Source organism: Biomphalaria glabrata, chromosome 3, assembly GCF_947242115.1.
Source record: "Biomphalaria glabrata chromosome 3, xgBioGlab47.1, whole genome shotgun sequence".
In the NCBI taxonomy this organism is placed as follows: Eukaryota; Metazoa; Mollusca; class Gastropoda; family Planorbidae; genus Biomphalaria; species Biomphalaria glabrata.
Genome location: NC_074713.1, coordinates 54,613,178 through 54,674,125, shown reverse-complemented (window position 1 = coordinate 54,674,125; position 60,948 = coordinate 54,613,178). Strand labels below are relative to the sequence as shown.

The window sequence follows — 60,948 nt, the reverse complement described above, 5'->3', positions numbered from 1 at the left end:
ACACTACTTGTTCAGTTGTTAATTAGATTTTGATTGATCTGATGGTGCAAAAAAGGGCTAGAATTTGTCTGCCCAGAATCTAGGGGGGAGTGCACCTTCTTGCGGGCGCTCATGCATATGCGAGTTCTCAAGCGATCGCCACAAGATAGTATACGATAACAAACAAGATCAAATGCTCAATAAGTTCACTCCAGATGTAAATATAAACACTCTTTAATACAGAATAGGCCACAGTCGAGTCAGTCACTAACAATGATGTTATCTCTTTGAGAGCCTATCAATAACTGATTTAAAAGTCTACACTAATTTCTAATCCCAGCGTCTATGTCATCACTATAAAATGTGCGTTCATTGTCGGTCTATTATAGTGCGTAACTAAACTAAGTGCCTGGTCGTGCGGTTTGCGCGCTGGACTGTCGTTCAGATTTATCGATGGTCCCGGGTTCAAACCCTGTCCGCTCCCATCCCCTGTCGTCCTGCTGGAGGTTTGGACTAGGAAGTAATTATCTTCAACTCTGAAGGAACATCCGAAACATGTAAAACATTTTACAAACATTTTAACACCTTACAATGGGAGAGAATTTCTAGAGTCTAGATTGTGCAAAAATTCGCATTATTTATTATTTTTTTATTATTATATTTTTTGTAAACAAAAAAGGTTTTGGCTAATATGCTAACCGAACTAATTACAAGTTAAATAAATAACATTATTGTTATATTACCGGTACGGTGGTGAAATGAAACAATTCTACAACTCACGAAGCATATATTAATAATAATAGTAATAATAATGCGAATAAGTCAGTTAAAGCTAATGGATCCGTTAAAAAACCATAGACTATATTAAAAACAATGGATGTTATTGTTCTTCACTGGTTAGTACGAGATTACAGCGAACGTCTTTAAAGAAAGTGAGATATGATTGTTTTTTTTTTTTTGTTTTTTTTACATTAATTTTTGTTGGTCTACTGAGTCTACTCTACTAAGCCTAGTAGATCTAGATCTATATCAAACTTTCTGGCACATATTATCTAGATTAGATCTAGTGATAAGTGAATCAAATAACCAAGTCCAAGTTAGGCAAGTTAGCTAGATCTAGAATCTAGAGATCTATCATCTAGAATCTAGTACTAGTCTAGTAGTTAGTACTAGTAGATCTAGAATCTAGAGCTAATTACTAAGACTAATATGTTATTTGTTTATTTTAAAATTTTTATAGATCTACTACTACTACTCTAACTCTTAGTCTTATCTCTACTAATCTAATCTAGGACTAGACTAGTGTCTTAGCTAGTTGACTGTTACTTGAGTCTAACTTTACTGACTCTAGATCTATAATTATAAAAGATATCAATATCTAGATTCTAGATCTATTAAATTATTTTAGAGATCTAATCTAGGCTTATCTAGGTCTAAGTCTAACTCTAGACTCTAGAGCCTAGAATAGATCTAGATTTAGAATCTAGTCATTCTAATGTACTCAGTACAGATCAGAATATTGTACTCGTTCTGTTACTCACTTACTGTTAGTTAGTACCAATTACTCTTAGTCTTAGTCTGTATGATCTCTAAAAACAAAGTTGTCTACTCTAAGTCTATTAGTTATTTAGTAATAATAGATCTATATCTAGATAGATCTATATTCTTTATACTACCATATTATTATTAAATCATTATTGAATTCCTTCATTCGTAGAATGATTATGGTTCATCTCAAACACTTTTTCATGTGGCTGTGGAGCCCTATTTTGGAGAGACACTCCTGTTCACCTATCTGAGATGAAAGCTTGGACATTGTTTATGGTCAGAACAATGTCGCCCACACAGCAGTTTCCCCCCTCTCCACGTAGCAGATGTGACCAAAGGAAAGGAATATCCTGTACAGTTTGGGATCAGTAGTGCCGCAGCTGTAGCACAGTAGGCCACAATCTGCTTAAGTGTCACCAGCTCCTGATTTTTCCTCAGGGTTGTCTCCCAAAGCCTTTCATGTGTTTGGGTATAGCCGCATGGCAGCGGAGGTTTGGACTCAAAGTTTTCCTTCTCCTAGCCAACCAAGGCTAACAAGCCCCTCCTATCCAAAGCTTACTGGTTTAGGCGCCAGTTGCTCGCCTTTGCCCTGCCGGGCTCAGTATCTGAACCACACATGAAGGCCAGGAGTTGGACTGGTTGTCAAAGGCTATTTGAGATGTGTGCCATTGGAAGCATTTAATAGGTAATGATGGGCTTAAGACCATTGCCACTTCCTGTGTTAAGAACATTGTGGAACCTATTAAATTATATTATATATTCTTAGACTAAGTCTCTATATAATATATTTACTCATGTCTCAGAATATTTCTATAGATCAAGATCTACTATCTATAGTCATTAAAGCTTACCATAAATGAGTTCTATTCAATCTCGAATTATTGCCTTGCCCATAGGCCCATTAGCCTTACTTATTGACTAGATCTATAGAGTAGCCTCAATAGGCCTACCATAAATTATAAAGCATAAATCTGTAGTCAATGTAATGTATAGAATAATATAGATCTAAATTCTATTATTATAATAATAGATCTAGAATCTGTTATTACTATAAGTATAATATCAACACTGTCATCATGGCTTCACATAACATTATAAAATGCTATGGCACCCCTGTAATAATGCAGTGGGTACCGAGTCACATAGGTGTGATTGGCAACACAATTGCAGACTCTTTGGCCCACCAGGGAGGGCAAATTCCACCCACTGAACAGGCTGTAAGTTTTCATCAATCCCTGGCTATAATACAAAGAACAGAAATGGAAAAGTGGTTTGAGTGCTGGGACAAGTCCCAAAAAGCCTGTGGAGTCTGGGAGCGCATGAGGCGCCCTGACTGCACTTCCCTGTGGTGGAGTCTGTCCAGGCCTGAGCAAGCTATTATAGCACAGTGCACGACAGGCCACTGTCCTGTTGGCTCATATTTCTCACGGCTATGGCCAAATTTTGATTCACTGTGCCCCCCACTGATGTGGCAGGTCTGCAGCAGTACCGCCCTCTGACAGGGCCTTATATTTATAGCTTTTATATAGCGCTACTTTCATGCTTATAGCATGCTCAGAGCGCTTTGGTCCAATCTCATTTGTGGACCAGTGGGGGGAGGAGGTATCTAGGAGTTGGTTTTCCGTGCTGCCTTTAGGCGCTCAGTAAACACAACTCTGCCCAAGTCGGGTGTCGAACCTCGAGCCCCCTTCTAGGTAGCCAAGCCAAGCCAAGTTCAAGCGCACTTGGCCTCTTGACCATGCTTAAAGGTATCTGTGAGGTCAGTTTCTATTATCCCCTCGGTTGATATAACAATGGGGTATATTATTTTAGATAACTTCCATAAACGCTTAATCTCCAAGCCTAGGTTCCCATATTTTCGTTGTTTTTTCAACTCAGTTTTTTTCTTAAATTATGAGTTATTATTATTATTATTTCTACATCTCTTTAAACCTCTCTTCTTTTTTCCTCAGGAAAACCAAAGAATAGGAAAGATAAAATACTCTTATGCAGTAACCACTATTACATCTCAGAGCGTAAGTCACCCATTGGTGACAACAATATAATTCTAATGAAATCAAGGAAAGAGAAGTACACATGTTCAACTTGTGGTAAACAATATGTCAATAAAACAAGTTTATACCGACATAGCCTTAGTCATATTGAACCCAAACCATACAAATGCGTTTTGTGCAATAAAAGATTATCTTCCCCTAACTCCTTACAACCACATATGGTTCGACATGTCGGATTGGAACAGCATAAATGTCTCATTTGCCAGAGACGATTTGCTTCCAAATATAGCTTAAAAGAGCATTCCTCTATTCATGCAGATAAAAAAAAATACAAGTGCCTCCTTTGCAACAAGGGGTTATCTAAGTTTTACAATTACAAGCAACATAATCTTATTCATATTGAGAGAACTTTAAATCATTCTGGATTAACAGGAGAAGAAAGTTTTGAATGTCTGGTTTGTAAAAAAGTCTTTAATAGTCACGTGGCATTCAAGCGTCACAACCGGATACATGGAGAAAAAGCGTTCAAATGCTTAATATGTAGTAGAGAATTTCATGAAAATTGGAAACTTATAAGGCACGGAATAATTCATGAAAAAAAAACTTACCAGTGCTGTATTTGTGACAAAGTTTTTTGCAGTCCTTGGGATTTAAGATCCCATAAATTAAACCATATGGATCTTTTGTCATCATTTTTCACAAGAGAAGATTGCTTTAAATGTTTTGTTTGCTATAAAGATTTTGCCTCGTTAGCTAATCTAAAACAACATAATCTAATCCATTCGTACGAAAAACCAGTGAAATGCAATGTATGCATGAGAGGCTTTGCTCAGAAGTCTTCACTGAAATATCACCTATCGTCTCGGAAATGTTGTAACAGCTTCAGAAATTGTACTCTGTGTAATCAAACATTTTCAGACTTTCAAAGATTTGAAATTCACATGCGTGGCCATGTTGGGAAAAAAACATTTCAATGTCTCGTGTGCAATAGACAGTATTATCTATTGGAAACATTAGAGCGTCATGTGGGAAATCACCTTGTGGATAGTACATACGTTGTACTGATGTCAGAAAGAAAATAACATCTTTCTATCCTTCAACAGTTTCACAATTTTGAGAACTTTTTATCAAATAAATTGCCCTTTTATTTTATTATTTTTTTGCATTCAGATTACTCTGCTGTGTAAATAGCATTACAATAAACATTATGTTTTAAGATCTCTTATAAGATTGTATTATCTTAGTTGAAAAGAGAAGCTTAACAAAGGAAACCGCTCTGGCTGCTTGGTAAACACTTCAAACAGTTGTCATGATGGTCCTGAGTTCAAACCCTGCCCACGCTGTCCTGCAGGAGCCTTGGGCTAGAAGGTAATAATTTTCAATATGAAGAAATGTCTGAAACTTATGAAACAAAAAAAAATAAAAATTGCCAAATTCCCACAAAAAAATAAGTAAGAAAAAAAAACATTTAAAAATGGCGATGTGAAAAAGATAAATAGAGCAATGGCAGACATGGCTTATTATCACAATCAGCACCAGTCACTTGACTTTGATCATAGATGTGTTTTGATGGTTCATGTAACCCATCCCCTCTTCCTCCTGATCAGCAGCTGTTCTTGGCAGAATATCAGGAGAGAAGTCCAGTCACTGATCCACTTATCCAACTAGCTGTTCTTCTTCAGGCTTCATCCACTGTACATTCAACTCCAGGATTCATTTTTTGACAGTGAGTTATCTCTTGCAAGAGAACTTAAATCAACCACCCTCAGAATGGTTATGTCTGCACTGTATATGGCAAAATATGTAGGCCACAGCTGGGTACTGTTTAACCGCTTGAAATACTGTACTCCTCATTAATCTTCAGACTCTAAGAAAGGCCTTATTATGTCTTACAATATGACCAAACAGAGATAATATCTCTCACAGTATTGAGGTGTTCCTCCTTTTATCCAGCCAGAGTGTTGACTTGAAAAAGTTCAAATTCTTCTGATACCCAGCAGTTTTCTGCCACATAGGCCTGTATTCTTCTTTTAGCCTCAGCGTTCAGTGTCCAACTTTTACAACCATACAGGAGTACAAAAAAAAGACTCAAAAGAACACAGTTTTCATTAGATGTGAAGAAACATGTAGGACATAGCTGGGTGTACATAGCCACATACATTTTATCTGTCTTACTTTGTTTTGAGACTCAAAAACAGCACCATTATAAGCGAATATAAATGAAATGGATTAATCAAAATGTTTTTGGGAGACGTATAAAGAAGGTGAAGAAATGTTTCTATAGTTGTAATGATTTGAAATATCATGCAAAACTCATACAGATATGTAATACTCTTCTTGGTTAAGCTTTGCAAGTACTGCCTGGTCGTGCGGTTTGCACGCTGGACTGTCGTTTGGATTTATCGATGGTCCCGGGTTCAAACCCTGCCTGCTCCCATCCCCCGTCGTCCTGCGGGAGGTTTGGACTAGGAAGTAAACTATCTTCAACTCTGAAGGAACATCCGAAATATGTAAAACATTTTACAAACTATCTGTATGAAAAGAGACATACTTTATAATATTGAGATTAAAAAAAAAAGAAGATTTCTCATCCCAGTCATTAGAATCTGTTCTGTTGAGCTGCCAAATTGAATCATTGGTCAAAAGAACTAGCTACGTTAAACAGGATCCTTATATTTCAAGGCATTGAATCATTTGGGACCAAAAGTTAGAAGCTCTGTAAAACTTCCCATCGAAGGACCCCTTTGAAGAATGTTGCGCAAGTGGCAGCACCGCGCTGTCTAAACTCTTCACCCATTGGGTTCAGGTATATCAGATGTTTCACAATGTTTTAGTAGGACATTTAGAGCTGCCTATTATTATCATCAAAGAAATCCGTCCCATTAGCCTTTACGTTGTTTTGAAAACTTTGTATTTACCTGCATGTACAGCAGGGGTTCTCAACCTGTGGTTCGCGACCCCCTGGGGGGGGTCGATGACGATTTGCCAGGGGTCGCCTAAGACCATCGATTAATGGATTGCTTTTGTCAATTTTTCTATTGCTGTGTAAGTGTGGGTGGGTGGGGGGTCGCGGAAGAGTGGGGGGTTGTAAAAAGGGGTCGCCGAGCTTAAAAGGTTGAGAACCGCTGATGTACAGGGTAGCTGTTAAAATCTTTTTCAATGTACAAATATATTGTCATTTCATGTCCACATCTCTGTATTGTTAAGAATGTCTCAAGGCCAATATTTGTATTCATTCTTAGGCTGACCATTCAAGCATGATATGATCTGTTGTTGGAATATAGGAACTATGTCAATGTTTTGATCTAGTATTTGTTCTAGTTTTTAATTTGTTACACTGTTTTTTTTTTACTTGGTTTAATTACAGTTTCTTCTCTTCTTTTGGTATATCTTGAATTGTTTTAATTTTCTTAAACTTGTGAATCTAAAACCACCCATCCATAAGCCTTTATATTTGATAAACTTCAACTCTCTGAAAAGTGTATATGTCTATGCTCTTGTTAATTGTTGAAGTTACCCCAGTGATTTTTAAAGAGGGGAGTGGCCTAATTTAACACATGTCAATCATGGGCTCTTCTTTCATTTTAATGTCAATGTGATTTAAATTTACCTTAAATGTGATGTGCCTGAGATCAGTTGAGGAGACTCTGCTATAATATAGCAGAGGTTTCTGTAATTGTATATATTACTATACCAGTATATGATTGCCTTTCAGTGGATAAGAGGGGGAGACTAATGTTATAATACTGTAAAGCAAGTTAATTTATGCTTCTGAGACTTTTGGAGTGCCTTTAAGATCTTCGTATACATAAATAGAAAGATGAAATGGTATATCTAATAACAAGCATCACTCTTGACTTGTGGACTTTAAATTTGATATTTAACTCTCTTTTTTTTTTGCTCAAGTTTTATTTTGTGAATAATTTGTTTCATGTTTAAATATTATCAATACATATTCTTTCACCATTGTGTTATATTTGCTATATTATATAACTATCATGATGCGAGTGTGATTGCATGCTAGATTTACAGTCTAGCAAAACTTTGATGGAACATTGTTGGCCACATGTTACTGTTCCATTAAAAAATGATCACTCTCAAAACATTTTTGTTTTTCTATAAAAATGTCTGTGTATACTTTATGTCTGTGTACACTTGCAGCCTTTAATGATTTCGTACCACAGAATGACTAAAGAGAGTTCCATATGAGAATTTCTTGTACTAGAGGGTCTGGATCTGCCAGTGTAGCAGGTTAAAGATAGTCTTTCAACCATATTAGAGATCATTTTGTTACACCTAGTTGAAGATGGAGTCTTTCAACCATATTAGAGATCATTTTGTTACACCTAGTTGAAGATGGAGTCTTTCAACCATATTAGAGATCATTTTGTTACACCTTATTGAAGATGGAGAGTCTCTCAACCATATTAGAGATCATTTTGTTACACCTAGTTAAAGATGGAGAGTCTTTCAACCATATTAGAGATCATTTTGTTACACCTAGTTGAAGATGGAGAGTCTTTCAACCATATTAGAGATCATTTTGTTACACCTAGTTGAAGATGGAGAGTCTCTCAACCATATTAGAGATCATTTTGTTACACCTAGTTAAAGATGGAGAGTCTTTCAACCATATTAGAGATCATTTTGTTACACCTAGTTGAAGATGGAGTCTTTCAACCATATTAGAGATCATTTTGTTACACCTAGTTGAAGATGGAGAGTCTCTCAACCATATTAGAGATCATTTGTTACACCTTATTGAAGATGGAGAGTCTCTCAACCATATTAGAGATCATTTTGTTACACCTAGTTGAAGATGGAGAGTCTCTCAACCATATTAGAGATCATTTTGTTACACCTAGTTGAAGATGGAGAGTCTCTCAACCATATTAGAGATCATTTTGTTACACCTAGTTGAAGATGGAGAGTCTTTCAACCATATTAGAGATCATTTTGTTACACTTAGTTGAAGATGGAGAGTCTCTCAACCATATTAGAGATCATTTTATTACACCTAGTTGAAGATGGAGAGTCTCTCAACCATATTAGAGATCATTTTGTTACACCTAGTTTAAGTTAAATATGGAGTCTTTCAACCGTATAAGAGATTATTTTTTTTTATACCTAGTTTAAGTTAAAGATGAAGTCTTTCAACCATATTAAAATTATTACTTTGTTACACATAAACTTTTGAAACTAAAACAACTAAATAAATAATGTGTTTAATCTGAATGGAATATGCTAATCTTTTTAATCTTATACATGAGGATGGCTGCCTGGTCGTGTGGTATGTGCTCTGGACTGTCCTTCTGTGGTCTCGTAGGTCCCGAGTTGGAACCCTGCCTGCTGCATTATCTTCAAAATCTGAAGGAACATTCAAAACATGTAAAACAATGTACAAAACAAGTTTAACAAACAGTATCACTGCATTTTATTCTAAGGCTTATCTTCGAGTCTCGAAGATTAATTAATAGTGCGGTAAAATGTAGGAAAATACCAAATTGATTTGGGCAACCAAACTCCTAGTCTACAATGTCTGCATTCTGAGCACACTTCTTTATGGCAGCGAGAGTTGGGCAACTTACATGCGTCAAGAACACAGATTGAATAGCTTCCACTTACGCTGCCTGCGAAGCTTGATGTGCATCTCCTGGAGGGATCATGTCTCCAACCAAGACGTTCTGAAACGGGCCAATATGCACAACATCTATACTCTTCTTACAAAGAGAAGACTACGCTGGCTCGGTCAGGTCACTCGCATGCCAGATAGAAGAATCCCTAAAGACATACTATACGCTGAGCTTGCAGAGGGAGTCAGACCCAAGGGCCGCCCAAGACTAACCTACAGAGATATCTGTAAGCGAGAACCACAGGCATCAAACAAAGTATGTGGGGACAGATAGCCCGATACCGGACAGCATGGAGACAGACTCTACGTGCTGGTACGAACTTCGCCGAGTGCAAAAGAAGTGAAGCTGCATCAGTCAAGAAAAAGAAAGCTGCCCCGTCAGCCAGCCCTAAGTCAGATGCATACACATGCATGAACTGTGGCAAACTGCCGCTCCAGAATCGGCCTGATCAGTCACACCAGATTCTGCCCCATCTCAAGACGAAACCAAAGCCATTGATTCACCTGGGCGCATCCATTGACTTCCGAGACACAAAGACCCATATATATATATATATATATATATATATATATATATATATATATATATATATATATATATATATATATATATATATATATATATATATATATCTTCAAAAAAGAAGATGATTACGTCTACGCGGGTTCCGAGATCAATCTTTTTATTGGATAACACAATCTTAAATAGCTGTAGAAATGAAATTAATTCATGCACACAAAACTAAATCTATATTATATTGATCAGTGTACTAATAGGAGCTTCACCCAACGGTTCACTATACGATACGCAACATCATATACTCTGTTGCATTTCACGTCTCTCAGAGATGACCTTTTCCCTTTGCAACTTCTCGTGTAACTAAAGGGGGCAAGTCCTAAATATTCACCCACGTTCACGGGTTAGGCATTTGTAAACACCAGACCCTGCAGCGTTTTCAGACTTCTTTCCACTTCTGGTGTGTAGGTACGCCATCCAGGACTCCTCCATTCGTGCTTGCTCTCAACGTAAAACTATCCCGTACTTCTTTCTCACAACTGTCGGGTCTAATTCTGAAGAACTTTTTTTTTTTTTTTTTTGCATATCTAAGAGGTGGACAAGCTGTAGTTCTTCTCCCTTCTACATTAAAAAAGCATCAAAAATTACACCCACAACATTACCACATTTAAAGGAACTTTTTGAACAAAAGTGCCTAAGAAAAATCGAAAAAATCTTGGAAGACAACGGCCACCCGCTCCATCAGAACTACGTCAGGTCGTCGCGAAGTGGGCGACTGCTGTCAATCAAAACAAGAACGGAGCGGTACAAAAACTCGTTCGTACCTCACTCCGTCAGACTCTATCACCGCCACTCATTGATCAGGGAACATGAAATGCACCAAGATACCTGTTTGTAGTCGCTGAATGAACTCTTTATGTTGTCTGTTGTATGTATGTGTATTTTTCTGTTGTGTTGTCTTTATATGAGAAAAGAGTCCTTGTAATCACTACAAATTTCCGTAAGGATCAATAAAGCAGTCTTAGTCTTAGTTTTCTAATAGATCACCATACAATGTATTTTTGGAGTCTTGAGAGTATGTGGGCTATGTTTTACTACTCTATAGCAGTGTGCCCGACCCACACAGTTCCGGTTGACTGGGGCTTTACTGGTAGGCTAACTACTCATCAAAGTATATAGCACCACACGCTATTCAACAACTGTAATGTACTGGTGCCTATTTCCTTAACTATTCATATTTCTTTATCCTTTTGCACATCTTTTAATATGACGGGGCCAAGTAACCAAATTGTTAACTATTTCTAGAGGTTGTTCATTATTGTAATGTTCACGTGAGGTGCAGTGCCAGTATTTTGGGTTTGCTTTAACTAATGTGTAAGCCAAACTTCAGGCATGCAGCAGACTGCTTTTGGCATACGTTCGTCCCCCATTCGGGATACGTGCCCTGCCCAGCGTAACTGTCCACCCATAAGAAGGCCCTCTATACTGTCCATACCGGGGTTCACAAGGACATCGTTGTTTGTAGTGCGGTCTTGTCACCGTATGTCCATGACACGGAGCGCACTCTCAACCCTTAAATTGGAACAGAGACATGGGTATTATGCAGAAAGCAACTTATACTTGAACCAGACTTATACAAAGCATTTAACAAACAATGATTGGGAACTGAGACTTGAGCCCTGAGTCTGACTCTTTTTCAAGGCTAAGTTTATATTTCTTGTAGTTTTAAAGAATTCACATTAAGCTGCAATGAACATAGGCTACATGAATCAATAACGGAGCCCTGAAATTATTTATTTCTAGATGTTATGGGCTAGAATCATAATAATGTGATCTAATTACTTACATTAATTGATTGTGTACACAATGTAAAATGAAAGCCTATTCTATTTTAAAATTTCAATGTGTTTTTTTGTTGTTGACATTTTATAAATACTTAGGCCTATAACATATAGATCTAAGCCTATTACAATGTAAGATTATTAAAAATTAGAAACAGACTTAAAACATATTTATGTCTATGCTTAAAATCACTGACGCCAAACATACGGTACTCAAACGTAATGATAGCAGTCTCCTCGTCTGCTAAGGGTCTCGTGGAGCGGGTTACAAGGCGGACCCCCTTCGCCAAATATTTTCCCTGTATTCTCAGCTTCAGGAATGCAATTCATAAATCTGCAGCGCAATGTTCTGCTGCTCTTGTAATTAAAAAGTGCAGGTCAAATATCAAATTAGCTTTTCACAGAAATTTTTTTAATGGAGCCTGCCGACAAGTAGAAAAACCGAACTATGTGTGCAATGGTTTATTTGCGGATAGACTCAATAGCAATTTTTATAACTTAGGCGTAAAAGAGTTGATCAAACTCTTCCATGAAATAAAATCTCGTTAAATAGATATCTACTTAAAATACGGTACAAAAAAAAAATACAATAATTTGATGAATTCTAAGGATACAAAAAAATTAGATCTACATCTAGATCTATATCTATCTAGGTAGGTTAGATTGTGAGTATTATTATATATATAAGATTAGATTTTAGAGTCTAGATCTAGATTATATCTGGCAACTCAAGAAAACATGATTATATGATAATATTGAATTGATAATGAAGAATGATGAAACTGGAACAGACACTGAGACAGTGACTCAGTCAGTGACTGACAGTCACAGTGATTGAGTGAAAGTACTGAAAGTGAGTTGAGTGAGACACAATTTTTTTTTTAATATTTAGACTCTAATAGTTAATTGAAGCTAATAGAATATATAAATAATAGAGCAGTGAGTAGTGAGATTTAGATTAGTAAAATCATTAAATTTAGAAAGCCTTCAGCCTTCATAGTTCAGGTCAGGCAGTTCAGGATAGAAGACTTAAAAGTAAAGTAGCAATTATAAAATTAAAATACATAAAACACTGATCCATAAATTAAATAATATTCAAATACAAAAACAAAATTTAATGTAATAAAATACTCAGAAAGACACAAAGATAAAGGGCAAAAAAGGCACATTTCTAGTTCCATATGCTAGGACAAATTTGTACAAGAGCTCCTTCTTTCCTAGTGCTATTAGAGCATGGAATGGTTGCCTGAGCTAGCCAGGAAAACCAGTGACTTGGCAGAATTTAAGTCATTGGTTAATATGCATGACTAAATGCATGACGATAGGACGTAATCATCTTCTTTTTTGAAGTAACACTTTTTCAAGGCCTAGTAATTTTAGATCTAGATCTAGAATCTAGTAAAATTATAAAGTTTTGAGCTACAAGTGTCTTCGTATTGTTGTCTATTTAAGATTCAAATATAAATGAAATTGTGTGTTAAACTTTTATTAAGATGTTGCCTATCAATAGTGGATAGATCTGTTCCTTATTCTATATTACTTATGAAGCCTTTGTAGTGTTCAACCACTGATGGCTCCCTATATGTCGTCATAAGCTACATAACTAAACAATTCTGAAGTAACATTTCTCACTACCAAAAAAAAGTATTTTTGTGTAACAGATACATATTTTGAAAAATTTTAATTTTAGTTTTAATCAATTTTCAAACAATATAATAAGACTTAAAAAAAAAAAAACTCTATGCATTTTTCTAAGAGGTAGCTTAAAACATATCCTGCTTTGCTGTTTTTTGTTTTTAATATTGTTTAAATCTAATAGTTGATTTGTATAATTGTTCATGAATATTCTTAAATTATTTTTGGATATTGCTACATGTTCGTGAAGCCGACTTGGTTGCACAACCTTATCTGAAAATGCTGTCATTCAAAGTAGAACATTGGGGTACTTTTTATCTAGTGGCAATTCACTAAAACCTTTTAAAGTATTCACCTACATACATACAGATTTCCATAACAACACTTTGTCAATGTTTTTTTGTTTATAAAAAGGTACAAATTATTCTATTTGAATGTTAGCTTCAATGTTTTTTTAATTAATTATCAATATATTAACATATGTAGATAAAATAAACTATAATCTTAACGGCATATTACCTAGTTTGTTTATCAAATCATAAACATTTATGCGCGCAAAATCTAAGAACAAGATATACCCTCCGATTAGAGCAATAGAGTAATGATTTAAAAATAGAATTTATGGGATTCCCGAACTCAATTTCTAACGTTATTTTTGTTCTTAAATTGGAAGCTAGCTAACTATAATTTGTCTATATTTAGCTTGCAATTTTAATTTTGAAGAATTTTTTTATTTGTTTTCTTTCAGTGCACCCTTAGTTTCTTCTTTCCCCATTTATGCCCAGCGCCCCCTTACTGCCCCGTTTTGACCAGCGCCACCCCCCTACCGCCCCTTTGACTTTCAGCGCCCCCAATTTCACAAAAAACACCCCCAGGGGGCACTAGCTTCCCCGTTGAATACCACTGGTCTAGTCACTTATAAAGTGACAGAGTTTTACTAGATCTATAATATATATCTACTCTTGGTCTCTTGTAACAGTCATTAGACTCATTCTACTAAAGTGAATGAAAATCAAACTTATAGATCTATTTTTCTATTAGATATCATATTTATATTATAATAATACTAGTATACTTTTATATAGATCTAGATCTTAATAGTATATTAATAATATATAATGAAGTGCTTATTTCAACCAGCTTAGAGTAGGCTGTATAATAGCCCTATTCTCCGTCAACTGTGTATAGGCTTTAACACTATTCCCAGTCCACTATACACAGTTTACTGGGAATAGGTTTTTTGCCTATTCCTAGCTGGTTGGGAATGCGAATGCATCAAAATTTAAATTAAATTAATCAATATTCAATGGTTTAAACTTGCAATAGCCGAAATGTTTAATGAAAAAAAAAATCTCGAGGCTCTGGTAAACTCAGCTTTCTTTAAAAAAAATCACATTGCTCCAATACAGTTACCAAATATTTTCAATGGTTTTATCTAGGTTTATCTAGATTTATCAAGGTTTATCTACATTCCCTATCTCTACATTACTCCATATTTAGTTTTTTCTGTGTGCTTGCACTTTATCTTTGGAAAGGTTTCTACAGGGATGCATAATTTACTATTTAAGTAGAGCTCAATTTTTATCAATTAATTGAATCTAATTTTAAACGAAAGTTCTTTTTAGAATTGTTAAAATTTCACAATTGTATTTTCTTTGTGCTTGTAGATTAATGTAGGCCTACTGTGGACCATTTCCTGCCTGATGGTGTGGTAGGAGCTTTGGAATGTCATCACTACAGTCCCAAGATTGAGTCCACCCCGCAGCGCCCCGCAGAAGGTCTGGCCTTGAACGTAATTATCTTCATTTCTCAAATATCAAAATGAATGTCAGATACTTGTCAAACAATTTCATTTGAAATTCATAACCATCCCCCATAAATCATTTCAGTTTGGGATTGTGAGCGGCAAAATGGAAGATCAAGCACAATTGATGCCTGGTTCGACAGATGTCTTCTTGTCTGCTGATGCTAACTATGAACATTCATCTCATACGCCAGGTGACATGGAAACAGTGGACACTGGATGTCTCGTACAAGAGCCTGATGCAGTTGGAGCAACCGATAATGGATATATATCACAAGTATTGCATTCTGTAGAAGTGGAAGTATTTGGTGAGTTGTCTCAAGACAGCCAGCAACTTTTTTCCACTGAGGCATTAAAAGTCACAGCTAAATCAAAGAGCATGGATGAGACTGAACAAGAAGTAAGTGTTTGAATGAGAAAACAGGCAGTTAGGCTCGTCCCATTTTAGTTTTAAAAGTCACTGAATTGGTCATTGATCTCTAAAAATATAATTTGTTGTTTTAATATCAATACTACTTATTTCAGACACCAAGTGTTGTGTGTTTCTGTTTCTTGTTGTGTGTTTCTGTTTCTTGTTGTGTGTTGTGAACTGGTCTGTTCTTGTGTGTCAAAATGTCTTGGTATCCAGGTCAGCTTGTGGTGTGTGTGTGTGTACTGTGTTATTGTGAACTGTTTTGTCATTCTTGTTCAATAAAGCCAGCCTAGAATCCAGACATCTCCTCCTGTAGTAGTTTATTAGGTTACCACACTAAGTTGTCTTGCTCTGACGACTTTGTTAGAAATGCATATATAATATATATATATATATATATACAATTGTATATGTTAGTGCTTTGCAAGAGGTGTGAGTGAGGTGGCTGAGGGATAAAAGCACTATTGAACCAAGGGGACTCAGGGTCGAATCTCAACAAAGACTGGGAATTTTGGATGCCCCAAAGTCCGCCATACTCTGAAATGAGTTGGCAATGTAAAATTGGTTGGTCATATTGCTAACCACATGAGAGCCTGATTAACTATTGGCCATAGAAAAAGTGGATCTGGTCTGATAGCAAGGCTTGAAAGGGGTGACTTTCCTTCTTACTTTTTACAAAGCTTATATATCAACTCACTGTCTGTTTGTATGGTCAAAAGTTTATACACATTATTTCTCCCACACCCAATCTCAGGTTAAGCTGAAATTATTTCTTTTACCTGACAACACAAGAATCAATTTAAAAAAATTAGCCAATTAGTTAATTAACTATTGGTAATTAATTATTTTGTTTGGTATCTTGAATGAGGGAAAGAAATCTTACTTGACAGGTGTGGGGGCATAAGTTGAATTAGTCCTCTTGAGGCCCTGAGTGAACTTTTTTTTTTTGCATTTAAAAATTATTCACCAAGAGACGCCCTTCTTCCCTCCCCCTTTCACAACTGGTCGGGACAAGTGATAGGATCATGGGACATTGAGATAGCTGAAAGCTGAACTAAAGCAATTGTTAAAATTATTTCTAATTACACAAGATTTATATGTCTAGGTCAATTTCACATATTTCAAGATTGACCCAAACTATAATTATATAATATATTATTTTTTTGTTGTTGTAAAACTGCTTTTTAAAACCAATTACGGTGAAATCCAACCACATATCCCTTTCTTCCCCCCCCCCCCCCCCCCCCCCCCTCTCCTTCCCATTGTCCCAACTGGTCCAGATAAGTGATAGGATCATAACGTATTGAGAAAGCTAAATGCATGAAATAGTGCTAAACAAAAACAATTGGTAAAAATATTATTAATAGCACAGATTTATTGTTGTTGGTCTAGATCTGTTGCAGATTTAATGACATGACAAACTAATTGATACAATTACACTTCGTATAAACTTTAGAAAAAAAATGTTTTCTTGTTTATTGTTACACAAAGATGATTGTATTGTACATCAACACAAAGAGGATTGTATTGTACATCACACAAAGATGATTGTATTGTACATCAACACAAAGATGATTGTATTGTACATCAACACAAAGAGGATTGTATTGTACATCACACAAAGATGATTGTATTGTGCATCAACACTACTAATCAATCGCATTTCTTTTATTCCAAACAGAAACAAGTTGAAGAGCAGACGGAACACACGAAAAAACATCCAGAGAGTATCTCAACACAACATTTGAAAAGCGAGGAACATACAGTCAAAGAGACAGAACTTACAAAGCAACTTGGGAATATTATCTCTTCTGAAAACACTGAAAATAACATTGACAGTCATAGTTCCGCGGCTAAGAAATTTACTTGTCCGGTTTGTGGAAAAATATTTTCTCAACTGTACAGGTTAAAACGGCACAGCATAGTTCATGCAAGATCGCGGCCCTTTTGGTGTTCAATCTGTAACACAGAATTCCCTGGCAAATCAGAGTTCGATGATCACAGAAAATATCACGCTGAAGAGAAACCGTTTGAATGTTCAGTTTGCAAGGAGCGTTTTCGATTTCAGCATCACCTAAACCGACATGGCTTGGTGCACCTTGAGAAAAAATCACTTTATTGTCCCACTTGTAATAAAGAATGCAAAACCAGAGAACGGCTAAGGATTCACAGCCTGATACATACAGATTTTCGTTTCCAGTGCCATGTCTGCAAAAAAGAATTTACCGATCCCTCCTCTTTGAGAAAGCACAGGAAGACGATTCATGAAGGATTAAGACCTTTTGAATGTCTGGTCTGCCATAAGAGATTCAACAGCAGTACTCATTTAAAGCAACACACAAATGTTCACATCAAAGAGGCTGAAAAAGGAACCAAGTCTCAAGAAGTGAGCTCTGCAGAAATTGCTGACAGGGGACCTTTTTCTGTACAACCGTCAAGAAAAGGGGATTCAAATGTCACCGAAAATTATATAACTGAAGTAAGTTTCTTAACCTGATGTTGAGTACAGGCAAACCTTATTGGGTTGAATCAGCTAGATACAAGGTTTTCTTGAAACAACTAACAGAAGGCTATTTCTTAGTTGAACTCTTGCTTTGGGGTGGGTGGGTGTGGGCATATTTTGTTATTTCTGATTTAACTCTTTCTCTCCTAATTGACGATACCATTGTTGATTTGACCACAATAAATTGATTTATGTTTTTTATAAACATTAATTTGCATTATATAAAAAGAGCTTGCGGTCCCCTTCTATTCTATACCAAATTAGATATTTTATGATAAAAAAGTTGTTGAGGTTTAATCATAACAGGGAAATGAATTGCAAAGGAGAAAAATGAATAATTCCGTCGGATCATGGAAAATAATTACGGAGAGAAAGAGTTAAACTTATTTACTTAGACTTATATCCTGACAATGTCTGAAGCCTGTTCCCGACCTGGAGTCCACTGCTCTGAGGCCCTCCATGAAAGTGTAGTGCGAAGTTTTACGAGGACGTCCCTGTTTTGCGCTTTCTTCGTATTGGCCTCCATGTCATCACAACTCTTGGTATGCGTAGCTCATTTTGTCGGAGAACATGTCCCGCATATATTGTGTATTATATTTTGAGTGATTACAGGTTCCTGACTTAAAGCTTTGCAATTTGAGTTAAAAGGGTTTTCATTGTTTAAATTACTAAACATATCTACATTAGAAACTCTGGCAATAAGTTCTTCTTTGTTTGAGTGTTTGGAAGATATGGATCTTCACTAAATAACAATAATAAATGAGCATTGTCTGATCAACACAATCCTATAGTAGCCTCAAGTCATCTTCACATCTAGCATTCAAATAAAAGAGCCTTCACATTGAGACTAAAACGTTTTAAGGGGAAGCTAGTCACTTTTTTTTTTTAGATGCTGTTGTTATGGGGTGATGAACTTGTTCTATGCTTGTTTAAATTGAATTCTATAGTTGCGTTTTGAACCTGTTTATTCAATTATTATCCATTATTGTTTTTTTTTTTAATATAATTATATAAATAATTTTTTTTTGTCCGTTACAACAGGTTAATGAACAATTCAATGGTAACAGCATTCGAGAAAAGTGTCAGCCTCTACCCATGAAAACAATTTCCGCTGAAAACTTGGAGCATAAAGATTTTATCGACACTACTGGAGACAAACCGTTCAAATGTCCAATTTGTTATAAAAAATTTTCTTCCATAGGGAACTTAATCAACCACAGCAGTGGCCATACCCTAGACAAACCTCACAGGTGTTTAATTTGTGACAAAGGATTTCCGGACCAGTATAAATTAAACAGACACCTCATAGTCCACACCGACGCAAGGCCTTACCAGTGTTTAGTCTGCGGCAAACATTTTAAATTACAAAAGCACCTGAAAAGGCACGACACGAAAGTACATGGCGACGGGAAGCCATTCAAATGTTCTGATTGCAACGAAGAGTTTAGACAATTGAGTGGCTTACAATGGCACATAGTGAAACATGCTGAGGAGAGACCGTTTGCTTGTTTGGTTTGCAATAGAAAGTTTAAATCCAAGAGATATCTCAGAGAACACAATTTAACTCATACAGATCGGCGTTTTAAATGTGACATTTGCGATAAAGTGTACCGCGACCATTGCGGCTTAAGGAGGCACAAGCGTATTCATGCCGGCTTCCGGCCTTTTAAATGTCGTCTTTGCAATAAGCAATTTAGCAGAGGTTCACATTTAAAACGGCATGAATCGACTCATCTTCGGAAAGGAGAGGATCTAAATTCACAAAAGCTGGTAGCTGCGCAAGCGCTGACAAACATGGAATGTGAATCACAGAATACAAGTGTCTATGGACATCATGTAAGTTTCTTTCTGTGACATTAGTTTTCATTGACATCTATGAAACCTTTAGGGCAGGGTTTAATCCACGAAAGTGGAGTGTGGCAGGAGACCTTTTTTTTTGTACCACCAGTTTAGAGCCCGCAAATTTTAATGGCTTGACCCTTCACTAGTCTCCAGGGCGGCGGCTGATCAGTTCAGCATAAGCTATAGACCCCGACAGACACAATCCCTACACCAGGCGAGTGTTTGACTGCCCCAGACTTGCTGAGGTCTGCCTCGACAGGTCTTGGAAACCAAAAATTCTCGACCTATATGGTGACATTTATGCATTATGCAATACAGCAGGGTTTCTGTCCAGGGCTTTTGCAAGAGAGGATTTAAGCCTCTCAAGCCCTCACTCAAATGGAGTATGATGATGATGATGATGATGAAGAAACCTTTTGAGACAAGACAAACATGCCGAGATGTAAAGCTCATCTGTCTCTGTTGTCTATGTTTAACTCTTTCTCTGCTAATTGATGATGCCAACGTTGATTTGACCCCATGAAATCAAATTGATTTTTAGATTTATAAACTTTAATTTGTGTTGTGTAAAAAAGAGCATGCATACCCCTATAATTCGATACTAAATATAACATTTTCTTGACAATGGTTATGCTTGCCCTGGATGTGGCAAAATATGTAGGTCACAGCTTGGACTACGCAGCCACTGGAAATACTGCATTCCTCACTAATCATCGGACTCGAAGACTAGCCTTATATCTATATAACATTTTCTTACTGTAAAAAAAAACATTATTGAAGTTTAATCATAACAGGATAGTGAAATACAAATGAGCGAAATGAATAATTCTATCGGAACGAAGAAAATAATTATGGAGAGAAAGAGTTAACATACGGCTAGCTTAATTGCCTACCACCTCTTCTTCTTCTTTAGTGTATACTGAGTACCCATTGATGTTGGGTGGACTCAGGAACATCTTCAAAATCCTAAAGTTTAAAATCTTAGTGGAACTTGAGACCCCTAAGTTTTGAAACCAAGTACGTTATCACTCTGCCACATGCCTGGGGATGCAGTGGCTGAGCGGTAAGGCGCTCGGCTTCCAAACCGGGCTCCCGGGTTTGAGTCCTGGTGAAGACTGGGATGTTTATTTTCTGGATCTTTGGGCACCTCCCCTCCAGCTCTAATGGGTACCTGAAGTAAAAAGTTGGGTTCTTTTTTTTTAATATAAAAACCTAATGGGAGTTCTAACAGCTCTTAACCGTCTCAATCTAAGAAAAAATGTCATCTAGATTGATCTAATAGTGTTGATTTAAGATATCTATCGGTACCTGCTTTATGTATATATACTTTTATGTCTGTAGGTGCATGTGTTTGTGTTATATATATCCACATATTAAGTTTATATGTTTCTTCTTGACTCTTCACCAGAATGCACTACCAATCACAGAAGGAAACAGTCAAGAAAGCAGTGTTGGTAACCGATCTCTGAATGGCATGCCTAACCCTACTGATACCACTCAACTAGACAGTGTTGATACCAGGTATATGAATAATAAGCTTAGAACAATTAATACCAATCATTTCGACTGTCGAGGTGTCAGAGATCTAAATCACCAACATGCTCCAAATGATTACAATCAACAAGGCAGTGTTGACATCAGAGGTCTGAACAGCCAAATTTACCCAGTAGCTCTATCTTGCAGTATTCCTCAACAGAAGATGTACGATTGTGCACATTGCAGCAAAAAGTTTTCGAACCCGATACTTTTAAAATTACATGATTATATTCATACTGGCCAGAAGCTGTTTAATTGCTCTATCTGCAATAAAGGTTTCATGAATAAAAAAAGACTAAAGACACACAGCCTGTACCATACTGGAGTGAAACAATTTTCATGCCTTGTTTGTCAGAAAGGATTTGTCCTCAAGTCAGAGCTAAGAGTGCACAGCTTAAAACATAAAGATCGTGACAACATAGTCTTTAGGTGCCCTACCTGTAATAAAGAGTATTCAACTAGTTCTTCTATGAAAGTGCACAGCAGGATTCACGCTAAAGAGAAGTTCTTTGAGTGTCCAGTGTGCAAGAAAACATTTGTCGCTAAGGATTCTTTACAACGACACGAGACGACGCATCTTGATGAGGAATCTGTGACTTGTCTTATCTGTAGTAAAAAATATAAATCCAGAGGTTCCTTGAGACGACACAATCTGACCCACACTGGAGAGAAACCTTATGAATGTCCCGTCTGTAAGAAAAGATTCTTTGATCATACTAGTCTAAAGGAGCACAAAAATGTACATCTTGAGGTGAATCCCTTTACATGCTCCACATGTGATAAAAGATTTTTATCCAAAAGAAAACTAGACATTCACATTAGGAATCACACTGGAGACAAACCTTTTGAATGTCTTGTTTGCCGTAAAAAATTTGCTTCTACGTTACGCTTGAACTGTCATAGCCGAGTACACCTCGTAGAGAAGCCCTTCAAATGTCTCACGTGTGATAAAGGATTTATAAGCAGGGCGGCATCTCTAAGGCATAATAGGATTCATACGGAACAGAAATCCGTTGAATGTCCCGTTTGCCAGAAAAAATATTTCGACCCGAAAGATTTAAAGCAGCACGAGATAGTGCATCAAAAAGAAAAACACTTGAAGTGCCATTTATGTCACAGAGAATTCCCCACAATCTACCGCTTAAGAAATCACGCTAAAATCCATATTGGACAGAAACCGTTGCAGTGCCTGGTTTGTATGAGAAAATTTTACAGAGTGAAAGATTACGTTGAACACAGCTCGTCACATTCTGACAGTAAGCCATATCAATGCCCAATCTGCCATAAAGGGTTCAGTAGAAATGATCATTTAGGGCAGCACGCTAAAGTTCACGTGCAAGAAGGCGTGTTGAAGTGTTCGCAGTGTGACAAAGAGTTTTTGTCCAGAAAAAGTTTAGCCTCACACTGCGGCAGTCATACAAAGGCTCAAAGTCACGAGGGCAAACCCTTCAAGTGCCTGGTATGCAACAAGCAATTTGATCAGAAGTCGAAATTGACAAACCACAGCTTCTCCCATGCGTTAATAAAACCGTTACGGTGTCCAGTTTGCAATAGAGGATTCAGCATGAAGTCAGAGTTAAAATCTCACATTTGGACTCACACTGGGGAGAAACGCTATAAATGTAGCATTTGCCTGAAAGGGTTTGAAAAGAGAACTAGATTTGTGAAACATCAATCAATCCATCAACGCTGGAGTAGCACCATGCGTTGTCATCTATGCAATCAGACATTTTATGACTTCAACAAACTTGAAACCCACATTCGACTTCATGTTGGAAAGAAAACATTTCATTGTCTCCTCTGTAACAAACAATTTTGTCAGAAGTCCAGCCTTGAAGACCATCTGAGGAATCACACCAAGACAAGAAAACTGGCCAACCCATCTTTTCACTTAGCATCAAAGATATTTTTTGATCCAGGTTAAACAGCTTTGGGTTTTTCCTAGGTTTTAGAAGCATGTTGGTCTGGGTAAAAAAAAGCTAGATCTTTGACTGTTCAGTATTTCTAGATTTTTGGAAGCATTGCTAGTCCTTGTCATTTAATAAAACATATTCTGTGAATGTTGGGTTTTCTATGTTTTTTGAAGCAGTTGGTCTGTGCCACAAAATTGTATTATGGACAATACATGTTTTTGTAAAGGTTTATGTCAAGATATATTACATAACTAAATAAAAAAGGCAATAAACTGAATAGACCTTAGAAGTTATAAATAATTATAATATTATTTATAATTTGTTAACTACTTACAATATAATTAGTCCACAATATAATTGCAATGCACTGTAATCTAAAAATCAGATACAACTTTAACTAGTAGCTTTTAAATACAAGTTTGTTAAAATCTGTTGAAAAATTATTCTTTTTATGTAATTTTTTAAAAATAATTTAAAACCTTTTTTGTGCTTCTATAAAATGTATATAAAAATGATTCTAAAATTATAAATTATTATAAATTATCTATCAATACCTATAAATATCCAATATTAATATGCCATATTGTCAGTTATATTAGTTGTTGTTTTTAACTGCCCCCAAAAGGGAGAAAGCTGTTCTTATTTTTGCATGTACTGTCTATTGATTCACTTTAAATTTAAAAACCAACAAGAAATGGTATTTAAATTCCAATTTCATGACAGTTTGCAACTTTAGGTTGCAATAATCTTTTTTTTTTTTTTTAAATGCACCTAAAAAAAACATATATATATTTATTATTTCCTATTAATAATACTAGTATCTACTAATACAAACCCTTTCACTAACCCCTTTTTTATGCAATAATAGGGCAGACTGTATTGGGAAAGGGAGAATGCATATTTTATATTTTAACAATCATGCTTACAACCTAGTCAAAATAAATAAATAAATACATATATCTGAGTAATGGCAAATGTGTTGTTTGTTTTTTTGTATGAATTACAATATACACCAACACTTCGTGATAGGTGCACCCTGGGGTGATTAGTCTCCAAACTTCCAGGCCGGAGTTGCTAACATAATCAGATTGTTGTTTTGGAATGGGTTGCCTGAATCAGGAAAACCAACGACTTAGCAGAGTTTGCTATTGATATTCACAAGCATGACTCGATTGACACATGAAATGCGTAGGACGTAATTATCTTTTTTTTTTAAATTAACGTCTGTAATATATAAGATAAGGCAAATTCACTTCAAGCATTGACTTGCAACATTGCATCTAGCCCAAGAGAGTTGGCAACATTAACCAAGATAGTCTATCCAGTCTATCGTATAGGGCCAGTGTCAAAATTTAGTATAACTGTCAAATTACTATGGATCCCTGGGCACATCGGCATCACAGGGATTGAAACGCTAATAAACTATCAAAGGCGGGGTCATCTATGGAACAACCAGACAGACCAGTGAACTACCTGACTCTCAGGTCAATGTTAGTCAGCAATCACAAAGAGGAATGGCTCAACCAATGGGCATCAGGAAACACATGCAAAGCCATGTACAAAGAAATGACCGCGACAAACAAACTGGACAGTATTAGATTTCCTCCCCTGCAAAGAGCAATCTACACTCTTTCAACTAAGAACTGGACACACGACACCTTTAAATCACCACCTTAACGAAATAAATCCCACTAACCTACTCCTTTGTAGACACTGTGCCCACCATGATGAAACCCTGTACCATATCCTCTGTGAATGTCTTATCTCAGTGATGCCCAACCTAATTCGACCCGCGGGCCATTATAATTTCAGACACTCGTGTCGCGGGCCACATGAACGAAAAACGAATTGAAATTGACTTAAATTTGAAAGTATTTGATTAGAAACCCTTGGATCTAGTACTTACATTAATGAATTGGACATTTGAAGCTTATCTTTTTTTTTTTTCACGCGACAGAACATTGCTTATTTTTTTTTTACTTAAAATATGAACAACTTTGTAGTTAGCCTTAGAACGACTCATTTTCTCTTTTTAGTAAATATTCCCATCGATCGTCCAATCTGTAGGCGTAGTTAAACTAACTTTTATTCGCGGCTTAAATCAAGAATGTCACCATATTTGTTTTATAATGCCTTTACATGTTTTTCTTTTTTAAAGTGTCACACTTTCTTTACAAATCAAACATGTTGGCTTATTATCATGTTCACAAAAAGTAAAGATCCGTTCACTTTTTGTGGTAGATTCTACATTCAGAGTCCTATTTAATAAGCCTACAAATATTAAAGGTCATAGTACCAATTAACTAAAGAAAAATTGAGGGCCCTAACCGTAACGTAGATAAAGATACATTTGTCAACCTTTTTTTTTTTTGGATGGGGGATTTTCTACACTTTGTGCCAACATTTCGACGGGCCGGATGGAACCACATCGCGGGCCGTATTTTGGGCATCACTGCCTTATCTTAATCCACCTTAGGCAGCCCCTATTATCACTGCAGCCCAACAAAACCAATACTGAATGGTGAACAACTGAAGAGAACAGCACAACAGCTCAGCAACGAAAATTTGGCTAGAAGAAGAACATTATAGACCTACATATAGGTCATTAAAGTGTATATGAGTTACTAATGATTTACCCAGAACATTTACTTTTCAAAAGAAGTCAGAATTCATATTGTGTGCTCATGATTTTACTTTTTTAAAAAAATTATAAGATAATTTTTAATGGTCCAATCAAATGGAAATTCAGTTAGACTACTATTGACCACATCAGCTTAACTACGGGGTACCGTAACAATGACAATATAGATGCAAATACAAACAACATTCACACACGAAACACATACACACTTATAACCAGGGCTTTTATGAACTTCTCGATGACGACAGATGATCTTGTAACACTCTGACCGAAAGAGGGATAAAGGAGTTTTTAAATCTTTCTGTTTAAGTCCTAATGGAAAGGAGACGACCAATTCTTCCAGATCTGATGTAACAGTGGTTTAATGGGTGCAGGTCTTAAGAATCGTGAGTGTTTTGGAAAGGCATCTTTCATTGAAAAGTTCTTCAATAGATTGTAGCTGAGTTTAAGACACGATACGGTTCATTAGATACTTGACCAATGAATACGATTTCTTCTAGGGGTTAGGAATGAGGGAAATAATGGAGATTCATGAATAAAAAACATGCCAAAAATAACAACCATTAAAGTTCTGTAAGTAAGTCTAGATCAGGGGTGAGCAATCTTTTTCCATCGAGGGCCACATAAAAAAAAATTGGGAATGGAGGGCCGCACACACATATCTATATCATGCCTTTAGATACAAGTATTTTTTATTCATTAGTGGATATCTATTAAAGCTTTTGAAAAAGTGTAGGGGCCTCTACAAAAATCTTGACCCGGGCCTCCACATTCTTAAATCTGGCCTATATATATATATATATATATATATATATATATATATATATATATATATATATATATATATATATATATATATATAAAGTGTGGCGCCCATAAAACTCCCGTAGAGGAACAGACTTGCTTTCTCTTTTAGGTCATAATTCGCTTGGAGGTATATATATGTCCTGTGGAGCTGAATCAACTTCTGCACTAAATGGTGAACTGAGGGTATTGACATCTGGTTCCAAGTTCTCGGCATCTTAAAATTTGCTTTCAAATTCCACAATCCAGAAATCCAAATGTCTTGTACGTTTAAACCATTTCACTAGAAATAGTTTCACCTTTTGGACTCGAAGATGACAGTAAAGTCCAATCCTCGTTTTCAAAAGCCGGCCGCATACGTGGGTGGGTTTTTGTCAGTTGCAGATAGGCCTGCTTCTTCTTTCAACTTTTTGTTGGTTCGGCGCTCTTTTACCCTTGCTATTCTTTTTGCCAGAGCCGCACCATGTGGAGAGAGATTTAGATAAAATAAATCTGACCTCAGCTCTGAAAGAAAAGCAAGCTGGTTCTTCTACCACCAAAACAAATGCCTAATTCACTTGCGTTGCACATGGGCGGGGTGGCTGAGTGGCAAAACGCTTGGCTTGAATTTCGAACCAGCAGATCCCGGGTTCGAAACTCGTCGAAGACTGGGATTTTAAATTTTCTGGATTCTTAGGACGTCCCTGAGTCCACCCAAACTCTAATAAGTACCTGACTTTATTTGGGAAAAGTAGAGGCGATTGGTCGTTATGCTGACCAGATGACACCCTCACCAATTGTCACCCATACCGATAGAAACAGATGCCCTATCTCGAGGTATGAAAGGGTTGGGAATGTTTCTCCAGAATAGGGCTCTACAGTCACGTGACAATGTGCTCTACTATCTATACTATTCTATACGAAATAAACCATAGGCGCAGAATCTTTCTACTATTAACCATTGGAAAGATGGAGAATGAGATGTAGATGAATGTCAAAAGAATATTTAAAAAAACAACATATATTTATATTCTCCTTAGTACAATGAGCGCGTTGGGTAGTTTATATAAGCTCATTCTTTTTAGTAGAAGATATGCACAATTTCCATGTTGGATTAAAAAATTTAAAACTAAAATTACGAAAGATTTTTCAGATCACGGCGAAATTAAGGTAACGTATAAAGGGGAAAGCATCAGCGGAAGCCAGTAATGTCAACCCAGATGTACATTGCTTGAAATTGAATGTGTGCTGTTTTGCGGTGATTATCATTGATTATGCGGATAGTGTTTTGATTATTTTGAAGAATTAAAATTGGGCTATTAAAAATAGAGAAATAAAATATTAGATTAAGTAGAGTCTAATATAAAGTCTAGATCTATTATTATTAAATGTATTCTTAATATTCTTATCATTTCATTATCATTATGACTGTCTCTAACTCTATGATAGTATCAGTATGACACATGTGACTACAGTACAGACTACAGTCACTACAGTCTACACTACAGTACAGTAACAGTCTAGATAAGATTGACTAGATCTATGATTTATTTATATAGATTCTATATAATATATATATATATAATATAGTCAATATAGTAAATATGAATTATTAGAATGAGATACTATGAGTATGACTTACTATGACCTATGATAATGATTAGATCTGTATAATATGTTACAATTACATATATATAATATAATAATGTACTTCATGTAGACATAGACTATGATAGACTCATGGACATGACATAGAGTTGATAGAGATACAGATAGTCAGTCACTAGTCACAGTGAGATAGTGACATCATACATTAATAGTAGATTAAGTAGATCTATGTGTTTTGCAGTTAATTTGAGTTAATAATAAATCCCCCTCTTCTATAAAAAAAAAAAAAAAAAAAATTTGCAAACGACAATCCCTAAATTCCAAGAGCTAAGGAAGATTTTGATTTTAACCCCCCCCCCCCCCTTCCAAAATTTACGGTAAAACCCCTTCTTCAATATAAAAAAAGCAAATTGCAATTAAAATTCTATGAGCGTAGCCAAAGGGGTTTTGAGTTTAACTCTTTCAGTGCGAATTATTTTGATAGAAAAAATGGAGTTTTCCGGAACGAGCACAAATTTTCAATTTAAATGCAGATTTAAGTAGTTTTGGTCTTGTTGAGAAGAGCATTATATATATATTATATATACATATTTAGAACTCAGAACTTTCTCACTCAAGGGAATAGGAACTTAATAGATACAGCGGGAAAGTTTTATGCTTACAGCATTCCCCAGACTCTCTAGCTGAGTAATAGAGGAGCATAAAATTAAATATGTTACACCACGAGTAGATTATTAAATACACCTCTGAACTCTAGATCTACCTATCTAGGCCTAATTAAAAAAAAACAACAATGTTAAGTCTAGATCTAGACTCATTTTAAAACACAATATCATCAACATTGCAACTATAAGAATTTTGAAGATGGATTACATTTTTGTGCTGTGCAATGAACTGTGATCCTCAATTGTTTCTAAGTTTTTTTGTTTTTTTTTTAACTTTTGACTTGTAGGTTTAAGAAATCTTTTTGGTTGACCAACTCTTGATGAGCTTAAGCAGGACATTGTGAGGTCCAATCTACATAATGGATCAAGAACATTCAACGCTTGGATTGAAAGATGTCTGTTATGCCCAGCAAGAACCTTTATCTCCAAATCTAAATGATGCTGAAAAAGTAGACAACGGATTTCTTTCCCAAGATCTAAATGTAGTAGAAGTCATTGAAATAGGATTCTTACCACAAGTCCTGAATTCTGTAAACTTGGATGATGATATTGGGGACTCGTCTCAAGAGCTGAATGCCATAGAATCTGAGAATGGAGGCATCCCACTTGAGCCAAGTCTTGGTGAACTATTCATAAAAGACAGAGATACAAGTCTTCAGCAAGTAAGTTGCATCACTTTGATCCTGGATTTTTCATCTTCCTTTGAACACTGGTTGTTATCTAATAGGTGTATTGGACACAATGAATTAATTACCAAATTAATTCCTTATAAATAGTGTCATGATAGGTCTATAAAGAAACAACTGAAAACCTCTAGCAAGTAGTCGATAAGTTTGATCATTTTGAGCTTCAGCAGTAACAGTGACGTGAATATTTTACAAAATGTTTGTACAATTTGTACATGTTTTGGATGTTCCTTCAGAGTTGAAGATAAATTTCTTCCTAGTTAAAACCTCGCGCAGATCAACAGGGGATGGAAATGGGCAGGGTATAAACCCAGGACCATCGAGAAATCTGAATGACATTCCAGCGCACAAACTGCACGACCAGGCAGCCACGATGCTAGTGCAAGGTAGAAATACCTAAATAATCACTCTAGAAACACATTTATAGACTTGGTTCAGACAAACAATTTCATACTAATTCTCTTTCTCCATTTATTTTTTTTTTTACTGTCTAGAATTTATCAGAACATCTTTGGCCCTTGCTTTTTCTTAAAATCTTTTTAATTATTCAAGGCTTGAGAGGCTTGGGTCCTCTCTTTCTTGAGCCCTGAACAAAAAACGTATGGTTGTATGTAACACATATATGTCTCTATACGTCAAAAACATATATAGGGCTTCCCACTCATTGAAATGAAATGCAGTAGTGGCACAGTGATTTGAAATTTGGCTTGAACTATGTAAAATAAAAACAGAAAATGCACTTTGCAATAATAGCTTGTTCAGGCCTGGGTAGCCTCAGAGCCTCTGCTACAGGGAATCCTGGTGATATGCTGCGTGCCCTAGACCTCTGTGTACCTTAGACCTATCAGAAGTTGGCACAATTCTGTTGAGAAACTTGTTTCTGTTTCCATTAGAAGCTTCATCATCCCAAAACACTTACTAAACATTTTCTATTGACTACAGTCAATATATGGTGATCAGTGCATCATATGGAGACACCTGCTCTGACTTGGGTGATCAGTGCACTATGCATAGACAGCTGCTCTGTTTTGGGTGATCATTGCACTATGCGGAGACAGCTGCTCTGTTTTGGGTGATCAGTACACTATGTGGAGACAGCTGCTCTGTTTTGGTTGATCATTGCACTATGCGGAGACAGCTGCTCTGTTTTGGGTGATCAGTGCACTATGTGGAGACAGCTGCTCTGTTTTGGTTGATCATTGCACTATGCGGAGACAGCTGCTCTGTTTTGGGTGATCATTGCACTATGCGGAGACAGCTGCTCTGTTTTGGGTGATCAGTGCACTATGTGGAGACAGCTGCTCTGTTTTGGTTGATCATTGCACTATGCGGAGACAGGTGCTCTGTTTTGGGTGATCAGTGCACTATGCGGAGACAGCTGCTCTGTTTTGGTTGATCATTGCACTATGCGGAGACAGCTGCTCTGTTTTGGTTGATCATTGCACTATGCAGAGACAGCTGCTCTGTTTTGGGTGATCATTGCACTATGCAGAGACAGCTGCTCTGTTTTGGGTGATCATTGCACTATGCGGAGACAGCTGCTCTGTTTTGGGTGATCAGCGCATCATGTGGAGACAGCTGCTCTGTTTTGGGTGATCAGTGCACTATGTGGAGACAGCTGCCCCATTATTTAGTTAGTTCAGTGGTTCATGTGGAGACATAAATGCTCCAATGCAGGTCATATAGTAGAAAACAATGGCTTCAACACCATCCATTATAATCATCACATCAGATCATAGTCTGCACAAAAGTCTTGAGTTTACTCTAGTTGAGTTTTAGTCCTGAAACTCAAAGGAGAACTCAAAAGTTTGGTGTTACTGTGACACAATTTTGTTGTCAACATTAATAAAATATTGTAACTACTAAACCTAATTTTGGGGGGGGGGGTATTTTTTTAAATTAACTTTTTTTTTTCTATTACCACCAGGATGATTCTCAAATCTCTGTTAGATGGCCAATCACTGACAAACAGCCCAAAGATTGGAAAACACAAGAGCATGTTAAGAAATCTGTTCAACCTTTGATGAAAAAGAAAGTGAACAATTCCAGATCTTCTGCGGCATTGTTGACTTGTAAGATTTGCCACAAAAAATTTTCTACTAAATCAAGTTTGAACCGCCACAGAGTTGTCCATACAGGAGAAAAGCCTTATGAGTGTCAGATATGTCAGTCAAAGTTTTCCTATGTAGTCGACTTGCGAGGGCACATGATGAGCCATACAGGTGACCACCCTTTCAGATGTACTGTTTGCGGTAAAGGATGTCGTAATTCTACAGATTTTCAAAAGCACAGCTTGAAGCACACAAAAGTAAAAGCTTTTCAATGTGACGTGTGCCATAAAAGGTACAAAACAAATACCAGTTTAAAATTGCACCAAATAGTACACAGTGAACAGGCCAAGAGATTCCAGTGTCTGCTTTGCAATAGACTATTTCTTCATCCCACTATTTTAAGAGTGCACGTCTCTAGACATGTCGAGGACAGACCAAACGAGTGCTTGGTCTGCAAGAAAGTTTTTAGAAAACTTTCTAGTCTCAAGGACCATCAAAAACTTCACGAAGAAAAGCGGTTCAAGTGTCCTGTTTGCTCAAAAGCATTTCACAATCAGTCGCAGTTGAAAAGACACAGCTCAACCCACTCTGGACAACTCTTCGAATGTCTCATTTGCCATTGGTCGTATAAGAACAGCTTTAATTTTGAAAAACATCAAGAATTGCACAAGAACGTTGGGGAACAATACAAGTGCAATCTTTGTGAACTGCCGTTTGTCTGCTCTGAGCATTTGAAAATCCACATCAACACTCATAATGGGAATCGTTCCAAATGTGAACTCTGCGACAAAGAGTTAGCTAACATCTATAAATTACGTAGGCACAAGAAGCATGTTCATTCGAAAGCACGTTTTGGACAGCCCAATTTAAATCCTACACAAGAATCTGACAAAAGACACACACTAGAAATTATAGCTTCGGAACTAGCAGACAATGGACAAGTATCTTCACAACCTTCAACAGACCTTAATGTAATAGCATACCAAGTAAGTGGTGTTTCAAACATTTAAACTAAATCAAATGTTAAGCTCCATTAATTAACCAAGTGCTTAGCTCCATTAATGAACCGAGCATTGAACTCTTTTAATAAATGAAGTGTTAAGATCCATTAGCTGTGATATATCTGTAATCTTGTACCTTTTAAAATGTACGCTTGATATTTCCCAATGTTTCTTTAACCCTTTCCGGTCGAATGTCCCACTGGGTGGGACATTTTTTTTTTTCCTGTTCTGGTCGAATGTCCCACCCAGTGGGCCATAATAATTTGGCTTGAATTTAAGTTAAATATCAAACTTTTTGTTCCACTTCCTGATTCCTAAATTTTTAAATTACTATTTTATAAAGCAGAAAGTAAATGATAATCATGAAATTATTCTAAAAAATAAATAAAATAGCTTGACCAAGATCGTTTTTCACAGCATCAAAGGCGGTGCGGAAGGGGGGGGGCAGGAGGGGGGTCTGACCAGAGACTAAAAAAAATTCCAATATTTCATAGCTAACTTTCCAAACAGAAAGACTAAAGACTGCATTGTTTGCAGTAACAGAAAAACACCAGGCAGTGGGTGTAACTAAGACAGTATTCTAGTGTGAAACTTACTCTCAGTTGGTCAGTTACGTCACCCTGGAGTGCACCCTCGGGAGTGCTTCAAAAAGTACCATCCACAAATAAATTTTCAAAACTAAACATTCAGACATCATGTTTGGAACATTTTTCGTTGTTATAAATAAAATATTTAAAAAAAACAACAACTGGATGTCTGTTTTATTTGATTTTTCTAATTTCTTGTAAAATACTATGAATCAGATAGAATTTAATTCAGACCTGGCTGCAAACTCCTCAAAAAATAAAAATGACTGGTAAGGGTTAAAGATAAAAAGGACAAAGCCTCATTGTATAAATAGAGAGAACAATTAAATTTGTATTCTCTGAGTGAATATTTATGTTTATAGTTTATAGGGAATCTTGTGCGGCAATTTTTGGTTAATCTTAGTCAAAGAAATACACAGATAAACACACAGCGACGCTTGAGTTGTCAGACTGTTTGCAGTCTGAAAAAAAATTATCTGAAAGTATACAAATGTTTTGACAACCCATTTCCCAACATCACATAGACCGGCGGTTCTCAACCTTTTAGTCTCGGCGACCCCTTTTTACAACCCCCCCCCCCCACACACACACAGCAATAGAAGAGTAGACAATAACAATCCATTTTTTCGAGGGTCTCAGGTGACCCCTGGCAAATCGTCAATCAACCCCCAAAGGGGTCGCGACCCACAGGTTGGAGAACCCCTGACATAGACTATTGTTAGAAGATAAAACTAAACTTTGAAAGACTATTGCGCTACATAGAGTTCTAATGCATTCACTTTATATTCACCAGGGCGGAGCTTCTTTAAATACAGACGGCAAACAACAAGGCACTGTTGAAATCAACTGTCCAAATGATAACCAACATGGAAGCATTGTTATGAATGGTATGAAAGATCTAGGCACTGCTGATATCAGAGGCCTAGACAGCAAGGCATTCCCTAGAGCTCAAATGCGTGACATTGGAAAAGAAAACGAATGGAGGTGTCAAATCTGCAACAATACGTTTGTAAGTGAAACAAATTTACAAAATCACCAAAGTCTTCATATCTCAAACTGGAAATGTGACATTTGTGGGAGGGTATTGCTGACTGATTCATCATTACAAAAACACAAATTGATTCATACTGCCGAGAAACCCTTTGAGTGCCCGATTTGCCAGAAAAAATTTTCTCAAAGTGCGCAATTAAAATACCACAGCCGTGTACACGCTGAAGAAAAACGGTTTAAATGTTTAACATGCCACAAAAGCTTTAAACACAACTCAACTTTGCAAGAGCACACTAGGATTCATACAGGAGAGAAACCTTTCAAGTGTTCACTTTGTGCAAATACATTTTCTACACGGAAAAAGTTACAAATGCATGGCTTGAAACATCAAAATCCTTTTAAATGCTTGACTTGCAATAAAACATTTTCTTGTAGCTTAGCCCTAAACCGGCACAAGACGGTTCATACTGGAGAGAAACCCTTTGAGTGCCCAATTTGCCAGAAAACATTTTCTCAAAGTGCACAATTAAAATACCACAGCCGTGTCCATGCTGAACAAAAACGGTTTAAATGTTTAACATGCCACAAAAGCTTTAAACACAACTCAACTTTGCAAGAGCACATTAGGATTCATACAGGAGAGAAACCTTTCAAGTGTTCAGTTTGTGCAAATACATTTTCCACACGGAAAAAGTTACAACATCACGGCTTGAAACATCAAAATCCTTTTAAATGCTTGACTTGCAATAAAACATTTTTTTGTAGCTTAGCCCTAAACCGGCACAAGACGATTCATACTGGGGAGAAGCCCTTTGAGTGCCCGATTTGCAAGAAGACATTTACTTATCGTGCAAATTTAAAAACTCATAGCCGTGTCCATGGTTATGATGCAGGAAAGTGTTTTAAATGTGCAGTATGTCATAAAGGCTTTAACTTCAATGCAACTTTGCAAGAGCACACTAGGATTCATACAGGAGAGAAACCGTTTGAGTGTTCAATTTGTAAGACGAGCTTTTCTACACGGAGAAAGTTAAAAAAGCACAAAATGCGCCATCTTGGGGTCCGACCATACGAATGTCCCATTTGCAAGAAAGCATACTTTGAAAGTAAGTCACTGAAACTCCATAGCTTTACACATGCTGATGAAAAACCTTTTAAATGCTCAATATGTCCTAAACAATTTGCATTGGAAAGAAGCTTTAACAAACACATTAGGATTCATACTAAAGAGAAACCAGCTGAGGGAGACAAATCCTTTGAATGTTCCATATGCATGAAAACCTTTCATTGCAGTCGCAGTCTGAAAATTCACAGCCATTTACATTTTGATGATAAACCTTTTAAATGTTCAATTTGTCACAAAGGATTCACCCTAAAGAGAACTTTACAGGAGCACAGTATGATTCACACCGGAAAGAAACCCTTTGAATGTCATGTGTGCAAGAAAGCCTTTTCTAACAAGTATAGATTAAACACGCACAGCTCCATACATTTTAAAGAAGTCGCAAAAACAACTGATAAAGAAAACATGTCTACCCAGCTGTCAGGAGAAGCTTGTGATGGCCTGATTCAAACAAATCTTTCAAAACATACAAATGACAACACACATGATGTAAGTTTGTTTTGTTTTTTTAATTTTTTCTTAAAAGTTATTAGGATACTCTGTTGCTGCCTACTATCACATTGTGTCTGTTGGCCATTTTACTACAATTGCTTCATAAGCTCCAACTTGTTTGGTTTTATTGACCTCCCCCCCCTCTGTAAGGCCCTTTGGTTTGTCAGCTAAACAAATTGGGTTAAGAGTTATAAACAACATTAAATATTTTTAAATACCCCTTTTGTATAGAGAGGTATCATGCTATGTATATGCAGATGAAAAAAGTCTCTCCAAAAATAGGTGTGGGCCACAGCGAAAAATGCTATATGTGATGAGGTATGGTTGCTTTAAGACTGAAGGCAGCCGATGTACCAACTGGGTACATGTTACTTGGTTATTATATATATATATATATATATATATATATATATATAATATTATAGCTTTTATATAGCGCTACTTTCATGCTTATAGCATGCTCAGGGCGCTTTGGTCCAATCTCATTTGTGGACCAGTGGGGGGGAGGGGGTATCTAGGAGTTGGTTTTCCGTGCTGCCTTTAGGCGCTCAGTAAATGCAACTATGATTAATTGGCTACTTGGTCTAGTATGTGTGCATTGGGCTGTTGTCTTGGTGGTCCAGAGTTTGAACCCTGTCTACTTCCAACCCTTGAGATTCTGTAGGAGGTTTGAACTGGGGCTTAATAATCTTCATTTCTAAAGGGACATCTAAAACTTATAAAACAAAATTAAACAACGTGGCTAATGACCCCCCCGCTAATGTTGCCTATGATGATAGATGTACATCTGGGCAGATAATTATTGTTTGAAAAATGTACAACTGGATAAATGGACTACAGTTACCATTCTACTCAATGATAGACAGTTTTTTTTTTTTTTAGGGATTTCATGAACAAATAGGTTAACTTGACTATTGGTATAGATTGTTAGTATACATTCTATTCATATTCTATTTAACAGGGTCAACTGTCATGCACTACAGACAAATTACAGACAGAAGTTTTAGGAGAAGCTACTTTTGTAAAGAGCAGTACTGCTGTTACTCGGAATGGAAAATCATTGCAGTGTGTCATGTGCAACAAGCAGTTTCAGAATAGCTGCGATCTAAACGCGCACAATCAGATTCATTTTGAGGAGCAAATATTCAGATGTCTTATTTGCAGTTCTGAATTTACGCACCGACGAGCTTGGCAGCTCCATCTTTCAAGTCATTCCGGAGAACGAGAATTCAGCTGCTCAACGTGTAGTAAAGATTTTACTAGTCGATTGCCCTGGAGACAGCACTATCTGCGGCATGTAGAAATCAAGCCTTTTCGATGTCTTATTTGCAAGAAAACTATACATTACAACAGCACCGGGCATAAACGGTTGCATAATACTAAAAGCACTTTTCACTGTAGGATATGCAATAAGGTATGTAACCAAACTTCCAAAGCCTCTCATATGCATAATTATACTGGGGTGCAGAGACCCTTCCAATGTCTGCTTTGCAGTAAAGCATTCATTTTAGAGGCCCATTTGAAAAGACATTGGCTAACTCACACTGGGGACAAGCCATTCAAGTGTGCCGTATGCATGAGAGAATATGCTGACAAAAAGAAAATGCTTCGCCATCAGCTGAAACACGAACGCGAGAGCGGCTTGATGACGTGCCATCTTTGCAATCAGGACTTCACCCGCTTCCAACAGCTTGAAAGTCACATTCTGTGGCATCTTGGGAAAAAAACATTCCATTGCCTTGTGTGCAATATAATGTACCGAAACAAGGGGTGTCTCTTCAAGCATGTGGAGAAACACGTTCTGGAGACCAAAGCCCCCAACCCATCGTTTGAATTAGTGTCCAAGATATTTTTTGACCCTGGCTAATATAGTTTGTAGAATATCTGATTCTAAAAGCAAGTTATAATGAAACAGGAAACCTCTAGGGATTTTTTTTTTTTTTATCAAGCTGGGCCCTTTGGTATTTTTTTTTTTAGTCCTTGTTCAGTGGTAAAATATTTTGGGTACTATTTTTACAATGTTCAAAATTCATATTTTTTCCCTTTCAAACCTAGTGATCTATGGGGCAGATGATGTAAAATTCATCAGTTTCTATGGCCCACTGTTAACGAGGGTGTCATGTGGCCACAACAACAAACCGCCTTTACTTTTCCCCAACTAATGTCAGTTACCCATTAGAGCTGGGTCGGCTCAGAGGCGCCCTGAAGATCCCGAAAGTAAAAATCCCAGTTTTCACCAGGATTCAAACCTGGGACTCCCTGTTCGGAAGCCACTCAGCTGTTGCGCCTCCACTTTTTTTTTTTTTTTTGTGCCTTTGAAAATTAGAAGTGGAAGTCTTTTTTTTTTAATGGTGTTGTTTGTTTTTAAACTAAACTTCAAAAAAGAAATCAGTGACTCAACTTCTTTCCCAGTCTTCCACAAATTATAGTTTGTAGAATTGGACATACTCACTGTTTGCTTTTAAAAAAAAAGTTTTACAAAATCATGATTCAATATACAATGATGTATAACACTATATATACAATGTATGTATAACACTATTTACACAATGTATGTATCAAACTATTTAGGTTACTGGTACTTTATATGTAAATGCTCATTCAAAAGTAACTGTTGTTGGCTTATATTTATGAAATGTGAAAAGCTTTTGTTGACTTTGGTATTTAACAATTACTTAATTTGTCTCTAAAAAGCAGTGCATGGATCACTGATACTTAATATTCAAATTAATCTTTGCATTTGTTTTACAGTAAAATGGGTTATTTAAAATATTGAACAGTACTTGAACCTGTCATAGCTCAGTGGGCATAGGTTGGAGAACCTGTCATAGCTCAGGAGACATAGGTTGGAGAACCTGTCATAGCTCAGGGGACATAGGTTGGAGAACCTGTCATAGCTCAGGGGACATAGGTTGGAGAACCTGTCATAGCTCAGGGGACATAGGTTGGAGAACCTGTCATAGCTCAGGGGACATAGGTTGGAGAACCTGTCATAGCTCAGGGAACATGGGTTGTAGAACCTGTCATAGCTCAGGGGACATAGGTTGTAGAACCTGTCATAGCTCAGGGAACATAGGTTGTAGAACCTGTCTTAGCTTAGGGGACATAGGTTGGAGAACCTGTCATAGCTCAGGAGACATAGGTTGGAGAACCTGTCATAGCTCAGGGGACATAGGTTGGAGAACCAGTCATAGCTCAGGGGACATAGGTTGGAGAACCTGTCATAGCTCAGGAGACATAGGTTGGAGAACCTGTCATAGCTCAGGGGACATAGGTTGGAGAACCTGTCATAGCTCAGGGGACATAGGTTGGAGAACCTGTCATAGCTCAGGGGACATAGGTTGGAGAACCTGTCATAGCTCAGGGGACATAGGTTGGAGAACCTGTCATAGCTCAGGGGACATGGGTTGTAGAACCTGTCATAGCTCAGGGGACATAGGTTGTAGAACCTGTCATAGCTCAGGGAACATAGGTTGTAGAACCTGTCTTAGCTTAGGGGACATAGGTTGGAGAACCTGTCATAGCTCAGGGGACATAGGTTGGAGAACCTGTCATAGCTCAGGAGACATAGGTTGGAGAACCTGTCATAGCTCAGGGGACATAGGTTGGAGAACCTGTCATAGCTCAGGGGACATAGGTTGGAGAACCTGTCATAGCTCAGGAGACATAGGTTGGAGAACCTGTCATAGCTCAGGGGACATAGGTTGGAGAACCTGTCATAGCTCAGGGGACATAGGTTGGAGAACCTGTCATAGCTCAGGGGACATAGGTTGGAGAACATGTCATAGGTTGGAGAACCTGTCATAGCTCAGGAGACATAGGTTGGAGAACCTGTCATAGCTCAGGGGACATAGGTTGGAGAACATGTCATAGCTCAGGGGACATAGGTTGGAGAACCTGTCATAGCTCAGGAGACATAGGTTGGAGAACCTGTCATAGCTCAGGGGACATAGGTTGGAGAACCTGTCATAGCTCAGGGGACATAGGTTGGAGCTCAGGAGACAGGTTGTAGAACCTGTCATAGCTCAGGGGACATAGGAATAGACTCCTGAATCTTATAGATAATGTTTGGCTGCAAGAAGTGTTAAAGATTCAAGTTTTACTTTAAACCATCCTATAGATTATATTTGAATGTCCCAGTAAAATTGTTCTAGGATGTTTAAACCATCTTATAGATTATATTTGAATGTCCCAGTAAAATTGTTAGGGTGTTTAAACCATCCTATAGATTATATTTGAATGTCCCAGTAAAATTGTTCTAGGATGTTTAAACCATCTTATAGATTATATTTGAATGTCCCAGTAAAATTGTTAGGGTGTTTAAACCATCCTATAGATTATATTTGAATGCCCCAGTAAAATTGCTCTAGGATGTTTAAACCATCAAATAGATTATATTTGAATGCCCCAGTAAAATTGTTAGGATGTTAAAACCATCATATAGATAATATTTGAATGACCCAGTAAAATTGTTCTAGGATGTTTAAACCATCCTATAGACTATAGATTATATTTGAATGTCCCAGTAAAATTGTTAGGGTGTTTAAACCATCCTATAGATTATATTTGAATGTCCCAGTAAAATTGATCGGGTGTTAAACCATCCTATAGATTATATTTGAATGTCCCAGTAAAATTGATTGGGTGTTAAACCATCCTATAGATTATATTTGAATGTCCCAGTAAAATTGTTAGGGTGTTTAAACCATCCTATAGATTATATTTGAATGTCCCAGTAAAATTGATCGGGTGTTAAACCATCCTATAGATTATATTTGAATGTCCCAGTAAAATTGATCGGGTGTTAAACCATCCTATAGATTATATTTGAATGTCCCAGTAAAATTGATCGGGTGTTAAACCATCCTATAGATTATATTTGAATGTCCCAGTAAAATTGTTAGGGTGTTTAAACCATCCTATAGATTATATTTGAATGTCCCAGTAAAATTGATCGGGTGTTAAACCATCCTATAGATTATATTTGAATGTCCCAGTAAAATTGATCGGGTGTTAAACCATCCTATAGATTATATTTGAATCTCCCAGTAAAATTGTTCTAGGATGTTTAAACCATCTTATAGATTATATTTGAATCTCCCAGTAAAATTGTTCTAGGATGTTTAAACCATCTTATAGATTATATTTGAATGTCCCAGTAAAATTGTTAGGGTGTTTAAACCATATTTAAATGTCCCAGTATGTCCCAGTGTTTATACTGATGTACCGGTACTGATTTTAAATATTTCAATGCAATTGTTATGATGTTTATTCCATTGTATAGATAACATTTGAAGGTCCCAATGTAACTGTTAGTGTGTTTATAACATTGTACTGATTCTGTTTGAAGATTTCAATGAATTTGTTCCATAGAAAAAAGAGTGTTTGTTTGTTTGTTTTACATGTTTCGGATGTTGAAGATAGTTTACTTCCTAGTCCAAACCTCCCGCAGGACGATAGGGGATGGGAGCGGGCAGGGTTTGAACCCTCCACCGTCGATAAATCCAAACGACAGTCCAGCGCACAAACCGCACGACCAGGCAGCCATCCGGGTGCACTGCTTGGACATAGTTTTCCATTTTTAAAGCATGAAATGGCTGTTAACACTAATTAATTAAAATGCCTTGATATTATGGAGAAAACAACTGAATTTGCAATGAATGAAACAAAAAACGAAAGCTTCTGAGAATAATAATTTCGTATCTTTGTCCAAGAATATTTATTCGAAATAATACATGTATGTTGAAATTGTGTCCCACGCGTGTCTGGTGAAAAAAAATCTTTTCAGCGGTCAGGGAATATGGGAAACTTTGGGTCGCAGAAAAAAAAAAATATGGCTGAGTAGTTCAATGCTCAGCTTTCAAACCTAGGGTCATGAGTTTGAATTTCTTTGAAGATTGGGATTTTTTTAATTTTAGGATTTTTAGGGCCTGAGTCCACCCGACTCTAAAGGGTACCTGATTTTAGTTGGGACAAAGGCGGTTGGTCGTTACGCTGGCCACATGACACCCTGCTTGTTAATTGTTGACCAAAGAACCAGATGACCTTGACATCATCTGCCATATAGATCGTAAGGTCTGAAAGAGGAACTTGGGTCGCAGAAACTATTTTTAAAGTGCAGAAGCCTACTAGAACTTTGGCTAGAAGTTTCCAAACTTCCCTCAACGCTGACAGGACAAACAAGAGGTGAACGTATTTTAGTAAGTCGGCCTAAGAACAAGATTAATACTGTAATTTTTCCCCCATTAGAGCTGGGGGGAGAGGTCCAGGAGAGGCGCCCAAAGATCCAGAAATTAAAAATCTCAAGTATTCACCAGGATTCGAACCCAGGGACCCCGGTTCGGAAGTCAAGGACTTTACCATTCAACCACCGCGCCTCCGGCTGCACTGACTGCACTGCTGCAAATCCGGGCCTCGTTTGCCAGTCACTCAACGCCATTTCCGGCTTGTCCATGTCAGATCACACGCCTCAAAAAAAGTATACCCAATCGACCAGCTCCACGTTAGAATTACAGATATCCAAAAACCTGGCCAGAGCACATGGGACAACAATTATTGTGTGCATAACGACCCAGAACAACAACAACATTCACCCCCTCCCTCCCCACCCCCACCCCCCAGCCATATTTAATGTTTCCCGGCATACACCAGAAAGAGGGAGTCATTCTGCCTCACTTTCACGTATACACAATAATGCTCATTGCGCCAGCCACCAGACAAAGCCAATGGAATAAAGACGAGTAGGCCTACTTCTGGAACCAATTATGGCACAAGACGAATAAAGTGCGGGGGTATAAAACTTGAGAGAATTTACATCTATGTCCGGTGTCTGGAAGACATTAAACTTCACATTAGAAAAGAAAAATAATGCACGATATATACAAGGGGAGATAAGAAAGCTTCCATTTCAGGCCTTTGTACAAAGGTCAAGGCTAAACCAGGCCTAAAAAGTATGGAATTATTATAAGTAAACAAAGAATTTTTGAAAGAATTACGAGCAAAAAAAATGTTATAAATTAACTATAAAAGAATTACGAGCAAAAAAAAAATGTTATAAATTAACTATAAATTAATGTACCGGTGTTACATAGTAGACCCGATGAATATACGGTACCGGTATTTAAAAAAATAGATTAACGAAGAATAGTACAAGAAAATGGAATTCAAAAACTATTAGCCAACACCAAACCAAATAAAGCTTCTGGACCTGATGGTATTCCAGCTAGATTACTCAAAGAACTAAGTAATGAGCTAGCCCCAGTGTTCAAAATACTCTTTCAGGCTTCACTTAACCAGGGCAGAGTACCAAAGGACTGGAAAGAAGCTAATGTCACCCCCCTATTTAAAAAAGGAGAAAAATCTGACCCAGGAAACTACAGACCAGTATCACTTACCAGCATCACATGTAAAATCCTAGAACACATAATATGTAGCAACATCATAAACCACTTAGACAAACATAATGTCCTCACACCATACCAACATGGCTTTAGGAAATATAGATCATGTGAAATACAACTAATAGGACTAATTGATGATTTTTCAAAAGGTTTAGATAATAGCGAACAAATAGATGCTATCTTACTAGATTTTTCTAAGGCTTTTGACAAAGTTCACCACCATAGTTTGCTTAAAAAATTAAAATATTTCGGCATTAATGGTCCACTGCATCAGTGGATTAAAGACTTTCTGATAGGGAGAGAACAAACTGTAATAATAAATGGCTCTAAATCAACACCGATAACAGTAAACTCAGGTGTACCTCAAGGAACAGTCTTGGGTCCACTACTATTTTTAATTTACATAAATGATTTACCAAATTGCATTACTTCAGGAACAAAAGTCAGATTATTTGCAGACGATTGCATAATATATAGAACAATAAAAACAACACAAGACACAGATATTTTACAAAGAGAATTAGATGAATTACAGAAATGGGAATCAAATTGGAGCATGTCTTTCCACCCAGAAAAATGTCAGTTGTTAAGAGTAACAAAAAAACTAAAACAAATTAATTCCACTTATCTTATTCATGGCAAACCAGTAACACAGACTAAAAACGCAAAATACCTAGGTGTTATAATAAATGAAAAACTGTCATGGAATCCACATATTGATGAAACTACAAAAAAATCAAACAAAGCATTAGGATTTATTAAAAGAAATTTCTATAAATCAAATAAGAACATAAAACTAAAATGTTATTTAACCTTGGTTAGGCCAATAATAGAATATGCATCCTCTGTTTGGGACCCCTCAACTCAAGAAAACATTAAGAAACTAGAACAGACACAAAATAGAGCAGTGCGATTCATAACAAACGAATATTCACATTTGACTAGAGTAACACCTTTAGTAAAATCACTAAATTTAGAAAGCCTTCAGGACAGAAGGCTCAAAAGTAAAGTAGCAATAATACATAAAACACTGAACCATAATCTTCAAATACAAAAACAAAATTTAATAAAATACTCTGAAAGACACAAAGATAAAGGCACATTCCTCGTCCCATATGCTAGGACAAATTTGTACAAATACTCCTTCTTCCCTAGTGCTATTAGAGCATGGAATGGGTTGCCTGAGCTAGCCAGTAAAACCAGTGACTTGGCAGAATTTAAGTCATTGGTTAATATGCATGACTAAATGCATGACGCGTAGGACGTAATCATCTTCTTTTTTGAAGTAACGTCTGTATTATATAAGATAAGAAGATAAGATAATTACGAAGATACCGTAAAGAGATTTATCCAGGGCATGAATTTAAAATAGTTTCATTCACGCATCGTGACATCATTTGATGAAGTATTTGTTATGTATTGACTAACTCTGTGTAATATTTTAACCTCGAAAATTTCATTTAGAATAAAACCTTAAAAAATCACAGCAGTTGGCAGCTCACTTATAATACAGTGTCAAATGTGTAAATACCGGTACTGATAGTTAGAAAAACATAAAAAAAATACCGGTACTTTAAAAAAAAAAACAAGCTTATATTATGCGTACTTGTATCAATTAGTTTGAACCAATCATGTAAATTAAAGTTGTAAATTAAAGTAAGTTGTAATAGATCTAGACTAACAATAAAAATAAAAGTATTTATAAAAATAAATTTAAAAAGGGAACGATCTGAATTCAAAATTAGTGAACTTAAGCCTTTATAGCAGGAGTTCTCAGCCTGTGGGTCGCGACCCCTTTGGGGGTCGATTGACCATTTGCCACGGGGTCGCCTAAGACCATCAAAAATATGGATTGTTATTGTCTACCCTACTGTATTTGTGTATGGGGGGGGGGGAGCGGCAGAGTGGGGGATTGTAAAAAGGGGTCGCCGAGCTTAAAAGGTTGAGAACCGCTGCTTTAGAGGCTTCTCAAGCCAACACAGTAACCACTCTGCTAGCGAAGAGTCTTTGAACCTACAGATTCTATAGTTATCTCTTGTTTCTATTTCATGTTTCTGTTCACTAAGCCTCAGACGGCAGCCTAATATAAAGGGGACTTAATCAGCTTATTCCACCACTTCAGATACAAAACAAAGCAATTTTTATTACCAATAGTTAATTAATAAATTTCGTCAATTTTTGTAAATTGATTCTTGTGTTTGTCAGGTAAAAGAAATAATTGTGCGAAATTTCAGCTTGATCCGAGATAGGGTGTGGGAGAAATAATGTGTAAAACCTTTTGACGGATAGACAGAGTGAGTTGATAAAAGCTTGTAAATATAAAGTGCGAAAATCGTATGAACACTATATGTAGAAACAGAACGAGACAAATAGAATACTATTTTCATGGTAAAGATTATTTACAATTCTTCAGAGTAATATGCCCATTGTCAACAGCTTGATTTTAAATTTAATTCTACAGTGCTTAAAATAAATCACACAAACAGATAATTAAATTGTTATAAAAGAGTTAAAGTTCGATATACTTCCTATTCATTATGCCAGATAGGCTACCCAAAAAAAAAATGCATTTATGGATCGGTCTCTTTCTCATGAAAATCGATTAGTGCAGTAGGTCACAACAGATAATCTCAATGTTATACCTGTAACGCAGTGATGCACAACCTAATTCGATCCGCGGGCCATTATAATTTCCAACACTCATATCGCGGGCCACATGAACGAAAACATATACGATGAAATGAAATTGTTCTGACACTATTTTAGTAGATACTAATTGTCAAATAACCTACTAATTAAGTATCAAATCGTTTACTCTCAGTGACGACGTTTCAGCGGGCGGGCCGGATGGAACCACGTCGCCGGCCGGATCTGGCCAGCGGGCCGTAGTTTGGGCATCACTGCAGTAACATAAGGCATTTTTTTTTTTTTTTTGCGAAAACTTAGATTAAGCCTAATCTCAAAGTTTCTGTTTACTAAGATACAGCATCATGTTGATAATTGCTTATGAAGTCGTAATTATGGCGGACATATAATCTGATAGTCGTTCTACTGATTAACTAAAAGTCCATGTAGTCCAATGGTGGGTCCAGCGGGGTGGGTGTTGGGGCGATCTCCCCCTCCCCTTTCGTTTATAAGTTCTCGATCCACACTTGATGTAATCATAATACATTTCCAACTTATTTAATGTTTTTAATAGCAATAAAAAACAACACTATTTTCACTACAAATCTGAATATAAGAGGCGGATGTAGATTTTGACAGCGCTTATAAGTTGTGGGTATCTCACAGTATTTTAAACATGCTCATGTTTATTAACAACCTTGACCTAAATCGGAGGGGTCCACTAAGAAAGCGTGCACGAAATAGAGAGCAAATCAAATCACTTACCTGTAACCACGTGACCGGCTTGGCCTCTTCTTCCGGACAGTTCTCGGCGGCGGCATTGGTTCCCTCCTGGGGGGCGTCCGTCTCTCCAGGGTCCGTTAGCGGAGGAGATAATCCTGCGTCCACCTGCATGGCCGGCGGCTGCACTTCTGCCGGACGGCGCAGGGCCCTATCCGATCGAAGAATTAGTTCCAGCACCTTGATCAGAACGCGGTCCTTGGAGGACGCCAGGTTTGATCCAAGTTTTTTTTTACGCTGTCGGTGTGTGAGTGTTTAAAGTGGTGCGCGCGTGCGTGAGCGAGTTGCACTTGGTTCAAAAATAAAAACACAGATAAACACAGATAAACACAGGAAACAGAAGATAAAAGATTTGGCGCTTGTTCTGAATGCTGCAGGAAAGAGAAGCATGGTCACATTTTTTTGGGCAATTTTTTTTTTCTCCTAAGGGTGCGTTTACCCCTGGCTAGTTTATAGCTATGATTGATTTTCTTTAAGGGAGAGTGTCGCTCGGTTGTATAAGCAATACATTATCATCGTATAGGGAACTACATGCAGTAGGAACTTTTGTCTCCCATAAAGAATCTCTTTGCAGGTGTTAGGGTGTGTCTGTGTGTGTGTGTGTGTGTGTGTTGGCTGATGTAGTATTGCTGTGATTAAGATGCTATTTTTAGAAGGATGGATTGCATGTGTGGTGTATAAAAAAGGGGGATGAAAAGGGAGGGGGGTGCGGAGGACAGGGTCACGTTAAATCGGTGATTCCCAAAGTGGTCTATATAGACCCACAAGAGTCTACTTCCAAGGTGTCTGCGAAAGTGAAAAATAAATGAGGGGTCTATCAGATGTCCACGGGGGTCTGCGATAGTAGATTTTATTTTATTAGGTACCGGTAGTGACATAAATCTTCGCATCCCAAGGTGTTTGGTGATTTCAGTAATACATATTATTCATTGGTCTAAATTTGAATTTTAGCCTATATAAAAAAAAAAAAAAGATAGATCTCTTTAACGTACAATGTAGTTTTAAATTAATTTTTCACTCTTCGACTCGCTACAGTTACAAATTACTTTTAAAAAAAATGGAGTTAATGAATTTGCAAAAAATGCAATAATTTAAACAGGGGGTCTGCCGAAAACCAGAAAACATGGCAAGGGGTCTACGAGACATAAAAGTTTGGGAACCACTGCGTTAAATGGATAAATGACAACATCCTAAAATTGAACGAGCTGAGAGATCATTTGTAACGGGGCCTTCGTTTTGGGTTGTGTGATTTGTTGATAACAATCTTTAGTTTAGGCCTGCAGCTAGACTCTTAATGCGCGCGTATAATTGTGCGAGATTATCTTAAACTTTTGTTGCGAATCCGACACACAAACGAAAAACTTTACGAGATAACTAAAAATGACATAAGTCCACAAAGCAGCAACAGATTAAAAGATTTTAACTCTTTTTCTCTTCGTAATAATGTATCACTTTCTAGTGGAATCAACGTTGGTATCGTCAGTTAGGAGAGATAGAGTTAATACGGTACGGAAACGGAATGGTGTTTCTCTGTCGCTAAACGTCATTGTCACTACGGGAGTTTTATTCCAACTGTCCAATGAATAAACTAGAAGTCTCCACACTATGTATGATGGTTACTTGATGCCACTGTCATTGTCGCGTCCCTCCAAGAGATGCCCATTATGCGTATCAGGCAGCGCAAGTGGAAACTATTCAATCTGTGCTCTTGGTACATGTATGTTGACCAGCTTTCACTGCCATAAAGGAGAGTGCTCACAACACAGGCGTTGTAGACTGCAAGCGAGACATGAGAGCCACAGGGGCATCAGCGAAAGTATGTGGGAAAACATAGCCAAAGACCGGAGTGCATGGAGACAGACTGTGCGTGCTGGGACAACCCTTGCTGAGAACAAAAGAATTGAAGCGGTCTCAAGAGGGAAAAAAAGAAAGCTGCCCTGTCCGCTAGCCCTGAATCAGAGGCATACACGTGTATGAATTGTGGCAAAGTCTGCCGTTCTAGAATTGGCTTGATTAGCCACACCAGATTCTGCCCCGTCTCAAGATTAAGCCAAAACCAGTGACTCATTTGGGCGCATCCATTGCCTTTCGAGACAAAAGGAGCCATATATATAGGCCCTATATATATATATATATATACATTGTCGCGTTCAAAGTCAGTCATTTATGGTGCGTCGCGAACTAGATAGGCACCTTACAAATTCAATGCAATATAACATCTTTTGATTTCATTTTGCGTACTAGGCCTACTAAACTGTAATTGAAAGCGTGTAGATTTTGTTCATAAAAAAATTGCATGCAATTTATTTGTTCATGAAACAAGAAAAACATGAACAAAAATACTTTAAAAAAAAAAAAAATTCTTTATATAACTTAGAGTAAGGTTCCCCTTTCAGACCTTGTGGTCTATAGGGCAGATGATGTAAAGGTCATCTGTTTCTACGGTTAACGAGGGTGTCATGTGGCCAGCACAACGACCAACCGCCTTTACGTTTCCCCAACTAATGTCAGGTACCCAAAGATCTCGAAAAAAAAAATCCCAGTCTTCACCAGGTTTCGAACCCGGGACCCCAGTTCAGAAGCCAAGAGCTTTATCGCTTAGCCTCCGCGGCTTTTATATAACTTATAGAGCGATGTCTTAACTAAAAAAAAACAATGATACATTTTTTAACTCGCCAAATCCCCCCTGCCCCGAGAAAAAATTCTGTTTAAGCGAATGTATAAATTACTATAAATCAACTATACTTTATAATATTTGAACGATAGGCTTTAAGACATAGACTTTGAAACGATGTACACGATGAACAATAATTGATTAAACTCTTGAATTAATATGCCTTATAAAATACAGACGTTACTTCATAACTATTTACTATTAACAGTATATATAAAAAAACAGGTGAGACTATATTAATAAGGGAGGTAGCTTTTCAGGATATTTTGACTAAAACAAAGTTGAACAAATACTCCCTCTTCCCTAGTGCTATTGTAGCATGAAATGGGTTGCCTGAGCCAGCCAGGAAAACCAGTGACTTGGCAGAATTTAAGTCATTGGTTAACAAGCATGACCAGAAGCATGACCTGTTGTTGTTTTTTATACTATTAATTGTAAATAGTTGTAAGAATGTTTTATTTTTATGAAAACTTTCAGTCACAAGAGCAGTAAATGTTTCGTTTTCAGAAAATAAAATTGCATCAGAACTTTGAAAGATCTAAAATATCATGATATCGTATTTTCCATATCTTTTCTAGTTTTTTTAGATGAAAGCGTGACAGACGGGCTAACGGACAGACAGACAGATCACACAAAACTAATAGCGGCTATTCCTCTTTCGGGGGGGGGGGGGGCCACTTAAAACAAATTTGTCTTAACCCTAACCCAGTACAAATAGAGAGAAACAGCTTTGTGTACTAATTATACACTATGGTGTGTGTGTGTGTGTTTGTAGGCCCTACTTGTAGGCTGACCTACTCTTATTGTTGCCATTAGTGTGACACTATAAAACACTAGCACTAATCACACCTCAAATGTCACAGTATCATGGCGCTTCGGCGGCACAAGACAATAAAGTTCTGAATTATTAATGCGCGCCAAAAGCCAAGTCCAATAAACAAGGCTGTTGACGCCCCCTCCGAGACTGCGGTACAAGCGCCGACTTTTAATTTTCCTTCTGATAGAGCCGCGGTGTCAACAGCAGTAGTTCATTGGCTTCCGGGGTCTCACGTTAATTGGATTGCGCATGCGTCGTATCTATATGAAGGAAATAGCCATCTAAAACAGGGATGTAGCCTACATATCTGTGTGTTATGGAGTGTGAGTGTGTGTGTATGTTTCTATGGTGACGGTGGTAAGAGGTTGGCGATTGGTTGGGAATGATGCAACATAGATGGCATTGTCGTCATTTGGTCTTAGAGGAGATGACTCCAGAACATGAGGCCGAAAGGTTATGTTATTGTAGTGAGTTAGATCTTGTTAAAAATATTATTACTAAAGCCTACATTTATTTCTTTTATCACAAGTTGATTTTTCTATATTATAAATTAAGATATGTTTAGTATTGCTCACTAGGAAGTTATTCAAGTTATTTGAAGTTTTATTATTATTTTCATTATTACTCCTACAACAGTTTAGTTGTCTACCAGCAGTTTGGCGCTACAAGTCATCGACCGGTAACCATATTGTGTAAAGAGCATAGATCTAAATCTAGCAGTCTATAAGAAGAACATAGATATCTATATGATGTTCATATCTATATAAAGGACATAGCTAGTGATGGGCAAAAGTTAACTAAAAAGTTAGAAACTTTTAGTTTAACTAAAAAAAAAAATTAGTAAAGGCCATTGTTTAACTAGAAAAAAAAAGTTTAGTTAAAATCGTAGTTTAATTAATTTTTTAAAATTACTAACTAAAAAGTTTAATTAAAATTTGTAAAACTTTTCAACATGTGGTTAGGGTTGAAACGCACTCCCTGTTTTCTGGTCATGTGATATCAATAACTTTGATTATCAGAAAAAATGATGCAGTTAACTATTTAGACAGTCTGCATTTGAAGAGGGTAAAGTAAGATGCTGGTAGAAGTTATGGACGTAAATATTTGCACTTGAAAGTAGCAGTATTATAAAATGTTAAACATTTTTTGCCAAAATCTTCTATGCAGTAGGCTATTATGAATGAGGTTGTTCCGAATTTTTTTGTGAGCCACGTGGAGGTGTTTAATTTCTGTTTCTAGTGGGAATCTGATTAGTGAGTTAGGTCAATATTTAGTGGTTTTAATCAATTCATTTGCGGCAAACAATATTTTTTTAACTGCAGGAACATCAAGTACACACTTTTATAGTCTTAAGACTTATTATTGAGATCTATTAAGTCTAAATCAACAGCTAGGCCTATATAGATCTAAAAGCATTAGGGTAACCAACTCTAGAAAAAAAAATCTTAATCCACACCCACTCTGACCATAAAGTAAATAGACTGTGTCCAACTGATTTTAACAACCTGGTCAGCTAGACATACACATGACCACATGTAAGCCTAGTGTACTGTACGTGTGTAGTCGATAATACTGTAAGACTAGCGTTATACAATAATGTTTGCTTAATGTGGAGAGGTCATACAAGAAAATAACACACTGGCGTGGCTAGTCAAGTATGTTCGTAGATATATCTTAATTATCTTTACACTAAAATAGTTATACACCCTTCCTGCTCAGAAAGTAAATAGACAGTGTGTCCGATTGATTTTAACCACCTGGCCAGATAGACTTACACTTGTAGGTCTATTTAGTGTACTGAGTGTGCAGTTCATAATGACAAGATCACCCAGTTTTTTTCCCTTGCGCGTTTAACGGTTATGCAATAGTGTTAGTTGTATTTTTAGTGGTCAGACAAGAAAATAGCACATCGGCATGGTTAGTTAAGCATGTATTTTACACTATAAAATAGTTATACAGGTCAAATGTTTCTTAAAACTCCAACGATTTCGTTTCTATATATTTTCTATATATAGGATACTAGATCTAAATTTGAAAGCCTAAGCCTATGTTATTTAATGAGATTTTAAACTTTACCAGTATAAGTAAGATTTTCCGTTATATAATAAGTTATAATTTTAAAAAAAAAGAGTACCATTATTTTCTACAGGTTTTAATTCAAGGCAAAAATACAAGCACACATATTTATTTAGACAATTTATTTTATTGTGCATTAACGTTTATGTAAGAAAAATATTCCTTAATACTGATTTTATCATAGATAAATATTACTAGAATGTTAAAAGAATAAGATCGAACCGTGGGCATACAGTCGGATGATTATATCTATGTAGGACTAGTTCAACCCCGCCCCTCACCCCCCTAAAAAAGTTTGTTATAGTTTAATTAACTTTCTTTAGTTTAGTTTAACTATCTTTTGAAATTCATGATAAACTAATAGTTGAACTACTTTATTATAGTTGAAAACTAGTTTTAGTTTAACTTTTAAAAGTGAGTTCCCATCACTAGACATAGCTATCTAAATAAGTAATCCTTAAACCATAATGGCCCGCGGGCAATATTAGTCCCTAGAAACTTTTGCCCACAGGGCACAACGAAGCTCCAGAAGCCTTGTTCCGTTGGATTCGACATTATCCTTTTGGGTGATTAAGCCCGGAACTCGGGTTCCCAGCCGGCAAAAAGGTTGTACGCCCCTCGACCTAAATGAAAATATGCCTTCCGATGTTAAAACAGTTTGGTATGAGAGTATGTGGTACGTAGTGTATGAGTTGTAACCACAGACCTATATATATATACTATATCTAGACTGGACGCGGCGATCTCATAACACTATACAACAGTGCCCTGAAACAGGGTGATGGCTTGTAGAGTAGTTATAAGAAGTAAAGTTTTTTTTTAAAACCTGACCTATATAATATGTAGGCCAAATATGCATGACATAGATTAATACAAGATACGTTAAAACTATAGTGCCGTTCAATTTTAGATCCAGAATCTAGAAAGATCGATTGAAATGTACAATCTTAAATCATAAGATTGAAACAACAGGCTTGAAATATTTAGATTGTCGAAATGGCGACGTGTGTGGGAAGTAATATATCTTCTCTTTTGAATTAACATCTGTAATATATAAAATAAGATAAAATAAAATATCTTGTTATCTCCATGGAAACTAAAAAGGAAGAAGTTTATATAACAGGTCAAAGTGAATATATAATTCTGTGATTAATAGCGCATTCTATTTAAAATCTATGAAATGGGACTGTATTTGTTCTAAACTTTGAAAACTAAAGATCATTATGTTTCTGAGACAGAAGAGCGATTTCCAAGATTCATATAGCATATTCCCTCATAGCTTGAAAAAGAGTTATGTACATAACATCTGATATGAAATTTGGCTGTGTTTCCAGTCTAAGTATAGAATATATAGGTTTGTAGTTTAAACACAAAGTTGCGTCCCTTGATGCACATCCGGGTTCCACGTGTATGCTGGGTATTGTTACACCGGAAGCACAAAGAGCTCACTTTATAACCACCTACAGAACTACAAAGTTTTACTGACCTCGACCCCATCTTCAAAAAAACAAAAACATTATCACTTACATTAAATCTTTCTTTCCAGACGGTGCTACAATAATGGGAGCAACCACGACACCAGCAATGACCTAGTTCTAAGAAAACTATTCCCTAACATCAGAGATTACCTGGTTCTTTAAGCACGTGCAGTGACCTAGTTCTCTAATCCCTCGTGTAGAAATAACCTAGTTTTACAGCACAACATTATTTCTGATCTTGCTTTCCGAATGCACTGACCTATTTTTCATCAAATGATATAACTAACAGTGACCTAATTATACAAAAGAACGCTGACCTATATATATATAAAGAATTGCAGCGACCTAATTTTTAATAAAATCTAATCGACCGTGACTTACATTATAAATGCAAGAAATCAAGACGACCTACTTCTAAAAAACAACAACAATATGTGGTGACCTAGTTCTATAGACACCATTTTAGCGTTGACCTAGTTTAAACATAAACACAACGATAAAAGAGCACAGCGTTAATCACAAAAACATGACCTAGCAGCGTAAACGGAAAGGGAGATAATAACTTTGTGGATGGAAGTGAGACGCCAGTGTTGTAATAGGGACAAAGGCTGACAACTCTTGTATATAAATATTAGGACATTATTATTTTATTGTTGGCAAGCTGACCAGAGCATTGGGTTAACAGTTTGCCAAATGGATCTCAAACGACTGTGTATTAGGTTCAGTGGACGCGAGAGTATTCGAAAAATAACACACCAACATTCACATTATGTATTATGCGATTTTTTATTCCAGGTTGTATGTGTACAAAGCACTAGGGTCTACTCTGAGCATAGGCAAACTTGACAGCTGTCTAGGTACTCTAATTGGTGAGTGCCCTTCTCAGGAATAAAAAAGTTGCGAATCTTGTATCCAATTTCAAATATAGCAGCGCACTGGGGCCCTACGTCTACTAGCCTAGGTCTAAGTCTCTACTATGACCCAAGGTAGCATTGAAAAGAGTATTCCAAAGAGGGTTGCGGGCCAGTACATATATATATATATATATATATATATATATATATATATATATATATATATATATATATATATATACCTGGTTATATATAATAAGGCTTGTCTTCGAGTCCGAATATTGAGGAGGATTGCAGTATTTCCCGTGGCTACGCAGCCCCAGTCGCGACTGTCTGACTTGGACAGATTACTTGTGATGATGATGATGATGACAATTCACGAAATAGGAAGATAATTCATATACATAAAATTCATAATCTAAAACCAATGTTGATATTATGTCTCAGAGTGAAATTCATGCTCCCAAGCGGAACAAGTTGCCCGTATCAACCAGGAAAACCAATGACTAAAAAGAGTCTCTCTAGTTAACATGCATGACTAGTGTGATAAGCCTTGATCTTATAGTTAGATAAGATAAGATAATTTTTATTGATCCAATCTAATGAAAATTCAGTATGACTATAATTGACAAGGTCAGCGAAACTACTGTACAAAAACAATATTGATTAAAAAGTCGAACAACATTCACACACGAAACACATACACACTCACAACCAGCGCTTTATGAGTTTGACTTCTATGAACTTCTCGGTGACGACAGTTGATCTTGTAACACTCTGACCGATAGTGGGATAAAGGAGTTTTTAAATCTTCAGTTTCAGTCCTAATGGAAAGGAGACGATCACTTCGTTCAGATCTGATGTAACAGTGGTTTAATGGGTGCAGGTTGTCTCTTAGAATCGTGAGTGATTTGAAAAGGCATCTTTCTTGGAAAAGCTCTTCAAGAGATGGTAGCTGTACTTGAGTGGTATACGATGACTGTCTGAATTGGACAGATTACTCAAGAGATGTTTGAGTTCCTTGTACCGGTGTATTCGATGCGTTTAAACTACTTATGAACAAGACCTACACATTTGTCACAGTCTCAGTTGACATTGCATGATTTAATGTTCACGTCATGTTAAGAGCTTAAAAAACACGTGTAATTCCTGATGTAGAAAACAGGAAGTAGAATGAATAAAGTTGACTTTGAGTTCAGTCAAGTCAAGTCAAGTCAGTAAGGTCTTGCTCCCGGTCCAGGAAGGTTGGACGTTGCTTCCTGGACTGGTGTATATATATGTTTATAGCATGAAAGTCGATGGACTAATGATTGTTGATTAATAATATCTGAGAGGTGATTTCATCATGTGCTTATTGAATATTAAAGTATTATTCGTATTTCAATGGATATCTATAGTTGAAGTTCCAGTGTCACTAGTAGTAATTGTTCTTATTGTTACCCGCTGGGATGCGGACGTGATTTGTAACTAACATATATTGGATACTTTTGATACCGCTGTTATGCGGATAGGATTGTTTATTATTTCTTGACTTGTAGCACTAACAAGGTTGCAGTATTATTATTATTGTGTTGTAAAATAAACTTTATATTTGTCTGCTGAAACGGACTTAAGTCAGTTTATAGTATTTGTCTTGTCACGTGTCAAGAGTACTTCAGGAGGCAAGAACCCAGCATTACACGACATTCGCATTCTGCAACGTTACACCATTTAACTTCATTTAAAACATTAACAAGACGTTAGGACTAAGCCCAGACCGTAAGATACTTGAATAAAGTTTAATGCATAAAGGCCACAGTCGAGTCTCTGTCCGTAATAAGATGTTGTTACATTGAATTCCCAACACCAACTGACTAATAGTATGGGGAATGCGTGGTCGAGAGGCTAAGTACGCTTGGATACCTCTGAAGGGGGGCTCAAGGTTCGACACCCGACTGAGCACCTAAAGACAGCACGGAAAACCTTCTCCCAGATACCCCCCTCCTCCCACTGGTCCACAAATGAGATTGCACCATGGCGCTCTGAGCATGCTATACGCATGGAAGTAGCGCTATAGGAAAGCTATAATTTATTTATTTATTTAATAAAATAAATAAACTAAAAACCCACGAATCCGTGACGTCACTGAATGTCGCGTTCAAAGTCCGTCCACTAGGGTGCGTCGCTATTCGAGCTAACACTAGATTTAACACATGTAAACGTGTAGATCGTAATAATCCTGTTTTTTTTTTTAACGAACGTCCGTAATTTACAAGAGATAATTTTTTTTCGCCTCTGACGTCTGGGACGTGTCTTTATATTTTGCGCGAAGTCACTTTCATCTTCACCTATCCCTTAGTCTGTTGAACCGTTGGGGCACCACACATGATCTGTTGACTGTCTTTCTCCATTCCTCTCTGTCTTTTGTCTTTGAATAGAATTTCATTCAATGACAAGCCTGTACATTTTTTAATGTTGTCTTACCATCGCTTTCTCTGCCTCTTCTTCTTTTCCTGGTATTGTTCCCTGAAGGAAGGTCCTTGCGAGCCCTCAGAACCTTTACTAAGATAGGCCTACCGTCCATCTTAAAGTTTAAAATTCATCATAAGTATTTTTTTTTCCAAATTTGTAAATTTATGAAAATTAAATCATAGAAAGAGCATTTCCAAAACGTTGTATTAATTGTTTCTCAAAACGAGAGGTAACTAAACCTACATTTCTGGGGGAAAAAACTTGAGTTGATGAACACTGTAGGTCAGTAATCTGCTATATTTTCCTCGCGACCGGTTCGCCAGACGTCAGTATTTTCAAGCTCATACACAGACACAAACACTCTTTTGTTCCCCTGGCAATCAAATCATTAAATAAGAACAATCTGGTATAAACTTTGTCACATGTAAATTATGAGTGAGTCTGGTGTGAATGTACACTTTGTTTTCTTATAGTTATAATGTTTTTTGTTTGGTGTAATGCACAAATTGTAAGACAAATTTCCTTACGGATACTAAAGATTATTATTATTATTATTATTATTATTATTATATGCATTATGCATTATATGACTAGACCAATACATGAGATGAACTGCGCAGTGGTTTCCAAATCAGGGAGCTCTCCATATAGTTTTCTTTCTATTGGGGTGTTTTGGGGGGGCCAGTGTCTTGTTCGGGCCTCTTGGTAAAGAGAGCAGTTTTTGGAGGACGTGGTCGACATTCTCTGGTGTATTAATCATCGAAAATATCGACATTTTCTTTTACACCATTTTCTACAACTTCTCATGTCTTCCAAGAATCGTTCATGGCGGCTAACTAGTCAAGTATAACGGACCTATATGTTTCTACATTTTAGCAGATATATTAATGAGTGAATACTTTGGCTTAATTAGGACCCACCATGGCGGCTAACTAGTCAAGTATAACGGACCTATATGTTTCTACATTTTAGCAGATTTATTAATGAGTGAATACTTTGGCTTAATTAGGACCCACCATGGCGGCTAACTAGTCTAATATAACGGGACCTATATGTTTCTACATTTTAGCAGATATATTAATGAGTGAATACTTTGGCTTAATTAGGACCCACCATGGCGGCTAACTAGTCTAATATAACGGACCTATATGTTTCTACATTTTAGCAGATATATTAATGAGTGAATACTTTGGCTTAATTAGGACCCACCATGGCGGCTAACTAGTCAAGTATAACGGACCTATATGTTTCTACATTTTAGCAGATATATTAATGAGTGAATACTTTGGCTTAATTAGGACCCACCATGGCGGCTAACTAGTCAAGTATAACGGACCTATATGTTTCTACATTTTAGCAGATATATTAATGAGTGAATACTTTGGCTTAATTAGGACCCACCATGGCGGCTAACTAGTCTAATATAACGGACCTATATGTTTCTACATTTTAGCAGATATATTAATGAGTGAATACTTTGGCTTAATTAGGACCCACCATGGCGGCTAACTAGTCTAGATATAACGGACCTATATGTTTCTACATTTTAGCAGATATATTAATGAGTGAATACTTTGGCTTAATTAGGACCCACCATGGCGGCTAACTAGTCAAGTATAGACGGACCTATATCGTTTCTACATTTTAGCAGATATATTAATGAGTGAATACTTTGGCTTAATTAGGACCCACCATGGCGGCTAACTAGTCTAATATAACGGACCTATATGTTTCTACATTTTAGCAGATATATTAATGAAGTGAATACTTTGGCTTAATTAGGACCCACCATGGCGGCTAACTAGTCTAATATAACGGACCTATATGTTTCTACATTTTAGCAGATATATTAATGAGTGAATACTTTGGCTTAATTAGGACCCACCATGGCGGCTAACTAGTCAAGTATAACGGACCTATATGTTTCTACATTTTAGCAGATATATTAATGAGTGAATACTTGGCTTAATTAGGACCCACCATGGCGGCTAACTAGTCTAATATAACGGACCTATATGTTTCTACATTTTAGCAGATATATTAATGAGTGAATACTTTGCTTAATTAGGACCCACCATGGCGGCTAACTAGTCTATATAACGGACCTATATGTTTCTACATTTTAGCAGATATATTAATGAGTGAATACTTTGGCTTAATTAGGACCCACCATGGCGGCTAACTAGTCAAGTATAACGGACCTATATGTTTCTACATTTTAGCAGATATATTAATGAGTGAATAATTTGGCTTAATTAGGACCCACCATGGCGGCTAACTAGTCAAGTATAACGGACCTATATGTTTCTACATTTTAGCAGATATATTAATGAGTGAATACTTTGGCTTAATTAGGACCACCATGGCGGCTAACTAGTCTAGTATAACGGACCTATATGTTTCTACATTTTAGCAGATATAATAATGAGTGAATACTTTGGCTTAATTAGGACCCACCATGGCGGCTAACTAGTCAAGTATAACGACCTATATGTTTCTACATTTTAGCAGATATATTAATGAGTGAATACTTTGGCTTAATTAGGACCCACCATGGCGGCTAACTAGTCAAGTATAACGGACCTATATGTTTCTACATTTTAGCAGATATATTAATGAGTGAATACTTTGGCTTAATTAGGACCCACCATGGCGGCTAACTAGTCTAGTATAACGGACCTATATGTTTCTACATTTTAGCAGATATAATAATGAGTGAATACTTTGGCTTAATTAGGACCCACCATGGCGGCTAACTAGTCAAGTATAACGGACCTATATGTTTCTACATTTTAGCAGATATATTAATGAGTGAATACTTCTTGGCCTTAATTAGGACCCACCATGGCGGCTAAACTAGTCAAAGTATAACGGACCTATATGTTTCTACATTTTAGCAGATATATTAATGAGTGAATACTTTGGCTTATTAGGACCCACCATGGCGGCTAACTAGTCAAGTATAACGGACCTATATGTTTCTACATTTTAGCAGATATATTAATGAGTGAATACTTTGGCTTAATTAGGACCCACCATGGCGGCTAACTAGTCAAGTATAACGGACCTATATGTTTCTACATTTTAGCAGATATATTAATGAGTGAATACTTTGGCTTAATTAGGACCCACCATGGCGGCTAACTAGTCTAGTATAACGGACCTATATGTTTCTACATTTTAGCAGATATATTAATGAGTGAATACTTTGGCTAATTAGGACCCCACCATGGCGGCTAACTAGTCAAGTATACGGACCTATATGTTTCTACATTTTAGCAGATATATTAATGAGTGAATACTTTGGCTTAATTAGGACCCACCATGGCGGCTAACTAGTCAAGTATAACGGACTATATGTTTCTACATTTTAGCAGATATATTAATGAGTGAATACTTTGGTCTTAATTAGGACCCCACCATGGCGGCTAACTAGTCAAGTATAACGGACCTATATGTTTCTACATTTTAGCAGATATATTAATGAGTGAATACTTTGGCTTAATTAGGACCCACCATGGCGGCTAACTAGTCAAGTATAACGGACCTATATGTTTCTACTAGCAGATATATTAATGAGTGAATACTTTGGCTTAATTAGGACCCACCATGGCGGCTAACTAGTCTAGTATAACGGACCTATATGTTTCTACATTTTAGCAGATATATTAATGAGTGAATACTTTGGCTTAATTAGGACCCACCATGGCGGCTAACTAGTCTAGTATAACGGACCTATATGTTTCTACATTTTAGCAGATATATTAATGAGTGAATACTTTGGCTTAATTAGGACCCACCATGGCGGCTAACTAGTCAAGTATAACGGACCTATATGTTTCTACATTTTAGCAGATATATTAATGAGTGAATACTTTGGCTTAATTAGGACCCACCATGGCGGCTAACTAGTCAAGTATAACGGACCTATATGTTTCTACATTTTAGCAGATATATTAATGAGTGAATACTTTGGCTTAATTAGGACCCACCATGGCGGCTAACTAGTC

The 60,948-nt window shown here is 36.8% G+C and overlaps 3 protein-coding genes across 4 annotated transcripts; 2 read left to right on the top strand and 1 right to left on the bottom strand.

Moving 5' to 3' along the window:
• The first annotated feature begins 816 nt into the window (after nt 1-816).
• Nucleotides 817-24,124, top strand: LOC106054485 (zinc finger protein 845-like). Of its 2 annotated transcripts, XM_013210367.2 has the most exons (8): nt 858-911; nt 2,003-2,212; nt 3,480-4,889; nt 14,814-14,938; nt 15,036-15,350; nt 17,044-17,841; nt 18,907-19,701; nt 21,116-24,124. In XM_013210367.2, exons 5-8 carry the CDS (start codon nt 15,057-15,059, stop codon nt 23,165-23,167), a joined length of 3,939 nt encoding a protein of 1,312 aa, XP_013065821.2. In that variant the 5' UTR covers nt 858-911; nt 2,003-2,212; nt 3,480-4,889; nt 14,814-14,938; nt 15,036-15,056; the 3' UTR covers nt 23,168-24,124. The 2 variants fall into 2 exon arrangements, with proteins under 2 accessions (XP_013065819.2, XP_013065821.2); XM_013210365.2 differs by lacking the exon at nt 2,003-2,212 and having other exon boundaries at nt 817-911; nt 14,814-14,924.
• Nucleotides 24,125-27,764: 3,640 nt separating this feature from the next.
• LOC106054484 (zinc finger protein 62 homolog) lies at nt 27,765-37,724 on the top strand. Its single transcript, XM_013210364.2, has 5 exons — nt 27,765-27,838; nt 29,141-29,515; nt 31,467-32,576; nt 33,972-35,780; nt 36,745-37,724. The coding sequence occupies exons 2-5, from the start codon at nt 29,213-29,215 to the stop codon at nt 37,648-37,650; spliced, it is 4,128 nt and encodes a 1,375-aa protein (XP_013065818.2). The 5' UTR covers nt 27,765-27,838; nt 29,141-29,212; the 3' UTR covers nt 37,651-37,724.
• Nucleotides 37,725-38,547: 823 nt separating this feature from the next.
• Nucleotides 38,548-39,564, bottom strand: LOC129925129 (uncharacterized). Its single transcript, XM_056023507.1, has 3 exons — nt 39,299-39,564; nt 38,903-39,199; nt 38,548-38,803 (listed from the first exon to the last, which is right to left on the bottom strand). The coding sequence occupies exons 1-3, from the start codon at nt 39,562-39,564 to the stop codon at nt 38,548-38,550; spliced, it is 819 nt and encodes a 272-aa protein (XP_055879482.1).
• Between the last annotated feature and the right edge of the window lie 21,384 nt (nt 39,565-60,948).

What these genes read in the sequence shown, in the direction of transcription:
- LOC106054485 (XM_013210365.2), top strand. Translation starts at nt 15,057, where the DNA reads ATGGAAGATCAAGCACAATTGATGCCTGGTTCGACAGATGTCTTCTTG. An exon ending in TGGATGAGACTGAACAAGAA is followed by an intron (nt 15,351 to 17,043) that starts GTAAGTGTTTGA and finishes TATTCCAAACAG; the next exon opens with AAACAAGTTGAAGAGCAGAC. An exon ending in CAAGTGTCTATGGACATCAT is followed by an intron (nt 19,702 to 21,115) that starts GTAAGTTTCTTT and finishes ACTCTTCACCAG; the next exon opens with AATGCACTACCAATCACAGA.
- LOC106054484 (XM_013210364.2), top strand. Translation starts at nt 29,213, where the DNA reads ATGGATCAAGAACATTCAACGCTTGGATTGAAAGATGTCTGTTATGCC. An exon ending in GAGATACAAGTCTTCAGCAA is followed by an intron (nt 29,516 to 31,466) that starts GTAAGTTGCATC and finishes TATTACCACCAG; the next exon opens with GATGATTCTCAAATCTCTGT. An exon ending in CAAATGACAACACACATGAT is followed by an intron (nt 35,781 to 36,744) that starts GTAAGTTTGTTT and finishes TCTATTTAACAG; the next exon opens with GGTCAACTGTCATGCACTAC.
- LOC129925129 (XM_056023507.1), bottom strand. Translation starts at nt 39,564, where the DNA reads ATGTTCTCCAACCTATGTCCCCTGAGCTATGACAGGTTCTCCAACCTA. An exon ending in TGTCCCCTGAGCTATGACAG is followed by an intron (nt 39,200 to 39,298) that starts GTTCTCCAACCT and finishes GAGCTATGACAG; the next exon opens with GTTCTACAACCCATGTCCCC. An exon ending in TGTCTCCTGAGCTATGACAG is followed by an intron (nt 38,804 to 38,902) that starts GTTCTCCAACCT and finishes GAGCTATGACAG; the next exon opens with GTTCTACAACCCATGTTCCC.